General features: G+C 43.4%; 3 protein-coding genes across 3 annotated transcripts; 1 reads left to right on the top strand and 2 right to left on the bottom strand.

Moving 5' to 3' along the window:
- Positions 1 to 4,804: 4,804 nt before the first annotated feature.
- LOC102966457 (thiamine transporter 2) lies at positions 4,805 to 43,310 on the top strand. Its single transcript, XM_042997675.1, has 6 exons — positions 4,805 to 4,852; positions 18,676 to 18,836; positions 20,843 to 21,659; positions 25,824 to 26,016; positions 32,270 to 32,411; positions 42,723 to 43,310. Exons 2-6 carry the CDS (start codon positions 18,687 to 18,689, stop codon positions 42,894 to 42,896), a joined length of 1,476 nt encoding a protein of 491 aa, XP_042853609.1. The 5' UTR covers positions 4,805 to 4,852; positions 18,676 to 18,686; the 3' UTR covers positions 42,897 to 43,310.
- A 5,822-nt stretch (positions 43,311 to 49,132) lies between these two features.
- On the bottom strand, positions 49,133 to 49,468 carry LOC122240828 (small cysteine and glycine repeat-containing protein 7-like). Its single transcript, XM_042993927.1, has one exon. The coding sequence runs from the start codon at positions 49,466 to 49,468 to the stop codon at positions 49,133 to 49,135; it is 336 nt and encodes a 111-aa protein (XP_042849861.1).
- Positions 49,469 to 58,647: 9,179 nt separating this feature from the next.
- Positions 58,648 to 59,004, bottom strand: LOC122240827 (small cysteine and glycine repeat-containing protein 7-like). Its single transcript, XM_042993926.1, has one exon. The coding sequence runs from the start codon at positions 59,002 to 59,004 to the stop codon at positions 58,648 to 58,650; it is 357 nt and encodes a 118-aa protein (XP_042849860.1).
- Between the last annotated feature and the right edge of the window lie 2,044 nt (positions 59,005 to 61,048).

Here is a 61,048-nt window from a genome sequence, read left to right as displayed (position 1 = left end):
CCAGGCCTGGCGGTGGCCGGCCCAGCAGCCCTGAGCTCCTTCTGCTGCCATATACACATCCGTACAGCTCGGCCAGGATGACAGAAACTTCCTGCAGGCCCCCTGTAGCCACAGCAGAATAAAAGCAGAATCACTTAGGGCTGTTTTCTGCATCTTTGATTTTTTTTTACCCCCCTTCCCCTGTTTGTCCCACCTTCACCCCCGGTAACCACCTACCTCTTCCCTGTATCTATGATCTTGTCCTTTTTATGATTCCACATACAAGAGACCTCAAACAGCAGTTATTTTTCTCTGGCTTCTTTCACTTACACACACGCACACACGCACACGTACACACGCATATCACATCACAATTTCTTTGCCCGCTTGTCCATCTGTGGCTGTTTTCTGTGTTTCATTTGGAAATTTGGGCAATACCTACATGGTGACTGGAAATAATAGTGAAAGTAATGGAAAACGGTAATAGTAATAAAAATAGTTTGTGCACAGGTGCAGAGCAGTAGAAGGACTAAGTTGGGAGACCACATGAATACAGCTCAGAGAGAATACTCAGGATCGTGATCCCTTTGGCTGGGCTCAGGGAGTCACTGATCTTCAGGTGTTGGCTGGGTTTCCATCCTTGCAAAGCCCATGACTTCTTTGGGATTTTTTCAAATAAAATGGTTTGGGACCATTGAGTTGATAGAGAAGGGCACAGAGTTCAAAAACCAGCAATATTGTTCCAAAGAGGAAGTCCTGGGGCGCCTGGGTGGCTCAGTTGGTTGAGCATCGACTCTTGTGTTCAGCCCACGTCATGGTCCCAGGGTCGTGGGACGGAGCCCCGCATGGGGATCCACACTGAGCATGGGGCCTGCTTGAGATTCTCTCTCTCTCTCCCTCTGCCCCTCTCCCACTCATGTACTTTCACCTGCTCAAATAAAAAGTAAAACTTAAAAAAAAAAAGAGTGGGGCACCTGGGTGGCTCAGTTGGTTAAATGTCCAACTTCGGCTCAGGTCATGATCTCACATTCGTGAGTTTGAGCCCCACAATGGGCTGTGTGCTGACAGCTCAGAGCCTGGAGCCTCCTTTAGATTCTGTGTCTCCCTCTCTCTCTCTGCCCCTTCCGTGCTCACACTCTCTCTCTCTCTCAAATAAACATTTACAAAATTAAAAAAAAAAAAAAAGAGTAAGTCCAGGGCACCCAGGTGATAGCAAGCGGGGAGGTGTGGGAGCAGAGGCAGACAGGAAAATCTCATTAACTGGAGGGAGCGGATGCCCCACGGCCTCTTACCCCCCAGCCACCTAGCAACAGCACTGCGTCTTGCCCTTCCCACAGCCCTTCCCGCAGCCGCAGCAGCAGGGGCAGCAGCCCACCCGGTAGCACCTGCAGGTGATGCACCTGCCGCAGCGACCGCCTCAGCCGCCGCAACTTCCGCAGCCACAGCACCCCATGGTGTCGGTAGAGAGGACTCGGGAGAGGGGAGGAGGAGACTCCGGAGGTGAGGGAGGTCTGGTGCCGCCTTCTGCTGGGGGAGGCCCTGGAATGCCATCTCGAGGAGGATGGTGATAGAGCCACCCAGGACACGTGACAAATGGCTTCTTCTTTACTATTTATTCCAACATCCAGAAAAGAATGTAGCGTCCTTTCTCATTTACATCCTTACTGGAAACATTTAGAGTTTTTACCACATGGAGGGAGGACGGTCCCTCTACTGGGCAGAGTTCACCTGCATGAAATAAGAATTATTTCATGTTGCATGTAGTTATCTACAGTGTGCAGGTCTGGAAAATAGCCCACCTGGCGATGAAAGGCTAGGATCAGGTAACTCGGAAGAATGTGCTTCAGAGTCGAGATAATGTCTAGTTCTTTCCGGACGCATATAGATTCTTCCCTACATATCAAAACACCTCCTATTCGGGTGGAAAGTGAAAAAGCAAGGTAAAAGCAACAACATTGTGAGCTGACCATCTGATGCCCCTTTACTCTCGCAGAGGCTGGAAAACATCATCTGTGGGAAGGGGGGGAGGGGAGGGTTCGGGTGGCGTCTACACCAGGTGGGAGGCGGCGCTGGGAGTCTTTTCTAAATCTGGTTCTAGGACTTTAAGCTACTGAGCACAAAATTCTAAAGAAATTCTGAATTAGGTTTCTTTGGTCACAGCAGTCTGGAAAAGATGTTGGCCTCCACGCCCCCCCGCCCCCTTTCCCCCACCCCCAGACACCTATATTCCCAGAAAGATCTAGATCCCAAACCCGAGTCTCTGTGTGACTTTACAAAGGAAGTTGGCTCGAGCAGGGTGCACACTTCACTGTGTGGACTATGCCCCGACAGCTTGGCCAGGGAGGGAGGGGGCACAGAGGACTGGGAGCTGGGCCATCTCAGATACTGGAAGCAGGAGAAGCAGAGATCAGGACTCGTCCAGAAAGGAACAGAAACCAGCAGACCTGAGAAAAGCTAATTGGTCCAATTTGCCAACGTCCTGTGTCCCCGACAACAGAAGAAGGAAGGAGATGGCCCGAGATGGTCTTTGATGGAGGGACATTTGTTTCATTCGTGCAGCCAACCCACCCCGCTGAAGAGAGTCCAGCACGCTGCATGACCTGGGGAAAGTTACTTCACTTTTCTGCACCTCAATTTTCTCACCTGCAAAATGGGGACAAGAACAGTCATACTTCGTCAGATTGTCGGGAAGATTAAAGAGGTTAAGACGTGCGTCAAGTGGCCAGCCCACAGGCAAGGCTCGGTAAGTCTGGGCTGACGTTACTGTTAGCAATTATTTTTCGAAATGTGACATGGCCAGGCACCCCTTTTCTTGGGCTGCCTGAGGTTTGATGGCAAGACCACATTACTAGCATTTTGCTAAGACAGTCGGAATTGGAACATCTCCTGTTACTGCCTAATTACATCGCAGAGCATACGTGTGAGTTTGGGAACCCACAGCCATTGCACTAATGGGAAAATGAGAAGTTTTGAGACAAGACTGCATGAGGAGGAAACTACTGAATGGCATTGGTAGAGATTCCTTCTAACGTACTAACCCCTCTTATTAACAATTAATTCAGGGCTTAATACAAACTAGGCATTGTTCTAGCCCCTGCAACGAGCGTATTTTTACTCAGAGGTCTTAAAAAAAAAAAAAAATCCTCCTTTGTTTTCTATTTGCGGCAGAGAAAGAGAAATTAAACAGCTCTCCTTACTTCCTACAGCATCAGTCTCCTCCATCTGATCCTGGCCCGGATTAGAACAACATATGCTGGCTTTATCTAAATTTACCGGGCTTTTCCTGCTTTAACACTAAAGAGTAAACTAAAATGTTATTTTATTTGAAAGTATACGGAATTTAACTAAATGCTTAAATTTCATTTACAGGTGTCCAATTTTGGCAGACCGTATCCCCACCTTTGGTCTGTAACTTTCTAGTATAGTTATTCTGAGGACACTGTAGGAATTGGGGGGGGGTTATAAAGAGGGTGTAAAACATAGTTGCCAAAGTAATGTAGGCATTTTTGGCAGCGGGAAGCAAATCATTCTACAAATTCATTATCTCTAGCTTAGATTTTCCAGATCTTGGGAATTTAAAAAAAAGGCTGGGTGAGGGGAAAAAACAATATTAGGAAATTTAACTGTGTCCACTCCACAGACACTGTTATCTGAGGTATCACACTGGATACCTCTTGGTATACCCCTCTTGGGGTTTCTCTTCCACAGTCAGGGTGACCCAGAAAGCTAAGGAGAGAATGTTGAAGAGTTGGAGGGGGCTAAAATACCCACAGCAAGTTCTTACAGCATTGGGGGGGGGGGGCCATCCCACACACACCCTGTTCTCTTCTACTAAACCCAAAAGGAGAATTTTGGACAACACTGGTTTCCTTTCATTTCCTTTCCTACCTTTGGAAACAATTATAAGGGCAACTGACCTAATCTAAGAATGTATGTGAGTTTCGAGGTCATTATCTAAAATCCACAGTGCTAACTGGCCAGTGCCAGCCCTGGGAGCTACACCCACAAACAGGGAGAAGAATACTGGCCTGGAACCAGCTGCAAATGTCCGGAAGGAGGTGGCTCAAAAGCAGGTTGTAAGTGATACAGCAGAAAAAAAAAAAAAAAAAAAAAAAAAAAAAAAAAAAAAAAAGATGTAGCACATTAACAATGGCAACAAAGAGAGGCAGGTGGCTGAATCTTCATCCTCAGAGACCAAATTGCTGTGGAGATTCTGGCAATGGAGGCTTGCTCGAAGGAAATGGTTGGGGGTGGGAAATGCATCAAGCTTTGGAGATAAGCATTCAAGTAAAATGTCATGGAAGAAAAAGGCAAGTATGTGCCCTCAAAAATTCAACCCAATTAGATGTTCCAAGGAAGAACACTGTGACTTGGGAAAAGACCCGGGGTGTGAGATCCAAATACGAAGCTAGTAAAATAGTAGCAGGAGTGTGACTGACTGGTCTTCTTGCCACTAACAAAAATAGGTGCTGAGAAAATCGGAAAACTTCGCTTCTCCAAGAAGCTGTTAATATGATAGCAGTGATCCATTTTTAATACAAGGAAAAAAGTCAGTTCTCTGCGGATGCAAAGGCGGAGGGCTCATTAATCCGTGGTAATGAACTCTGCCCGGTCCTTCCGGTCTGCTGCGGATTGCAGCACGCCACGGCGTGCCTCATTGCTCAATCAAGATTTTCGGCAGGTGTTGCAGATCTGCCCTGCAGACCAGAACTTGGACATCGCGGCTGACGGCGGCTGGCCTCGTGTCCCAGCGGAGCAGAGGACAGAACGCTGCGCTCACCTTGTGAATTTCTTTTTTTTTTCTTTTTTTTTGCTGACTAATGCTCTCCTTCTGTGCAAAGCGTCCTCTTCTCTCGCTTTTAAGACCACAAAGGTAAGCCCAGACAAGCTTTACTTTTCTGCTGGAGGGAACAGCGTGTGCAAAGACCCCTTTCCAGTGTCTGCTTCAGACACCGGTTTCACCCAATAGGGGACCACCCTTGCTTTGTCCTAGTAGGGCAAAATAAAATACGGAGAAGTATTCCTTCCAGAGAGGAAAAAAAAAAAAATTATATCAGAACAGAGAGGGCCATAGGAAAAGAATAATGTGTATAGAATCCTTATTTCTACTCCTTGTGATGGAGAAGGTACGTGAATCAAATAATAATTAAAATGTCATTGCTTTTTATCATTTGCCCAAGGCTGGAGGGGGGCTGCCACATTTACTCAAAATTGTATGCTGTTGAGTGGGGTGGTAGAGGCAAAGCATCCTGGAAACAACTTCTGAAAGTCGGCTAGCAGCATCAGCAGCAGGCTGGAACAGAAGGGGTCGATGCCTCATAGCATCCAAAGGATAGAGCTGGCTGTCAATGCAGACACTCTTCCCCCTACATCTGAACTTTCAATCTAGGAACCTTTCCAGCTGGGAATTAAGCACCCCATCCCGGAAAGCCTGACAACTCTTAGATGCCACTAGCAATAAATAGCGCAGGGTCTCTTCGGCCCAAGGAACAGCTTGTGGGGGGCTTAAACTATTCAAAGAAAACCTCTGTAAATGTCCACTGGACTGATTTCAAGAATGCATGCTGCATTACTCAGCCATGAAATGAATGAAATCTCGCCATTTGTGACAAAACGGATGGATCCAGAGAGCACAAAGCTAAGTGAAATAAGTCAGAGAAAAATACTATATGATTTCATTTGTATGTGGAATCTAAAAAACAAAACGAATGAAACAAAACAGAAAGAGACTCACAGATACATAAGCCAAATTGGGGGAGGGGGGGTTGGGAAGGGGCAAAATACATGAAAAGGATGAAGAGGTACAAACTTCCAGTTTTAAAATAAACCATGCCGGGGCGCCTGGGTGGCTCAGTTGGTTGAGCCTCTGACTTCGGCTGAGGCCATGAACTTGCGGTTCATGAGTTCGAGCCCCGCACTGGGCTCTGGGCTGACAGCTCAGAGCCTGCAGCCTGCTTCAGATTCTGTGTGTCCCTCTCTCTCTGTGTTCCTCCCCCACTCGCGTTCTGTTTCTCTCTCTCTCTCAAAAATAAAGATTTTTTTTTAATTTTAATGAGAGAAAGGGTATGCATGCCGCATCTTATAGCAGTAGGGATAGATAATACGTGACATTTAATGACGGGCATCGTTGTAGACGGCAACCTGAAGCTGTACGTCACACGGTGGAAATTTGGGGGTGGGGGGAGGGCGACCTGGACAGAGGAGGAGGGAAACAAGGCTGTAGAACAACTTGAAAGGAATGAGAGAAGGGAACTTCAGATCAGCACGCCCCACCCAGCAGGCAGAAGAAGATTTCGAGCTTTACATCCTTAATGAACTGGATTCTAAACTGCATGACCCCGGGCAAGCCACGTTATCTCTCCTGGAATGTCTGCCTGCCCATCTGCCAGGATGAGACAATATCTGCTTTGTGAGCTTCCGAGGATTCAAAATGAGGCGTAGAAAGCATGTAGTATCAATGCCTGTCCAAGCAGGTATTAGGTTAAACGGCACGTGCTGGAGGTATTATTTTTCTGTGCTTGTTGATGGTATGTGTTAGGAAGCACTGATTTGGTTTTGATTGGGAATTGCGTCCTTGGAGTACACGCTGAGCACTCAGAATCTCAGGACATGTGGACAGACCGGTAAAGCCAGATTCTAGAAGGTCGCTAGAAGTAATAATTATGGGTGGTTATTCAAAGGTATCAGGAGGAGACAGGTTTCACTTGACTACCCACGTGCTTCCAGGGGTGCGGAGCGGCTGAAAGTCTTTTGTGGGCTGAAGAAGTTCAGATATTTGTGTGCACAAGTCATTTAAAGAGTGTGGCCCTCCACACTCGCCTCGTGCAGCACTAAATCCGGCAGCGTGCAGACCTGACCCTCAGGGGCTCCCTTTTTGGGAAAGTAATCTGGGCAGAGGTCTCGGAGTGGTTCTCGGCTTGGGGGTGGGGTGCATCGGAATCTGGAGAATCTCTGAGTAGCGGCTGAAAATTGCGCCCAGGAGAGTCCAGTACTTCCTCTTGGAAGGGCACTCCAGGAACTCCATGAAAGATGGGGAAAGCCCTGACGGAGAACTCAGCCATTCATCCAACAGATGAGAGAAAGAATGCAAAATCACCAACTGAGAAATGTTGTCCAAACAAAAACCCTTAGAATGAGGTTTTTTTCCCACACAGATGTGATCTAAACATGGGCAGGTGATGGAGCTTAAGGCATTGGTATGATTGTTGTAGAAATAAGGGAAAGAACAAAAGGAGAAGGCTGGAATATTGGGGGGCGGGGGGGACAGATATCCCAATGGAGCTAAGGAATAGTACAGTGACCGTAGCTGATGACATAGCAAGAAGAGATGTTTGTAGACACAGCCAGACGACTGGATCCCTTATTAGAGGGAGAATACAGTACAGCCATGAGAATGGGGAGCTGAGGTAGAATGGAAAAAAGGGTCCTTGGAAATGAGGCCTAATCCTGGCACTGTGGCCTATTCTCCTCCTCCTCTCTCCAAAGAGGCTGTGGTCCTCTTCCGTCCCCATCAAGTGGGAGATTGTGTTTCTTCCCTTAGATTGATCTCTGGTTTTCTCAAGCCAAAATTCAGAGGGTGGAGGAATTTCAGCTTCTCCAGGACAGTGGAAATAGCTGTAGGTAGGCCCATGGAAGTCGGGGAGAAGAAAAGACCAGAAGTTCAGCTCAAAGTTCAACTGTAGCATTGTGCAACAACCCACAGGCAGGCTGAACAGAAATATGATGAATGAAAGAAGAGAGTAGGCTTCCAGATGGCTGTCAGTATGGTTCATCGATGGCTCCACAGATAGTCATTTCCTCAGCCACTTACACAAGAAACACCTAGAACACCCCAGAAACGTTCCATATGGAAGAGCATATCCCTACTCTCTGTGAAGTAGAAGTAAATGGAAAACAGATCTCTCAACCCAACCACTGGCAAATAGTTTTCATTGTCATTATTCGTCTTGACTGATGTAATTGAGCGTCTATCATTGCCACCTACTCCACTTAGGTAAGAGCTTTATTGATAGAATTTGGACCAGCATTTATTTTACCTCGAAGAAGAGGACAGTCAATGTAACAGGTCCCCAAATAAGCCAGTCTTCATGGGGCCCACCTTGTGAAGGAACAGAGTGGGCGGTAGATAACATGGGGTAATCCGGAAGATCATCCCTCCCAAAGCTCTTTGCCCACGGAAAGCCGAAATTCCACCCAAAGCAACTCCCTCTCTTCCAGGGAACTTCATCTTCTATGGTGAACGTTATCTCTAACCTCCTTTCAAAGTGAAATTACCAGACAGCCAGGTGATTGTTACTAGCAAGTGTGTGCGAACACACTTACGGAACTAGGTATGTTGCTCACTGTAGACCGCACACGTGTAGATCGCTCCCACTAAGAATACCAGAAGCCAAGTCCTTAAGACAGGAGTTCTTTAACACAGCACATCGATTTCCAGGCTTTGTTTTCTATCTAAGACACCACACACGCATACACACACTCCCTGCCCCCATTATCTCAATGGTCCGCAGGGCAGGAGGGACCCTGTGAGTCAAGGAGAAGGGATAAAAAAAAATTCTGTGAGACTCAGCAGGGGAAGGCTCCTCAGAAGGTGGATTTTTATCTTAAGCTCGTTCAGCTCACAAACGTCTGTGCTTCTTTGTCCGTCGGCAACTCCAGATCATCCCCACCACAACCACCTGTCAGGGCATCCTCCCTCCTGCACGGAAGAAGCCTGGAATGATATTTGCCTGAACTCGCTTCCACTGTGTGGTTACAGGTCAACCTGCTTACGAGAAGCACCCCTGTGAGATTTGGAAGATGGAAAATTCAAAAAAAAAAAAAAAAAAAAAAAGTGGCCAGGATTTTCCAAGGCAGTTACCTTAATTGCAGTAAAATCCAGTGTAGAATTCCTTCTCAGAGAGGCCTTTGGATACATACAAAATCCCCACTCCCTTAATAATATTTGAATCCAAATTTCCTGAAGCCTGGAAGAATATTCTCTAACATACCAGGGTGTATAAAAATAAAATATGATTAAATTTAAACAGTTACTGGAAAGTGTCAGATGTTGGAATTTTAAACCCAGAAATGCAAGTGGAGATATTTCCATAAATTCATATAGTGTTTGGATTATCTGGGTCCTGTCAGAACTATTTCATAAAACACACCAGTTTTTGCCATTTTAACACGCAATATATAAAACTCCTATTGGTTCTATTTCTCTGGAGAACCCTGTTGGGTACAATAGTCAATCTTATGCTATATTCTTTGATAGCACTAGGTAATTTATCCTAAAAAAATGCTAATTGAGGACCTATTAAATACTAAGAATATAGTAGACACCACAATGGATGGATACAGCTCTTCTTTTTAAAGGGAAGAAATAGGGGTGCCTGGGGGCTAAGTCGGTTAAGCCTCTGACTCTTTGATTTCAGCTCAGGTCATGATCTCACAGTTCATGGGTTTGAGCCCCGCATCAGGCTCTGTGCTGACAGTGGGGAGCCTGCTTGGGATTCTCTCTCTCCTTCTCTCTCTCTCTGCCCCTGCCTCCCAAAAAGATAAATAAATAAACGTTAACAAAAACAAAGGGAAGATTTGAACAAAAACCATTAAGCATATAGAGAGTGACAGAAAAAAAAAACAACCATCTCGGACAGGGTGTTTTTTTTTTTTTTTTTAATTTTTTTTTTTAACGTTTATTTATTTTTGAGACAGAGAGAGACAGAGCATGAACGGGGGAGGGTCAGAGAGAGGGAGACACATAATCTGAAACAGGCTCCAGGCTCTGAGCTGTCAGCACAGAGCCCGACGCGGGGCTCGAACTCACGGACTGCGAGATCATGACCTGAGCCAAAGTCGGCCGCTTAACCGACTGAGCCACCCAGGCGCCCCTTGGACAGGGCGTTTTGAGAAGTCAAAAGGGCCATTGGAGCACAACCTGTATGAACGTGTGGGATGCAGCCCACCTTCAGGTGCCTGAAGGAAAAGTATTCCAACAGGTGGAACGGGAAGGAGTCAAGGCCCCCAAAACCAAGTGCATTTGACTCACCTGGGCATGGGCAGCACATGGTCGTGTAGGTTTTTCCTGTGGAAGGTACGCTGAGCCGCGGTCAGGAGACAGGCCCTGTCACTACCCAGCAGTCACGTTATCTTCCAGTCTCTACTTCTTTCTAGAGACATGAAGAATTAGGACCAGATTGGTGTTTCTTTCCAAAACACTCACAGTGGCTCTGCATTCTCTGCCCCCTCTCAAGGAACTCCAACGTACACATAAAGATTGTGAGGAACATTCCAGCAAGGGAACTCTTGTGACTTGACTTAACCCAATGCTTCTGAACTTACTTGGTCTCAAAATTCTATTTCTATTATGAATCGAATTTGAATTCATTGAAAACACTTTTAGAAACACCATACTCTAAAGAGCCCATTTATCTTTCAATTCTAAAGCAGTCTGAACAATGGGACATAAAATCACACCCCCCCCCCATTCACCCCTCATCGCCAGCAAAAAGAGAGCAGCTTTTAAATTTATTCCTGGAAGTAGAACCTTTCTTACATATAAATTCATATGTGGAAAAAAATAAATACATTCCGGGGCGCCTGGCTGACTCAGTTGGTTAAGTGTCGTACTCTGGCTCAGGTCACGATCTCGTGGTCCGTGAGTTCGAGCCCCGTGTCGGGCTCTGTGCTGACAGCTCAGAGCCTGGAGCCTGTTTCAGACTCTGTGTCTCTCTCTCTCTCTGCCCCTCCCCCACTTGTTCTCTGTCTCTCTCTGTCTCAAAAATAAATGAACATTAAAAAAAATTTAAAAAAATAAATTCCTATGTGAACGGTCAATAAACAAAACAGATAAAAATCAGAGATGTCTGGGCTGAAGCAAAGGTCTGGATTTGATGGGACATCATCCGCTCTCTGTCCCCGTGTGCCGGGATCACACCGCCCTCTAGTGTCTAATCTTCAAGGAGAGTAAAGCCAAAACCAACCCCAAAATCTCATTCAAACTTCCAGCCTCAGAACTGCCTCCAAACTGCTGTTTGCTAAGCTGTGACTCTCAACGTGAGGTCCCCCAAATGGCAGCCTCAGCATCGCCTGGAAACTTGTTAGAAATGAAAATTCCCAGTCTCAACCCTCCAGGCTGAGACCTGCTGAATCAGTGAGTGGGGAGAGACCCACTGGATGGTGTCTCCCGTTTTAGCACATTCTCCTACCAATTTTTTTTTTTGTACCATGCTGCTTTCAATTAAGGGGTAAAAATGGACTCGGGACAGCCTGTCAAAACCCAAAAATTCACAAAGGAGTTTCTTTTTTTTTTTTTTTTAATTTTTTTTTTCAACGTTTTTTATTTATTTTTGGGACAGAGAGAGACAGAGCATGAACGGGGGAGGGGCAGAGAGAGAGGGAGACACAGAATCGGAAACAGGCTCCAGGCTCCGAGCCATCAGCCCAGAGCCTGACGCGGGGCTCGAACTCACAGACCGCGAGATCGTGACCTGGCTGAAGTCGGACGCTTAACCGACTGCGCCACCCAGGCGCCCCCACAAAGGAGTTTCTATACCTAGCAGTTGTTCAGCAATTTTCACTTTACACCATTCTTTCTGACTCAATAGGAGTTACATCCATTCCAACAATACACTGGACCCAATGTATTTGTAGTACTGCCATGAATAATCAAAGAAGGTTCTAGAATGAACCTGGTCATCTTTTCTTTAACAGAAAGTGTCTGCAGTGATAATGCCCATTGTAAAAAAAAAAAAAAAAAAAAAAAAAAAGAGGGTTTGCATCGTGAAATCCCTGTAGCACTAGCCCGAGTTTATCGCGTGTGCAGGATGGTGTTTCCATCGTTAAGTCTTTTAATCTGGCCAGCCGTGCTGAATTTATGCTCTGTTCAGACCAGGAGATCAAATAAAGGTGCATGAATGGTTTAGAGCAATTTTCCTACAGCTACAATAAAACTGGCTTCCTTCCTTCCTTCCTTTTTTTCTTCTTTCCCCAAAGGCTTCCTGAGTACTTGGGGGTGGATGTAGGCTCTGTTGGCTGAAAACAGAACCCTACTAAACATGCCCTGGGAACATCAGCCTCCCGTACAAGAGACACCTTCATTGCCACCGTCACACGCTTCTTTCTAAAACTTGATAACTTGATAAAGAAGACAGATTCGGTAAAAAGGAGAACAGTTGTTATAAGCATCAGTATCTCAATGGAAAAATCAATATAAAACTTACAAGTAGAGTAGTGACTAAGCCATAGGGAAATTTATAAATTTTTATTTAAAAAATACAGTTTAATGGATCACCTGGGTGGCTCAGTTGGTTAAGCGTCCAGCTCTTGATTTCAGCTCAGGTTATGATCTCATGGTTCATGGGTTTGAGCCCGACATTGGACTATGCACTGACAGTGCATAGCCTGCTTAGGATCCTCTCTCTCCCTCTCTCTCAGCCCCTCCTCTGCTCTTTCTCTCTCTCAAAAAGTAAACAAACTAAAAGAAAAAATTTTTTAAATTATAGTTTGCTTAAGCGGGTGACCTAAAAGGGTAAGTATCATTTCTGCAATTCGTACAACATTAAATTTAAGAAACTAACATTTCAGTCTTTTATGAGAACATTTCAGTTTTTGAACAACCACCATATGGGGTATAAACAATGTTTATTACCTAGCTGAAGATATTTATAATTAGCTACAAAAACAAACTGGGAAATTTCACTCCGTATGTAAATAAAGATGCATTTTCCTTTTTATATTTAACAATAATATGAATATGAATGTATGAATACAAGGAAATCTGGGCTAGAATATGTTTCATGAAAAATTTTAAACGTGAAATACATCATACATTTTGTCCAAATTATCAAAAATTCCTATTAGGTATATCAAAGTCAATATCAGCTTCCTAAGATGACTGTAAAAAAAAAACAAAAAAAAAAACAAGTAAGTGCGGGGCGCCTGGGTGGCTCAGTCGGTTAAACGTCCGACTTCGACTCAGGTCACGATCTCGCGGTCCGTGAGTTCGAGCCTCGAGTAGGGCTCTGTGCTGACAGCTCTCGGAGCCTGGAGCCTGCTTCTGATTCTGTGTCTCCCTCTCTCTCTGCCCCTCCCCCGTTCACGCTCTGTCTCTCTCTGTCTCAAAAATAAACGTTAAAAAAAAAAGTGCCACAAAACTAGGTGGTTTAAAACAACAGAAATGTATTCTCTCTCTCATAGTTCTGGAGATGAGACATCTAGAACAAAGGTGTCAGCAGGACCCTCCACCCTCTGAAATCTATAGGGCAAGAGCCTTCCTTGCCTCAGCCAACTTACGGTGTTTGCTGGCAATCCTTGCTGTTCTTTGGTTTGTGGATGCCTCTCTCCAATCTTTTTTTTTTTTTTTAAGTTTATTTACTTATTTTAAGAGAGAGCAGGGGAGAGGCAGAGAGAGAAGGAGAGAGAAAATTCCAAGCAGGCGCCCAAGTGGGACTCAAACTCATGAACCATGATATCATGACCTGAGCTGAAATCAAGAGTCAGATGCTTAACCTGCTGAGCCACCCAGGTCCCCGTGCCTCTCTCCAATCTTTGCCTTGTTATCACATGGCCACCTTCTCCCTGTGTGTCTTTGTACCTGTGTTTGTCCTTAAGCATCTCAGTCATATTGGAATAAACACCCACCCTACTCTAGGATGACCTTATCTTAATTATATCTGCAACAACCCTGTTTCCAAATAATTTCCATTTTGAGATGCTGGGAATTAGGACTTCAACATACTTTCTTTGTGTGGGGGACACAATTCAGCCCATAACAGTCCGCCTTCTGGCCTCTCAAAATTTACATCCTTCCCACATGCAACATTACGTTCACCCATTTCCCAACATTTCCAAAGGTCTTCACCATCCCAGCATCCACTCTAAGTCCAGGCTGTCATCAATTCAGAGTCCCAAACTTCATCATCGAAATCATATAGATCAATATGGGTGAGACCCAAGGGATATGATTCATCCTTTGGTAAAACTCCCCTTCACCTGTGAACCAGAGAACAAGGTATCTGCTTACAGAACACAATATCACAGGATAGAGTAGACATTTTCTTTCCAAACAGGAGATATTGAAAGGAAAAAAGGGGGTAATGGGTCCTAAGGAAGTCTTAAAAATTATCAGGGCAAGTTCTATCAGATTTCAAGCCCTGAGAATAATCCTGTGTGGCTCGATGCTCTGTCCTCTGGGCCAGATAGGGCGGCAGCCTCCCCGTGTTGGCCTTGAGGGGATCTCATCAGCCCAAACTTCTGCATCTGTGCCTCTGCCTTCAGGGTCATTCTTTTTTCATTTCATGCGTCCCCTGCCCCTGTTAGTCCAGGCTAGTAGCGATTCTGTGGATATAAAATTCTCAAATATCCGTCAGACTCCTGTGCAATTTAGAGAGATGCAAACCATCAGGCAAGAGGGCCCTCCACGGAGCATTCCTGGGGAACCCCATCTCTATTCCCAGCTTTTGCTAACATGGTTCATTGGATCCATTAGCCACACAGCCGAGCTCTTGAGCAAATGTTTGTCCAGCTACGCTCTTGGCACTGTTTGCAAAGTATGCTATCTAGATGGGCTGAGAATCTTTCAGATCATTGAAGACTGGTTCCTTTTTGCTTTGCAGTTCCTTCCTCAATTTCTTTCTTTTCCCTCATATTTTACTATAACCAGCGAGGAGAAGCCAGGCTGCGCCTTCAACCCTGCTTGGAGCTCTCCAAGCAAAATATCAAGATTCGTTTCTTACAAGTTCTACTTTCCTTCCAACAACAGAACAAAATTCCATCATGTTCTCTGCCATTTTCTAACAAAATTCACCTTTCCTCCAGTGTCCAATAGCGTGCTGCTCCTTCCCATCTGGGACATCATCAGAAACACCTTTACCATTCCTATTTCTAGCCACATTCTGTTCCTGGTGATATAGGTCCTCTTTAAGACAATAGGCACTTTCTCCGTAGCCCTCTTCTCTTCTTTCTGAGCCCTCGACAGAATTGCCTTAAACAGTAGTATTTCCACCAACAATCTCTTCAAGGCATTCTAAATGTTTTTCTATCAAATACCCCCAAATTCTTCTAGCCCCGATCCATTATCCAGTTCCAAAGCCGCCTCCACGTTTTTACATATTTGTTACAGACCACATCACTTCCCAGCACCAACGTCGGTATCAACAATGCATTAGTCCTCATGATTTCCTGGATGCGAGGGAAACGTGCCAATGAAATGAGTCCCTAGTCCTACCTGACGGCCTCCGAACAGCAAGATGAGTGATGTGGCCGTTGAAAGTCAACTAGAAAGAAATCTGTCAAATCGCCATTAAAAATGATGAGGCCACGTGGTCACCGTGTGTTAAACAACACTGCCGGTTAGAAAGGGCAGAGCAAGGTCCAGATGGAAAATGCTGGCATGGAGAGCTGATTTAAGAAATCTAGATTTTAGAAAACACCACCACTTTTAATACTTAGTCATGGTGAGCTGGAACATAGAGATTATTTTCTTTTAATTCTTAATAAGTATATACAGTAAATGTTCACTAATTTAGAGACAATGCTAACTGAATTTAGTAAAACATCATGGAAAAGAATAGGTGTGGACAGCATGTATTTGGAGCAGAACCTAACGAAACTGACCAAGTGTTCTCCGTAATGGCCTGACCATAAAGGCCTGATTAAAAGGCAAATACGTATGACTTATGACCTTTCATATGTAAGTTAATAGTTATAAAGGGCTTTCAGACTATTTAGGTCCTTAAAGGAATCGTTTTCCTTGCAAATCTAATCTCAAACCATAAACTTACTTTTTCAGTGTCTTCTTATTCTCTTAAAATAATTTTGAAATTACTTATACATTTTGTACTGATGATCAATGATTCAACTTAGCTGGGGCTATCAATATGAGCTGTTAATGTTATCAGCAATTCATTGGTCTTGTGATTTCCTGAGTCATGGGACTAGACCAGATTCTCAGAGAAAGTCTAGGGGAAAACCCTGGTATTTATCGCGTTACGCGGAGCCCCAGTCCTCTCCTGTTGACCTCATTTACTCCCCGGAAACAATAAAGTAGATCATTGTTACCTTCTTGTAATCAGTGGGACTAGGAGAGGTAAAGGAATTCAAGTAAGTTCAGCCAGCTATGGTTAGTTAATACAACAGAAAAAAAACCTATTATCAGAAGGTGCACGGCACAGTAATAGCCAGGGTATCTATTAGATGCCCACCCAGTCCTTCCAGTACAGCAGCTCCACAAAGCGGCAGGACTCCCCACCTGAAGCAGCTGAAATAGCCCTGTGTCCCGAAACAGAAGCCCACTGCGTTCGATGCACCTGACATCCTCAAGAAGACTAGAAATTTGCATTTTGACATAATTAGGAGCAAATCGAAGCATCCGTTTGGTAACGTTTTAACTGATTTCCAATGACCTTTGAAGCAACAGGTTAAAAATCAACTACGAATTATCATCTGTTTGAACTATTAACCACACCACTAAGATAACCTGGGATTGTAAATTCAGTAGTCGTCCCTTTTTCAAGCAGTAACTCTGCCATTAATTTTAAAAAGCGAAAAATGCCTTGGAATTAACAAGGTCCGAGGAAGGAATGTTTGCATCTTTCACGTTGGGTTCTTTGCTCCCTTCAACCTCAGCAGAGACCTCATATCAGGGAATAGCGTATGCTTCGTGTTTCAGGGTTCTTTCTAGGGAGCCATTAGTTTTCCACAGGCCATAGAGCAAGCAGTTCAATCCAGAAGGTCTGTGCAGGCAAAACACCACAGAGCTCAAATGACACCGTCTTTTTGCAATAAGCGAAGATACCAGCAGGGGGCGAACTTGGAGCCCGTCCTCACACCCGCAGTCCAAATTCCGTATTCAAGATTTGTGGTAGCTGTTTCTCCACATGATCACTTGCTACGTGAAGCCTTCCATCGCGGTGGAAGAGACTCCATAGTCTACTCAAACCAACCCGTCCACCCATTTTGAGTTCAACATTCTTTGACACCCTGGCTGCCAACACTTGGGGTAGAATGGGAAGTTATCCACTCTACAGGTGAGGAAACCTGAGGCCTCGGTCCATTAAGAAACTCGTCCAGGGTCACACAACTTAAAAGGTGGATCGGAGATCTGTATTTGCTCAACTGCAAAGCCCGTGTTCTTCTCACCAGGAATTCCCCTTTCATTACTCCAAAACGATTTTCAGAGTAACCTCCATATTCTTGAAAATCCAATGGTGGCTTCTAGTTCCCACTCCAGAGGACAACTTTAAATAACCAGAACACTTGGGAAACATCTCCTTATTATTATATGATTTTTTTTGCTCAGTTAGAAAACCCTGGTTGGTCCAATGGATGTACTTTCACCAAGGAGTTGAAGACACCTTCCAGGAGACCTTTGATATATATGATTCTGTGCTAGACTCGGTGACAAAAAGGAATCCCTGCCCCCACGGAACTCCCAGGCTAACTAGCAGATATGGATGTCAATACATCAGTGCCTCTGAAAGCCATCCACCCCGCAGACTGCATAGTTTAGGCTTACTGATTGGCATCGTTCTAACATGTACTGATGTGGGTGGTCTCCACAACGTGAGGTAGGTATTATTTTCCCTATTTTACAGATGAGAAATCCGAGGTACCGAAGAGATCCGGTAACTTGCCAGAGTTTACATGCTTGTAAGCAGCGGAGAAGAATGTGGACCTTATTGACTCCAGAGCCCTGCCCTTGACTTCCATGCCATAATGCCTCGCCAGGGCTGTAACGGAGACAGAGCATAGACTAAGGCAGGAGAGGAGCTGGAGAGGGTCAGGAAGCTTCGGGGAGGAAACGGTCGAAGACTGAGCGAGGGAGATTCTCTCAGAGCAGTGGATTGCCCTTCTTCGGGCTACCCATGTCTTCCTGCAGTCAGCCAACCTTAAGGTTTATCCTCCCGGACGGAAATTCTGACATTTCAGTGTTAGCAACATAAGTGGGGGAAAAAGTAGACCAGGAACCAAGTATCAACTCAGAAAAATACTTTTAAATACCGTTGAATTTCATCCATGGTGCGATATTGTCATGTAATTCTTCTGAAAGTAGGTATTACAAACAATCCAAGTCACCTGGGTGGATGACAGTTTTAATTAGTTGAGGCTTCTGATGCTAAACCAATGTTTACTTTGAACTCAATGCTTAGAAGAAGCAAGGGGTCTATCTGCTTTATAAATCTTTACTCCCCCAAAGGCTATTTTATTCACCATTTTAAAGCATTCATTAATGAATTTCCAGGTCATCAACCACTACAGGGTGATAGGCTCAGGATGGGGACCATGAAGCAGACGTTTGCTTAGCAACTGTGTCTATCAAAATTCCACCAATCTTATCTCAGGCCCAAGATTTCCGCCTTAGGAGAAATTCCCTGACTTTTTTCTACTATGAAAGATTACAGGAGAGCATGGCTGACTGGCTTGCAATGCTGGGGACTGGTTTTTCATCAGCGACCCTGCCATTCCAGCTGAGATGAAATTTAATCCCGACTGCAGTGTTTTCAAATAATCATTAGTTTTCTCTTTAAACCAAGAAATGCAAAGGCAAGACTCAAGTTCCTGCGTTTTGACCTGTGGTATATATTTACTGTCGCAATGCTTTTCGTTTTTTCCTTTTTGGGACCAAAGGACAAATGGAACATGGGGAAGAGAACACAAGTTTTATGAAAAGAAACCATCAATCTTCTGACTTGCTTTTTTTTTTTTTTTTTAAAGTGTAACCATCCATGAATTGTTGCCAGACATCACCAAGCCATTCCTGGGTTTTTCCCACAGTCATCCTCTGCTGCTTTGGATTTTTCTCAATGATGAAACCATCAGAACCATTTGTTGTACCTTATTTAGCAGGACCAGATAAAAACATAAGCCTCAGCACGGTAAGAGTACTCACATGTTGATCTTAGTTTTACGTCTTGTGAAAACCGGCGTCTAAAGTTTTGGGTAGAAGCAAAATATCAGAACTTCTCGCAAACTCAAGTGCGAACAAATGGGTCTTAATAATTTCTGCATGTCTGTCGTGCAAAAATGTAAAACTTTTTGATACAACAAAAATGGGGTGAATTCAAAACAGTCTTCCAGCTGCACACAAATCATACTCCAGGACGTCATTGCTGATTATCATGAACCTTTAGAAATAAAGCCATCCTTAGGTATAAATACAAACCTTACAGGGTAGTGTAAGATTGGGAAGGAAAAAGTTATGCAAAAGCATCTGAAAAAGTCCTCCGAAGATTTTTTTTGCCTCTTTACATATCAATATTAAGGCCGTTGTCAGCTGTTAGTCAGGCCATAGGATCTAATCCTAGGGAGCCTATTAGTCAGTGGGTCTCAAAGTGTGGTCCTTGGACTAGTGCACCAGAAACTTGTTAGAAATGTTCATTTTCAGACCCCACCCCAGATCTCCAGAGTCTGAATGTCTGGTGTTTAACAAACCCTCCAGGTGAATCTGATCTGCACGAACATTTGAGAACCACCACTTTAAGCCACCGAACAATAACAAGGCCAGACAAAGCCCTGTATCAGTTTGATTTCTTCCGGGGGGCGGGGGGGGGGGGGGAGTCACACCTGTTTTACGGGCTGGTTATTCAGCAAATGGGGCATAACAATTGCATCCCCCTTGGCCACCCTCTCCCAGAAACTATGCTCGTGTCCCTACCCGACGCCAAAGAAACTGCCTTGTGAACCAATCCACCCTTTTCCCTCCCAATAAGAAAAGCATGTGCCAATCTTGAATGCCATTAGGTGCAGACAGGTTTGGCTGGGAGAGAGCCCCGGGCTGGATTTAGACTCCAGGGACAGTCACAAAAAGCAGATCTGGGACGTATCTTCTCCCGGGTTAGTGACTACCCCTGAGTGTCAGGAAGAACAAGAATAACGTTCTACCAAACTGTGAGAACACGTAGGTAAAAGGGGACCTGGGAACTCAAGGGGTGAGGGCACAGATTAGGTCAAAACAAAGGGCACTCCTAGGCTCAGTAAGTGGGTGGTTTATGTCAGTGATCTGAGATCCTAAGGTTTGAGAGGGTCAGGGAGACCCCAAAAGAGGGTCTACCAGCCTTCTTTACAGCATCTTCTATCTGCTGCAGATTCCGCTTACAGAAGCGGAAATAATCATGTACTGTGGATGGGCTCAGATGATTGCTGATATAACCAGTGTTCCCTGGAAAATCGTGGCCAAAGCCGATTTGAGCAAGAGAGAGACAAGACACTAAGCAGTTTGGTTTGGGTTTTGGGTCCTCCAAAGCAGCCCAAGAAAGTAAGGCCAAGAATGCAGAAGAACCGAAGGACAGATCCCTTCTTCTGATACTGAGTCTTGAACTGGTCATTTGTTCTATATTTTCCTGATCACCCAGACGACAGCCTGATGGTCTGCACATTTTACATACTGATGGGAATCAAAGGTAAATATGGTCAGGTTCTGCCAGTGCCTGGAACATTCCTTTTAACCTTATTGAAGGAGAGGAAACTATCTTAAATGGACAGGAACAGCACCTGAGCAGCCCTGAACCGCCCCGGAAAAACTGTTGAGCTTAGTATATGCATTAGGGCCTCTTTTCCCAGCCTGGCGAGCGTATGCAGATCATATTACATTTCAAAAATGTAAGAAGCAGATCACTGAGAACGGCAACCGCTCTCTCTTTATACCTGGAGGAAGGAACCCACATGTCATGAGTTTCTATGATTTGGGGACTTCTTTCCCTTGAGTTTCAGTTTCCCGTTGCTTTCCATCATATTGTCAGAAAGTCCTGTGGAGGGTCAAACTGACGGGGGCCCAGCAATGCATCCTGGGATGGATACGCGTCATGTGGATAAGATACATGTCAGGTGTGTGTTCCGCTTCCTCGTGCTTGTGTCCTCACACCCTCCCCGTTTAACCTCACAGATCACAAAAGAGGTCTTTCCCATCTGGACATACTCTTACCTGGCACTGCTGCTTCCAGTGTTCATCGTCACCGACTACGTCCGCTACAAGCCAGTCATTATCCTGCAGGGGATCAGCTTCGTCGTCACCTGGCTGCTGCTTGTGTTTGGTCAAGGATTAAGAGCCATGCAGGTGCTAGAGTTCTTCTATGGGATGGTCTCCGCCTCCGAGGTGGCCTACTATGCCTACATTTACAGCGTGGTCAGCCCGGAGCACTACCAGAAAGTGAGCGGCTACTGCAGGAGCGTCACCCTGGTGGCCTACACGGTGGCCTCGGTGCTGGCCCAGCTCCTGGTATCCCTGGCCAGGCTATCGTACTTTCACCTCAACGTCATATCCTTGGCCTCTGTCTGTGTGGCCCTTCTTTTCTCCCTGTTCCTACCAATGCCTGAGAAGAGCATGTTTTTTCATGTACAACCCGGCAAAGGAGCTCCTCCCAAGCCACCGGGAAAGGATGCTTTCTCAAAGGAACCACAAAAGGATCGCAAACCGGTCTGCAAAGGATTAGTCACCTTTTCAGGGAACCTGGGTGACGACGATTCGCTGAACGATCCAAAGCCGGGAAATGTAACGTTGAGAGTTTTTGTGCAGTGGTTCCAAGATTTGAAGGGTTGCTACTCCTCAAAGCATCTTTTTTACTGGTCCCTGTGGTGGGCTTTTTCCACAGCAGGTTTTAACCAGGTTTTGAACTACGTTCAAATCCTGTGGGATTACAAGGCACCATCCCAGAGCTCTGCAATCTATAATGGAGCGGTAGAAGCCCTTGCAACGTTTGGAGGTAGGTCCACCAGACTTTCTCTTTTCAGTGTGGCGGAAATATATTCTTTCAAATCATAGTCTCGGAGAGATTGGTTGTAGAGGTGTCAACAGTGAATACCAAATATTTCGAAAACGAAAAGAGCTTTTGTCACCAAATTTTACAAAGGCAATGAATTTAAGGGAAGATTGACAAAACTATCCATGGAAGATAGTGTAATCCACCCCTAAAAATAGGGACTGCGAATTTGTGTCCCACTGGCCATAAAGAGTTGGACAGTTTAAGGTAAAACTACCAAATCACTTTCCTCTCTAACCACTCTGTAACACTAGCCTTTAAACTATGGTTTGCAAACCATTAATAGAAGTGGGCAAACGATGGCCCATGGCCCACCAGAGATAATACTTTTTACATTTTTAAGAGGAAGCTGTAAGGGGAAAAAAAACAGTATATGACAAGGGTTGTAAAAGTAATAAATCCAAGCAAGCAACCAAATAAAAACAAAGAAGGCTATGTGGCCCACAAGCCTAAAATATTTACTATTTGGGCCTTTATAGAATATAAGTCTTGAGATTAATGTAGTGGATTTCTAACCAGCATTTTTAAATCAAAGAACAGAATAGAAAATTTAGAACGGAATGGAATGGAATGGAATGGAATGGAATAGAATAGAATAGAATAGAGAATAGGGAGCATAGCAGCTTATAAGGATAAGTTTCATTTTATGAAAATTCTGTTTACGCTCACATATAAGTGTACCAGTGGACATATGAAATATATTTCCTTTTCAGGCTATGGTCAAAGAAGTTTGAAAGCTACTGTTCTTTTTTTTTTTTTTTTTAATTTTTTTTGTTAACGTTTATTTTTGAGACAGGGAGAGACAGCATGAACGGGGGAGGGTCAGAGAGAAAGGGAGACACAGAATCTGAAACAGGCTCCAGGCTCTGAGCTGTTAGCACAGAGCCCGATGCGGGGCTCGAACTCACAGACCACGAGATCATGACCTGAGCCGAAGTTGGATGCTTAACCGACTGAGCCACCCAGGCGCCCCATGAAAGCTACTGTTCTAAGAGCTACTTTACCATTTCAAAGGTTCCCATCAAGACAACTTAAATAATATATTTAGATCTTTCCTTCATTCTACATGCGGGAATTTGCCAAAGCTTGTTGTCTTCTGATTAAGATTATTTTCCATACTCAGCTTGCCCATTACCTACCATATCCAAATATTTTCTAGAATAATAGTGAATCCAGCCTGGATTCTTACAATCTTCTACCCTACCTCTTCTCCGCAGCCAAGTTATTGTATTGTATAATTTTCTCTCTGGCCCTTCATATGTATTATACTTTCATTCAAATGTTTAGTAAGAGCCAGTAAGAAGTGCGTCCCTCCACAATAGCCCTTCACAAATAGTGATTTTTTTTTTAATGTTTTATTTATTCTTGAGAGAGAGAGAGAGTTAGAGCATGAGCGAGGGAGGGGCAGAGAGAGAGCGGGACACAGAATCCAAAGCAGGCTCCAGGCTCCGAGCTGTCAGCACAGAGCCCGACGCGGGGCTCAAACTCACAAACTGTGAGATGACCTGAGCCAAAGTCGGACGCTTAACCGACTGAGCCACTCAGGCACCCCAATAGTAATCTTTGATTATGGAGAAAATGGCAAGGTGGCAGAGGCGGGTCCTCCAAGAGACTATGTGTGTTTCTGAGTATTTATTGCTTCTCCTTGAGCTGACTGACAAGTGTCTGCTTCAACCTTATTCACCCATAGATGGATTTCTGATACTGCATTTTGTCCACCAGAAAAGAGGCAGCAAGACTGAATGACCTTGAGAAGGTCTCTGGGGGATGGAGTGTTTCCAACTTGTGCCACTAGATTCACCCTTCAACCCTGTCCTGGGCTTCCTTCTTTTGAAAAATTTCCCTCCTGGCTGAGAAGCTACAGCAGTTTTGGGGGAATTTTAGATTCTTGTCCACGGACTCTTCCTTTTCCCCAGAACCTATTTTGTGCAGTTTGAAATACTTTTCCAAAGGGAGTGAGGTGAAAAGAGTGAGGGAAGGTGGGCTGACACAAGAGTTAATGGTCTAAAGTCAGAAGGGTAGAGGTCAGAGCTGTCTTTGAAGTGAGCCCAACAACGCACATGGATTTTCCTGACATAACAAAGCTTTCACATCAAATAAGACTTTGAAGATATTATTTTTGAAGTTGGGGTGTTCCACACCCACATATTTATTGAACATTTCAGGGTCCATTGTTGAGGTAAGAGTCTTCTCATTTCCCTTTCTAAAAATTCCATTTTGGCTCCTAGAAACCTGTTCTTGTATTTGTTTACCTTAAACCCATTTCCTCTCTAAGGACTTGCTCCTGGAGAAAAGGGAGAAAAAAGAAAAAATCCTCTTCTCTTCAGATAATGTGTAGAAAAGGTCAAGTGTTCATAAAGTTTATTCTTTAAAAGCCCCCTAAACACAGCTGTTCTTTAGTCTCTTTGTGATAGCGAGGATCCTAATTAGTGTCAAATTTTTAGGTAAAACCAGGAGAAAAAGGAGTGGTTTGCTGACTTAAGACCTCATGTAAACTAAGCCATGTCTTTAAGACAGGAAGCTAAGGGTAGTAAGAAACCTGACAAATGGTTACTTTGTTCACAGCACGTTATAGGAACACATTATAAGAACGTGTATATAATGCACATTGTATCGATCTGTCCTAAGGATATGTCTAGGGACTACATGTTGGGCTTGGGTCAAAGTTTCTCATCCTCAACAACATTGACATTTCAGTTGGGGAAATTCTTTGTCGTGGGGAGGGGGGGGGGGCTGTCCTGTGCATTGTAAGATGTTCCACAGCATCACTGGTCTTAACCCCCTAGATCCTGTTAGCATACCACCACCACCACCACCACCCCTGCCAAGTCATGAAAACCAAAACTGTCTTCAAATATTGCCATCTGTCCCCTGAAGGGCAAAAGACCCATGTGAGAACCACTGGGTTATGGCTTGTTTAAATTTGAGTTAGAATCAGTGTTTTTGCAATCCTTATCGCACTCTTATTAACACTATAAATTGATAGGTCCAATTTCTCCAGTAGGCTATACTATTTTCAAGAGCAAGGATCCAACATTTACCACATTTTTCCACAGAGAAGCTCCAAAACATTTGATGGGTGAGTAGGTGAATGAGTGTGTGAACAAGTATAAAGGGGAATGATCAAACCAACAAATGGTGGGAAAGTGTATAGAGAGAATTCTTTAAAAGAAGTTTGGTACCTGTCAGGAATTTGAGGAAATTTTTAAATCAACGTTATAGAGAAGATAAAGAAAACAGAGACAGGGACACTGAGAGCGAGTCTCTCCTTGCTAGAGTAGCCGTAACGTGGCACAGAGAAAGACATGGAAGCAACAGCTGGCATTCAGCTTGAAAAGCTTGGCGTCTCACTAGGTCACCAAGTATTCCCAATTTACCATTCCATACAGTCTGCTTTGTCTTGACTGAACTTTAGTCAGACTCCTCTCCTTACTACGGATCCCTGGACATTCTGCCTTCTCCAACTCTGAGTAAACACGACACAATATGGAAGTGCCCCAGCCCCCATCAGTTTCTCCTGAATATTAGCTGACCACAGCAGGACACTTTCCTATCAGACTCCCCTGATCATTTCCCCTTGCTTGTCCAGCTTCCCCTTCAAAGATCCTGCTTATGTCTGCTTGCCCTATAGTGAAGGATTACCCTATAAAAGAAAATCCTTTTTCTGTTTGATTTCAAGATGCTTGCAGATTTTGGCAATCAGAGTGTTCTATTACAAGCCTTTCTTCTAAATAAAGCCTCTCCCTATCAAAGTCTGAATTTGTTTTTGTTTGACACCAGATTTCTGAGCCTGAGTTTTATCCTCTGCAAAGGGAAGAAGAAAGGAAAAACTGGGCTCTACGGGTCCATTCCAGTGTGTGATTTATGGACACCCAAATTCAGTTGATCTATTTCAAACTTGAAGAGGAGAAGTTATGTACACTTCACAAAGCCAGATCAAGTGATTTTCATTCAATCGATGTTCACGATAAGTCTATTTTTTTTTTTTTTTACCAAAGCCTGGAAATGCTTCAATTTCTATCCAATGTGAATTTTAACAAAGCGGCACGCTGCTTTGTTATGCACGGAATGACAAGATGTAATACACGTTGATTCCTTTCTTTCCAGGGGCTCTGGCAGCCTTCGCAGCGGGCTGTGTGAAAGTCAATTGGAACCTCGCGGGAGAGCTGGCTCTGGCGATCTTCTCAGCGGCAGATGCAGGCTCTCTACTTCTCATGCATCACACAACTAATATTTGGGTGTGCTATGCCGGTTTTTTGATATTCAAGTCAAGTTACATGCTTCTCATAACGATAGCAGCGTAAGTATTTGTCATTTCTTTCTTTATCTAAATCTGAAGCAACAAAATATGTTTATTTATTCTTCCAGTTCTTCTGAATGGCATTTGCAATGTTATATTTAATGCTAAATGTAAACGACAACGGGGGGGGGGGGGCAGGGGAGAGGCACCTGGGTGGCTTAGTCAGTTAAGCTTTGGACTCTTGGTTTCAGCTCAGGTCATGATCTCACTGTTTTTGAATTCGAGCCCTGTGTCGGGCTCCATGCTGATAGCCTGGGGCCTGCATGGGATTCTCTATCTCCCTCTTTCTCTGCTCCTCTTTCTCTCTCTCTTTCTCTGTCTCTCTCTCTCAAAATAAATACATAAACTTTAAAAAAAATAAGAGACAATTCAACTATATTCTTATTTTAACCAGCTCTCTCTTGGGACTTGGTTAAAGTTATTAATCAGGCAAAGAAAATTCAAAGTTCTCACAAGTAATAAACAGTGATCTGCCCTTACATTTTGATTTTTTTATCTTTTTTTATATTTTATTTACTTAATGGAATAATTTTATTGATTTTTTTTATTTTGTAGTCCTCTTTTTTTATTTATTTTAGTAAAAACACAGCATGAGATCTACGCCTCTTAGCAGACTTTTTTTTTTTTAATTTTTTTTTAACGTTTTTTTATTTATTTTTGAGACAGAGAGAGACAGAGCATGAACAGGGGAGGAGCAGAGAGAGAGGGAGACACAGAATCGGAAGCAGGCTCCAGGCTCCGAGCCATCAGCCCAGAGCCCGACGCGGGGCTCGAACCCACGGACCGTGAGATAGTGACCTGAGCTGAAGTCGGCCGCTTAACCGACTGAGCCACCCAGGCGCCCCGTTAGCAGACTTTTAAGTGCACTCTACAGTATTGCCGTCTATAGGCACAATGTTGTTCATCAGACCGCTAGAAATTTTTTATGTTGCATTACTGAAAGATCGGTATTTATACATTAAGTAGCAACTCTTCATTTTCCCCTCCACCCAGCCCCTGGAAACCACCATTCTTTCTATTCTTCGCTTCTTTGAATCTGATTACTTTAGACACCTCACATAAATGGAATCGTGCAACATTTGCCCTTCTGTGACGGACACATTTTATGTAGCGGAATGTTTCCAGGTTTCATCCATGTTGTCCCAGATTGCAGAATTTCCTTCTTTCGAAGGGCAAATAGTCATGTGTGTGTATATACCACATTATCTTTATTCACGTCTTGGCTATTGAGAATAGCACTGCAACAAACATGGGAGTGCTCGTAGCTCTTCTAGACCCTGATTTCGATGCTGCTGGATAAATACTCGCAAGTGGGAGCTTCTGGATTGTAGGGTAGTTCTCTTTTTAACTTGTTGAGGAACCTCCGCACTATTTTGTATTCCCACCAGCCGCGTACCAGTGTTCCAGTTTCTGCACTTCGATTTTGGTTTCTTAGCAGCATCATTTAATAATACGTGATTGTATCTAATTTTGACTAAGTTAGTTTGCACTCCCCATTTCCCCTACCCGCTTGAATAATCACGGCACATCGATTTCTTTTTGAAACAACTCATCGAATAGTCTCAGAGCAGTTGTAAAGGCGAAGCTGTTCTATAAAACCACATATGAATATAATAAATGTTAAATGACACAGTGGTTTAAACATAGGAAACATTTTATCTAGATTAATGAAAAAGGAAAGAAAATGAGCTGAAGAGGTGATGAGTGTTGCCTAAAGGATTAGGTAGGTATAGCTCCTCCTTTCCTATGTGGCAATGTGTTTCATTTTAGTTAGGAAGTTGATCAGTGATAAAGCAAGCAGCTGAAATAGTTTCCTTGACCTAACATTATCAGCTGCGTAATCTTGGATGTGCTCTTTGGCCTTAGACTTTTTTAGAGAAGTGTGGAACATCATGAAGTGAATCAATATATGCATTATGTAGTTCCAGAAGAAGAGAACACAAAGAGGGAGAAAAAAAATATGTAAAGACATAATGGCCAAAAAGTTCCCAAATTTGATGAAAAACATTACTTTACATATCCAAGAAACCATAAATATTAATTTAAAATGTTAATTTACACGTTCAAGGAGCTCACCCATGAACTCCATGTAACGTGTTTAGGTTTAAGCCTACCAGTTTGTTATTGTTTACTATTTGTCCCACCTGTTCATTTGTGTTTATTCTTTTTTTGAAGTCAATTGAGCTTTCGTATTAATTCCATTTTATTTCCTGTATTGGTTTTTCTTGGCTAAGTCTTTATGTCTTTAGTGGGATTAGGGTTCTTAACTCATCAGTTTTCCTTAAATTAATGTTGTACCACTTCTTGTCTAAATACTTTAGAGCAACATAATTCCATTTACTCCCTGTCCCTTGTACTGTTTCACAGATTGTACTTCAGTAACTGTTATAAACCCTACAATACGTTATTATTCCATTTGCTATAAACTGAAAGTTATCTTTTAAAAATGAAGACAGGAAAAAAATAATCTCTTATGTGTGCTCATAGATTTACCTTTCTCAATACTTTTCATTTCTTTCTATATCCAAGTTTCCATCTGCTCTTGATTCCCTTCAGCCTGAAAACTTCCTTTAACATTTCTTGTAGTACAAACCTCCTGGTGACAATTTCTCTCAAATTGTATGCATTTAAAAATGAAGTTTACTGTCATTTCTAAGTACAGTTCTGCTGATCAGAATTCTTAGTTGATAGTGTTTTGTTATATTTTGTTTTGTTTTTCCGTTCAGCATGTTCAAGATTTATCCTTCCATTGTCTTTCAGCTTGCATTAAGGAGTTAGTTGTCATTCTCATTGCTGTTCCCCTAAATGTGATGGTAATTTTGCTCTAGGCTGCTTCTAAGATTTTCTGTTTTTATTTGGTTTTCAGAAGTTTGACTATACTTCTGTTTTCTTAATGGGATAGCATGATTTTTGGCTTACCCTGTTACTTTCTTATTGTTATTTCAGTCTTTTCTGACCTTCAACATCCTAACGAGATCTCTGTCTTCCCCCGCTTTTGTTCTAGAAGATATTTGGAATTGTTTTGTGTTGTTTTGTTGTTTGTTTGTTTGTTTGTTTGTTTTGTCTTCGAAATCTAACTCTTGATTAGGAAAAAGAACTCAAGCCAAACCTGAATCCGTTTGGTTTAACGCTCAATGGCTATATGTAGGAAAATGGAAAACCTGAAAGTTAGCAACAATATTTTTTCAGAGTTATTTGTACTGTCCCCGGCCACAGCTTCTACACAATGAAAAGATAAAAGTATTATTCTTGAATGTTTCAGAACAGATTGGTTCACAGCCATCTGCATTTCTACTGCATACCATGAAGCAAGTCAATATTGTTCTACTAAAGAAACAACTAAGAAAATTTGAAGGAGAAAAAAGCTAGATTAACTGTCAGAATATGAGATGGTTTCAGAAAAAAACACAACCCAAATGTTTTGGTGTATTGATAAATTCTCAGAATGATTTATTATAGACATACAGAAGTAGAGGGGTAAGTCACACGAATAGTAAAATGCTGCGATTCTGGGAGCCCGTGACGATGGAACTCATACACTGACCATCAGGGTTTTCCCAGACGGTATGTTCAGAGCATTCTACATAAAACTCAGTGATCATCTAATTTGTCCATTCAGTCAGGTGACTGTTAAGTTTAGTGAAGGATTATTTTAGACATAATTAACTTTGGCTACATTATTTAGAGTATCTAATTACTGAGCAGCGCTCAACAGGTAGTATCTTAATGTCGGGATACACACCGTGGGGAAAAGAAGAGAACTTAACTTCATAGATCTGTCAAATTTGGTGCTGAATGAAATTATCACACACATGTCCACCTTCAGAATACTGATTGAATATCATTTTCTCTGTAGGTGAATCCAATCACTCTAACTCCATTTACATCTTATTACTTCTCCAGCCTCTAAGAAAATTTTCAAATAAATTCGGCAAGTGTTGGAGACATGAATCTCTAGTACAAAGGGTTAGTGTTCAGATTTGGAAGGAATTCTAAGATAATTGACCAGCCATGGTTTCAACCATCATGTGATACAAGAAGTTCATAAAAAATAATTTGATTTTTCTACAAAAAGATATTTACTACCTATATCTTTTTCATGATAAAAACTGATAAATTTAATTAAATATTAGTCAAAGCAGTTCTCTGGTAACAGTTAAATATTCCCTGTTGGAGTATAAGCTCTGTGAGGATAGAATCAAGTTAGTTCATTGTATACCTTGGTGTTTGACCCTAGTTCTTGCTTCATAATAAGCATTTGGTTAGCACTTCTTGAAAAAAAAAAAAGTGAATACAATAATGCAATATTAAAAAAAAAAACTTTGGGCTATTGATTTTTTTTTAATTAAACCATTCTATTTTTTATAGGCACAAAGTAATGTGCTTTTAAAGTTCATCGATTTATTTTTGAGAAAGATCATGAGGGAGGGAGGGGCAAAAAGACGGAGAGAGAGAATCCCAAGCAGGCTCCATGCTGTCAGCACAGAACCCAATGTGGGGCTTGATCTCATGAAATGTGAGATCAGGACCTGAGCCGAAATCAGGAGTCAGATTCTTAACCGACTGAGCCATCCCAGCACACCAATGTATTTTTTTTTAATGCTTTAGAAAACGTTGCTATTACTTTCCTTTAAGTTATAAGGTAAATTGATAAATGCCAATCCTATATTTTCATAATATGTGGAACATAAATGATCAAATAAAATTTCAAAGTGGTACTATCTTATAAAATTATAGACTATCTCAGAGGTTCATCTGTATTTAGTGCTAAATGCCTCACGGATGAACGTGATACAATTCTCTTTCCAAGAACTTACCAGCCCTGGCCAGTGGTTGCTTTAGGCCTAAATAGAAATAATCCAGTAGGAGCTTTGAAATAAGATTTTAATCAGGGGGTGCCTGGGTGGCTCAGTTGGTCAAGTGTCTGACTTTGGCTCAGGTCATGATCTCACCATTCGTGGTTTTGAGCCCCCTGTTGGGCTCTGTGCTGACAGCTCAGAGCCTGGAGCCTGCTTCAGATTCTGTGTCTCCCTCTCTCTCTGCCCCTCTCCTGCTCATGCTCTGTCTCTCAAAAATAAATAATGTTTAAAAAATTTAAAAAACAAAAGATTTTAGTCAGTATTTCAGAGGTTTAGACTGAAAAAAATCTTAGGATTCAATGCCACAGTCAGCCTGATGTCAGTATTACGTCTCCATCTGAATCCACCACATGTAAAGGTCTTATCCCAAACCAAGTAATCACTGATAAGCTGTTGAAGCATCTGTAAATATTAAATCAAGATTCCAACCTGGAATAATTTGCATACTAAAAGGGAAGCTGCCATTTGACTTAATCTAGGTTTCAAAAGCATCTGTCTCCTGTAACATTTCTTTCCAAAGGAACAATTGTTAGCTGAGCAAGAAAATCCCGAAATTATAAAGCCTGTTTGGACCACCCGTTATATTCACTTTGTGGGATCTAGGATTATTTATGGGCTTTGCTATGTTTAATTGGTAAGTTTTTGCACTGAAATAATACATTTTCATTGAATCACATAATTTTTAAATGCTTGGATTGTTTTTTGCTGTGTGGATTTGGGGAGGGGATGTGAAAATAGTTAAAACTTTCCATTTGTTTTCATATTTTTAAATAGATTCAGGTTATAAATGTCTTAGCTAAATTAGGTGGAACAATTCTAATGCATACATGTCAGTCTTGCCTGGCTAACATTAAAAACCCAATAAATTATTTAAAATGAACTAATGCCAGATTGAATCAACTGTGAAAGAAAAGAATTTGTGAGTTTTCCAGAGAAAAATTCCCCTATTAGACTCTGAAACCGCTAACGTAGACATTCAATGATCCAGTGAACAATCTCCAAATAAATAAAAACTCATCAAAGGGGCTTGTGATTTACTCATTGATACGTCTAAGTTAAAAAGTGACTGATAAACCATAGCCACATCCAGTGATGTTCAGTGCTCCCTCGTTGCAGAACATTTGGAATATTTGGTTCAATTTTAGAAAAGGTTCATTCATTTTAAATTCTTAAAATACATCACATCGCATGGAATGTGAAAATACAACACTTCACTATTTCATTTACCCTTCACTCCTTTTTCTCTGCTAGAAGAGCTTTTAGCAAGAAACTGTCAACAGAAGCCTGGGCTTCCTGAGGGGAGCCAAGTCTTGGGAACAACACGATTCCTTGCTCTGTATTTAAAAGCCCACATATGTATGCTTTCAAAGCTCTTTCCATTTGTACAATGTTAGATTTCAGATTGCTGTTAACCTCAGTGTGGAACGCTATGCCCTGGTATTTGGAATCAACACCTTCGTTGCCTTGGTGATCCAGACTGTCATGACTATAGCTGTGGTTGACAACCAGGGACTGGGGCTTCCGGTCAGCATACAGGTAAGTGCATGATTCTGTGCTCTCACTGACACAGAGGCATACTTTGGAAACTATACACACACACACACACACACACATTTATATTATTATACATAGTAATCAGACTTTCTGAGATATAATTTTCATACAATAAATTGACACATAAATAAATGTATATACAGTTCTGTTAATTTAGGCAAAAACACAGCTGTGTAGCCACCACCACATGGAAATAAAGAAGAGTGCCTTCACCGAGAAAATGCCATGTCCCTCTGCAGTCAGTCGCCTCTCTCCACAGCACCCCCAGAAACCCACTCATCACTTTTCTATCCCTATAGGTTTGTCATTTCAGAAAGTCATATAAATGGGGCACCTGGGTGGCTCAGTCAGTTGAGTGTCTGACTCTCGATTTCAGCCCAGGTCATGATCTCATGGTTTGTGAGATCGAGCCCCACACGGGGCTCTGTGCTGACAGCATGGAGCCTGCTTAGGATTCTCTCTCACCCTCTCTCTCTGCCCTTCCCCTGCTCGCTTGCTCTCATTCTCTCTCTCTCTCAAAATAAATAAGTATTTTTTTAAGTCATAAATGGAATCATAGTGTCTATAGCCTTTTGTTTCTGGCTTTTTTCATTTAGCATAGTGTCTTCAATGGAATAATTTTGTATTGAGAGATATAAACATGATGAGGTTAAGATATATTCTAGTTCTTTTTTATTTTTTTTAATTGTAGAGATATAGAGCACGTGCTCACACAAGCAGGAGAGAGGGGCAGACGGGGGGAGAGAGAGAGAGAAAGAGAGAGAGAGAGAGAGAGAGAGAGAGAATCTCAAGCAGGCTTCACACTGAGCATAGAGCCCGACATGTGACTCAATCCCACGACCCTAGGATCATGATCTGAGCCAAAATCAAGAGTCGGACACCCAACCATTTGAGCCATCCAGGCACCCCAATGCATTCTATTTCTTAAGAAAATTTTTTATTAAACAGGTGACCTTTTCATTAAGTAGGTGCTAGAGTGAAAGAATGACCTAAAATAGAGCCATGAAGTCATTCCACTTTAAGTGGTTCTCATTACCCACAGCTAAAGGTTTTTCTTGCTCTGGCTAAAGTTCAATCTTATTAAAGCTTAGTTCACAAATTTCGTAAGCCTACTCAGTCTTACGGACAAAATGGTTGATCTTACATGTCTCTACATATCCAATGCAAATGTTTAGAATATTGAAATGTCTTCTTTAAAAAGAAAAAGAGAAAAAGAAGTCATTTCAAGAAACACAATTGACACCGGGACATTTAAGAAGTTTATTTTAGGGGCGCCTGGGTGGCTCAGTCGGTTGGGAGACCGACTTCGGCTCAGGTCATGATCTTGCGGTCCGTGAGTTCGAGCCCCATGTCGGGCTCTGTGCTGACAGCTCAGAGCCTGGAGCCTGCTTCAGATTCTGTGTCTCCCTCTCTCTCTCTGACCTTCCCCCCGTTCATGCTCTGTCTCTCTCTCTGTCTCAAAAATAAATAAACTTAAGAAAAAATTTTTTTTAAAAGAAGTTTATTTTAATGTCACACTAGTTCAATAGAAAGAAAGACATCTTCATTGAATAAATACAACACTAAGATTGATTCAGACTCAATTCTTTTTGAGAACATAAAACAAGCAATTGTTAGTTTCTAACATAAAATTTAAATTCCTGGTTTATTCCCCAGCTTGAAATTTGCTGTCCAGCTTTTTAGAAATTACTGGGTGTGATGTGATCGAGAGAGCACAAGCTTGAAAACAACCAAGAGTGGATTTGAACCTTGATGTTCATTAGTGATTTCTTAAGAACTTTTTATTTGGGAAAATTTCAAATGCATTTTAAAAATGGAGAGAATAGCGTCGTGATGTCTCAGGCACCCGTCACCCAAACTTAGCAATTATCGTTTTATGGCCAATCTTGTTTTCTCTGCACCTGCCACCCAGTTCTCCACCCTTACCCTGGAGATGTAGTTTTGTTTTAATGTCTCAGGTTTCTGTTCAGTAACATGGAAAATATAAAACCTACTTTATGAGATCTTAGCTTAGATGCCCACCTGTAAAATACACCATTCCTGGCCGGTAGGGTACTCAATACATGGTTGCGTTCCTCTCTTTTCTTAATAGAAAAAAAGAATAATTATTCACCTTAGTCAACACTGTTAGGATGCGCTTATTGTTTCTAAAGCCTTCTTCATACATCACACCTCCAGATATTTCCTTCATTTTTCTACAAATCCATTGTGTCTTAATCTGAAATTAATGAATTCCTAGAACAGAAGGAGACAAAACAGAACTTGAGAAGAAAATTGCCCGTCAATCTGCCTGTCCTCCTCTCTGCCACTATTTTGTGTAATCTGATTTAAACGACTGCTTTGTGGGAAAATCAATACATTTTGACCTTTCTGAGGAGTTCTCGCAAACATCAAGAGCTGGGGGTGAAAATTAAATTTGGCAGTAAAATTCAAGCTCCACCTTTGTTTCCCCTGATAATTCAAGATGTCCAAATGGTTTTATCTTCGCAACAAAGGGGAATCTGGATTCGGGGCACTCCTATAAAATCTTTCATTATATTTCTATCTATCTTCTTTTGTAGCCTCTGCCAATATCCTCAATGCTAGCACAATTTTCATAGACGTCCTTTCATGTAAGTTACTTAATGTAAAACTCAACTCCTGAGTAAAGGACTAGTTTACCTGGATGCCAGAGCCGGGTAAGCAAAAAATATTTAGTCCAAAGGCATAACAGAAGACAAATCCTATTTCTATAAAATATTCCCCAGACAAAAGAAGTCTCATTGCAGATCCCTGGTTTTGAAAAGCAACCTTCTTAAAAATTGATTTTGGGTAGGAATCTGATTGAATATGCTTGAATTAAACTTTGGAGAGTCAAGAATATACAGGTATATTGATTAATAACTCCCAAATCTCAATCCTAAATGCCTATTTGTCATTGATTATGCACTTACGATAGCCCATGAGCTTCCTACTATAATTTCAAGTGCCATTTTAAAAGATTGGAATCTAAAAAATAGAAAATACAACCTAAGTCAGCATTTTCATATGACTTAGAGATTCAGCAGAGAGAAGTCTGTGTTGAGACATCCTAAACTAAGTCCCCCATTTTCGCATTATTTCTCAACCTGTTATCACAGAATAAGCTTTTTATAACTTTCTCAATTTAAAAGGACCATAGAGATCTTGAAAAGAGGTTCCACATACATCTTTGAATATTACTAAAAGGCTAAGGGGAAAAGGCCCATGAGAAAAGTTAAAAGCATCTTTTTACCTCATCTAGAAAAAGCTAAGGAGTAATTGAGCTAGTTGTGTAAGAAGTGGTAACTTTAAAGTGTGTCTTTACTAAAGACCTAAGATAATACTGCGGTATACTGATGATATAAAATAATTTTCTGGGGAAGTTTCGTTTTTTAAAAAAAATAAGTGAAATCCATTAAGTCTAAAGTTATGAGGGACTTTTGCAGGGAATGGGTGAGTAACACACAACTCCAAAAAGGCTGATTTTTTAAAAAGTACTCTTTTTGTCAGGTGAAAGTGGTGATAACACCTCACAAGTTTCACGCCAAGACACCCAACTATTTCCAGGTTGGTTACCCGTTACTATAGCCCTCCATCCCTCCCATCCCCAGACCCCGCTCCCCCCTCCAAGTAGCAGAGATACCCCTTGGAATGGGCAACACATTGGTAACCAGAAATTTCATGTTGATTGTGGGAGATGCCATTCATTCAACTCCCATTCATGAATCTCATTACCCTCCTTCTCCCTGGATAGTCTTGAGGCTTAAGCTATGAAGAGCAACGCTTGATGTCGTAAGGGAGGAAAAATACTGTTTCTTCCTACCCTACTTGGTTGTCAGCTGGGTCTCTGTAACAAAGATTAACAAAAGTACGCAACTGTGTTTGATTATAAGTTTTATGTAACGCGGGAGCCTTCATGAGGAAGTGAAGACACAAAGAAATAGTTAAGCTGGAGTGTTTTTATGCTAGATTTGATAAAGAGTAGAGAGTTGGGGAAAAAAAATACGATAGGACAAGAAGGTTACGAGCTAAGAATAGTAAGCTGGGGAAGCTTCACACAGCCTGTTCATTCAGATTTCTTTCCGTGTCCTTTTATCTTCGGAGATAAGGATGTTCCTTTCCTCCGAATATAGACACTAGGGTCTTATGACCTGCTCCAGGGGACGGTCAGAAAGTCCTTCCTGCACATGCTATATCTCAAATTCCTTCAGTTAAAAAATATTCACTATGCCAAAGTGCCATATTTGGGGGTAAATTGTCCTGAACCCTATCACCAGCAAGTGGGGGGAAGTACACATGAAAAAGAAAAGGGAAAGGGCATTGATGTAAAGTGATCCCTCAATGTCATAAAAACCACAGCTGCCACCCTGCTCTGTCTCCCCTGTCCTCACTGAGAAATGCAAAATGATCCTCGCCAGCTCTCTTGGCAGGAAGCCACTGCACTCAGCCACTCTGGGACCAGATGGACCCTGATTACGCACTCCATTAGATTATCTGGCTAGGATAACTGGTACTTTCGTCTGCCTTAAATTAAATAAAAATTAGAATCATGAAAATGGATTTTTAGTTTTAACCCCAAAGGGCTTAATAAGGGAAGGGGCACTCTAAACAGAAAGATTATCTCACAAAAGGGAGAACGGCGATGCTATTATTTTAAGTGCATGAAATGGGGATTCGTTCAGGTATTGGGCAGCCTCCCATACATCAAACCTGAAATTTTTCAGATGTGTTGAAATCATGGAATATTTGCCGGTCTCGATAGCTCAGATGAGCGTGTTCAGTTCAGACTCATTACCTCAAACATGTGAGATACGTGTTCCGTCGGACTTAGGTTTCGCTACTTTGTAAACTATTTTGGAATCTTAACCCAAAGAATAGCTGAAGGTGAAGCCAGATTTTCATTATCAAACAAAATACATGGATTTTCAATGAGTTTGGGTCCTGACCTTCAGACATTGTCTTGCTTTCCTACTCTTCTGTTCTAGTGGAAATGATCTGAATGCAGGTACCTTAGAGGAATTGGGGTTAAGGGATTGCATTTGAAGAAGGAGAAGAAGGGTGGATGTCCAGGTTGTTTAAGTTTAAAGTTTAAACAAATGTGAAAATATTAAATTAAGAAAGACTTTCATTAAAAGCTACGTACTTTTAAAGATATTAAAATAAGAAAGGCCTCGTTCCACTAAAGCCATCGACTCGTTATCGGAAAAACACATGACGCCATAGAACACCTAAAACTCCTGGATAGAAATTGAAGATTTTTTAATAAATGGCTGAATTGGTAAGAAATAAGAAAACGCCCCGGAGGTCAAAGCAGGAACAGGAAACCAGATAGATAAGGGCACACCGGGTCTGTCATGTGCTCCAGCATATGCTGGACTGATTCTCCCAGTGACCTGGAATGTTGGTTTTAGTGGCGACCCCAAATCTACACTGTCAGTGAGTGATGAAATAGAACATGAAATTACGGCGGGGGTGGGGGGATCTCCAGCAAAGAAGATGAACCGGGGTGATGCCAGAGGAATTTATTTTAGAGATTTGCTTCAAAAGCCAGCACTTACATAATTCCAGGGCCCAATTTCTACATGCTAAACGTTATTTTTCAAGCTGAGTATTTAGTTTAAAGTGCCCCTGGTTGGTAATGGCCCCAGGCACTTATACGTGTCCAAGTAAATGCTGTCTGGAAGACTGTCCTTCCATGCAGAAATCAAAAAACCTGCCGCAGATATAAAAGTCCAAAATCATGCATAGATATAAAGTACCATGAGCAAGCCAACTGAAGTAATAAAGAATCAGACCGACAGAGATTTGAGACAGAGGAATTAGCATCAGAATGTAAAGTAAGATGTTTACCACGTCGGTACACAGAGGAAAATGATAACATAAGAATGGAACAAGATACATCATGAATATCTGGGAAAAATAGAACTAACCAGAATTAGGAACTTAAACATGTTAAGGGCAACGTAGACACATACGTAGGAAAAATTACTGAATGGGAAGAAATCACCAAGAATGCAGCACAGAGAGTGAGAGAAGTGGAAAAATTATTCATACGCATGGGGATTAAAATGAGAAAGTTCAACAAATACCTATTTCGAGTTCTTTGATGAGATAATAGAGGTAATAGAGGGGCACATGGGTGGCTCAGTGGGTTAAGCATCCGACTTCGGCTCAGGTCCTGATCTCAAAGGTTTGTGGATTCAAGCCCCGAAGTGGGCTCTGTGCTGACAGCTCAGAGCCTGGAGCCTGGAACCTGCTTCAGATTCTGTGTCTCCCTCTCTCTCTGCCCCTCCCCCTGCTCATGCTCTCTCTCTCTCTGTCTCTCTCTCTCACTGTCTCTCTCTCTCTCAAAAATAAATAAACATTAAAAAAAATTCTAAGGTAGCAGAGAGGCAGATAAATATACACTGAGAATTTTCCACTAGTAATCAAAAGCATGTATTCTTAGAATTAAGAAGCCCCCAAAAATCTCAAAAAGAGTAAGTAAAAGAAAATTCATATCTAAACACACTGGGTTAAATGCAGAAAATCAAAGAAAAAGAAATCTTAAAAATAGAGAAACAGAACATCAGCTATAGAGAAATTATAATAGACCACGGACTTTTCAGTAGCTCACGCGGAAGTCAGAAAATCAATGACTTCAAGTGTCGGAGACAAAAACTGCCAGCCTGGAATTATAGACAAAGAGAAACCACATTTTAGAAAAGAGAGCAAGGAGGGCGCCTGGGTGGCTCAGTCGGTTGAGTGTCTGACTTCGGCTCAGGTCATGATCTCACGGTTCGTGGGTTCGAGCCCCGCAACGGGCTCTGTGCGGACAGCTCAGAGCCCGGAACCTGCTTTGGATTCTGTGTCTCCCTCTCTCTCTGCCCCTCCCCCACTCGCGCTCTGTCTCCGTCTCAAAAATAAATAAACATTAGAAAAAAATTGAAAAAACAAACAAATAAATAAATAAATAGGAGAGCAAGGAGCATCTGGGTGGCTCAGTCAGTTAAGCGTTTGGATTCTTGGTTTTGGCTCAGGTCGTGATCTCACGGTTCATGAGACCCAGCCCCACGTCGGGCTGTGTACTGACAGCACAGAACCTGCTTGGGATTCTCTCCCTCTGTCTCTCTGTCTCTCTCTCTCACCCTCCCCCCCTAACTGAGCTCTCCCTCTGTCTCTCCCTCAAACTAAACAAACATTAAAAAATAAATAAATAAAACTGAGGGCACATTAAAAAATAATAAATAAATAAATAGAAACGAGAGCACAGTGAAGACATTTGCAAACAAACGGAAATGGGATGAGTGTGTTATCACCAACAAACCTTTACAAAAGCAATTTCTCAAAGACGCACCTGAGGAAGAAGGAAAATTATCCCAAGAGGAAGGTATTTCCCAAAAGAAGGAATGTGAAGGAAAGAAAGAAAGAAAGAAAGAAGCAAAGAAACAAAGAAAGAAATAAAGAAGCAAAGAAAGAAGAAAGAAAGAGAAGAAAGAAAGAAAGAAAGAAGCAAAGAAAGAAGAAAGAAAGAAAGAAAGAAAGAAAAGCAAAGAAGAAAGAAAGAAAGAAAGAAAGAAAAGCAAAGAAGAAGAAAGAAAGAAAGAAAGAAAGGAAGAAAGAAAGAAAGAAAGAAGAAAGAAAGGTGTGAGTAAATCAAAACTTAAAAGTTACATTTTACATCTTGAGGAGTTTCTTTAAAAGATGTCCAAAGTACTCGACAACAGTGATATCTGTCAGCAGAAGGATGTTCAGAACGAAAGATTTTGTACTGTTGCAGAGGAGGGCAGGAATTACCGATGGGCCACTGCCGGGGGGGCAACACCAAGCGGGGAGCGGGGTGTAAGTCCCTCCGGCGGGGAGGTGGGTTTCATCACCTGCATTGTTCAAATTGCCGCAGCGTGACGATAACGACACGCAACAGATTTTGATCAGTTTTGCTACAGTTTTGAAGTTCTCTGCAGACAGTTCTCCCCCTTACTGCCTGTACCTGAAGCATACAACAGCCACCAGCGTCAGCTTAACACATCATTGCTTTGTTTATTTAAGAGCTGCTATTTCAAGTGTAACTAGGAAAGAATCAGACGTTGATTATGCAATTATTATACAGGAGAGAGAAATAAAGCATAGCACATGGAAAAACGGTCACACGAAAGAGTTCGAGAAAGGAGGGGAAAATTGAAGAGCGTGAGAAATAGGGAAAATAGGGCGGTAAAAAATACAAATAGGTTAATTGTCGCTAAATAATAAATTGACTCATGGGTTGAACTGCCAACACACAGGAAACAGGAGAAGCAGAAGAACTCATTAAGTGACGTCCACGGATGTCACCCATAAAACACCAGAGTCTGGGAAAGGACAGGTTTCCAACAAATAAAATGAAGACCGATCATGTCTTGAGAAATTCAGCAATCAATCACGATGTGTGGATCTTCTTTGAAATCTGATTCATACCCAGAAACTAAAACTATTCTGAGACAAGCAGGGAAATTTGAGCCCTGACTAGACAATACTAAAGAATTGTTAGGGTCCGCCGTTGAGTGTTCGACCCTTGATTTCGGCTCAGGTTATGATTCCTGAATTTAAAATTTTAAATGAAAAAAAGAAAATGAGAATAAAAAAAAAAAAAAAAGAAAACAATTATTTTTTTTCATTGTTAATTTTTTAAGTGTGATAATGATTTGTGGTTATGCTTTTGTGCATCTTTATTTTTATTTTTTTAATGTTTATTTTTGAGAGAGAGAGAGAGAGCGCGCGGGAGTGTGAGTGGGGGAGGGGCAGAGAAGCAGGCCCTAGGGTCTGAGCTGTCAGCACAGAGCCCGACGCGGGGCTCCAACTCCCGAGCTGTGAGATCATGACCTGAGCCAAAGTCAGACGCTTAACTGACTAAGCCACCAAGGTGCCCCCGTGCATCCCTATTTTTAAAGATACAAACTAAGGGGCCCCTGGGTGACTCAGTCAGTTAAGCGGCCGAGTCTTGATTTTGGCTCAGATCACGATCTCATCTCATCCCATGAGATGGAACCCTGGGGCTCGGCTCTGACATTGCTGAACCTGCTTGGGATCCTCTCTCTCTGTCCTTCCCCAGCTTGCAAGCGTGCCCTCTCTTGCTCTCTCTCAAAATAAATAAACATTTTTTAAAAAGATATAAACTGAAATATTCATTACATGATATGATACTAGATTCAAATTAATCTGTGAGACGAAAAGGTAAGTGGTTGGGGCACTATGGAAGCAAGACTGGCTATGAGCTGATAATTGATGAAACCAGATCACGGATTTATGGGCATTTGTATACTATTCTGTCCACTTTTGTGAATGTTTATAATTTTCCAAAAATAAAAGTTAAGTGATTCCAAGCTAGACAGACCAGGAAAAAAAAAAAAAAACGAATAAAGACAATAAAAATATTTTCAGGTTAGATTCTTACAACTATGGTCTATTTACAGAAAACACATCTAAAATGGAAAGACATCTAAAGTTTGGAGTGGGGAGGGAAAATTCATATGATGCAAACAAAAATTTTAAGAGTTAATATAGTTAAATTTTTTAAAAGACAAAGCATAATTAAGTCGTCTTGATCTATATATCTAAGGAGAGTCGTTAAAAATGACCAAAAGTCGGGGCACCTGGGTGACTCAGTCGGTTGAGCATCCGACTTCAGCTCAGTTTATGATCCCACGGTTTGTGAGTTTAAGCCCGTCATCAGGCTCTCTGCTGTCAGCACAGAGCCCACTTGGGATCCTCTGTCCCCCGCCTCTCTCTCTGCCCCTTTCTTGCTGGTTCTCTAAATAAATAAATAAATAATTTTAAAAAAAATGATTCAAGGTTAATGTATTATTCATTAGTAATATATCTGGGTTCTAAAATTCTACATATCTATTAATATCATTTCAATATTTTGGATAGGAACACTGTCAAGCATGTTACGGTCTAAGAAAAAAATGAACTCCCAATTTCATATACTAAATGTGAATAGAAAAAAAGGAAGAAAAACGAGAAGGAAGTCTATATAGAGTCTATATAGATGGAGAACTTCAGAACTACGGAAACAGTTGACATTGATTGAATTCTACTATGTGGGTACTTTTCTGTGCACCCTACATGTAATAACTCATCTAATCCTCACAACAAATGTGTAAATATGGGTATTATTGTAATTTTACAATTTGGAAAACTGAGGCAGAGAGGATCCATGATCTGTTTAAAATCTCACAGCTAGTAGTAAAGCATCATTACCTACCTGTAGTGTTGAACATCCATTTTTATATCATTCATGATTTCTCTCTTTTTTTTTTTTTTGTCTTCTTTTAGTTTTTAATCTATGGGAGTTATTTCTCTGTCATTGCTGGAATTTTCCTCATGAGAAGCATTTACATAATCTATTCAGCCAAATGCAGACAGGGAAGATGTAATTCTACTACTGACCAGAAACCACATGATCCAGAGGACTCCATTTCTGATATGAACACAGTGACGCAGTTTTAGCCTGGTCTCTCCTATCATGGACTCAGAAGACGGACTGTTCGGAAAATATATGGCGCTAAACTACATGGCATTTTAATTTTTTGTCCTAGATTAAGACACCGTAAAAGACAGAATTATCATCAACACTACATCAAAACCTCAGCTACGGGCTGGTGAGCAGGGTACAACCAAAAACTGGAGTTGACCAAGTTGAAACCAGCCATCTTTATGGCCTCGGTGAGCAACTGGGACCCTAAATACTATTTGAATACTTTGAAGTCCATCCCAAAACAACATGGAAATCAGACAAGTGGGACCATCCAAAAACAGAAACATGAAATATCCCAGAGTTAATGATATATATTAGCTTTCTGTGCCCAACCTCATAAAAGTGTGATTTGTTTTGATCTAGGTAATAAAGAAGTTTCTAGCACAGGTCTGATGCATATTAAATGATCAATACGTGATAACCGGGACTCCTGGGTGACTTGGTCAGTTAAGCATCAGACTGTTGATTTCGGCTCAGGTCATGATCTCAGGGTCATGATATCGAGCCTCGCATCAGACTCCCCACTGACGGCGCGAGGTCTGCTTAGGATGCTCGCTCTCCCTCTCTCTCTCTCTCTCTCTCTCTCTCTCTCTGCCCCTCCCCCACTCACCTGGGAGCACATGCTCTCTCTCTCAAAAAAAATAAAATATGCGATAACCATATTGTATTCATATTGTATACTACCAAAAACGTTAGAATGGGGAAAATAATTTAATTCCCCCAAAATGAGGCCAAAAAATTAAGGGAAAATTTTTCCTTAAACTTTACCATGACCCTGCATGAAAAGACTGAATGTTGTAATGATTTCAGTTCTTCTCAAACTAATTTATGAGTTTGTTGCAATTTGTGACGGTCTTATGTGTCCACTTGACTGGGCCAAGTTTCTCATTGATTCTAATAAGCACTAAAGGAGGTATTGCTGTGATGTATTTTGCAGATGTGATCAAAGTTCCCAATTAGTTGACTTTCAGTAAGGGAGATTATCCTAGATAATCTAGATGGGACCAATCCAATCAGTTGAAAGGCCTTAAGAGAAGAACTGAGCCTTCCCAGAAGAAGGAGACGTTCCATCTGTGGACAGGAGCTTCGGGTCATGCCTGAGAGTTCTAGCCCACGCGTCCTGATGGCCTGCCCTATGAGTTTTGAACTTAGCCTCATCAGCCCTGACAATCAAGTAAGCCAACTCCTTGAAATACATTTTTTTACTATATGTCTCCACTGGTTCTGTTTCTCAGGTTGAATCCTGATTGATACAGATTTTGGTACCAGGAGTGGTTGTTGAGGACACATCTACAAGGCCAACTTTTCTGAACTGTTTCTGGGTTTCCTGGAACTGGGTATCTAATCTAGTTAGGTTTTAAGCCACCATGAATCTGTTTCCGGTCATAAAGAGACCACTAACAGTCATGGCATGATGTAGTTTTAGACATACAAGTGTCACCATTGGGCCCTCCTAATCAAATACTACATTAGTTTCCTAATGATCTTATAACAAACTACCACAAATGGAGAGGCATTAAACAACAGGAACTTATTTTCTCAAAGTTATGAAGGCTAGAAGTCTGAAATCAAGGTGTTGGTGAGGTCCTACTTGCTCTCTGAAAACTTGGTCTCGGGGAGGGTTCTTCCTTGCCTCTTCCTAGATTTTAGCAGTTGCTGGCAATTCTTAGCCTCCCTTGACTTGTAGACACATCACTCCAGTCTGTTCTTCTGGTGTCACATGATGTTCTCCCTTTGTGTCTGTGTCTCTATGTCCAAAGTCCCCTCTTAGTATAAGGAGACCAATCATGTTGGATTTAGGGTTGACCCTAATAAAGTCACATTAATAGGTTCCAGATGAGCATCAATTTTGGACGGGACAATATTCAGCCCAGTTGAAATACCTATAGGAGGTGAGGTTCTGGATTGCTGTGTATTTGTCAGTTCAGGATGTTTTACTTAACCTGAAGAGAATAATGGAATTGGCAGGCTGCTCCTGGAGCAGTACACACACACACACACACACACACACACACATATATATATATTCTCACTGGAGAAAATAAGGGAGAAATAAGGATGACCTCAGGGCTTCAAATTCCCAGCTCAAAGTGCTGCATTAATGACCTGAAAGCTCTAATATCATCCCTGAAATAAACGCAAATCTCCTGCAGCCACAGAGCTGAGATTTCTGATAACCAGACCCAGAGTCTCATTCTGCAAGTGGCTGATTTACAACATAAATTGAATTCCTAACCCTGCAGGGTGTCTTCTGATAAAGGACACTCGTTGGGAATAAATGAAATCCTGAAAACTGGAATGGAGACATATGGTCAGATCTCAATAAAGCTGGGGACATCTGACCCCTAGATCTGCCAAGTCTTTGCCCTTAGAGGCTTCCCTTCCACCCCTGCTTAACGAGGGGTCCTATAATGGCAGCTGTTTCAGCAGGCCCCAAAAGGTAAAATACAAAATGTATGGAGAAGCATTACACTCCAAAAGAGACACATGGTTCCCCCAGCTTGTATAGAAACCTAGAAATCTAGATAATATGTGTGGAAATGGACCTTAAGGATGTAGGATCATGATAGAGGGAACATAAAGTTGGATCAAGTGGAATTTGTTGATATGGGTTGCCAGTTTGGTTGGTTAGCTGAAACATGAAGCCCACCCTAAAGAAGTTGAAATGCCAGAAGTGCCTTGGTGTGCTATAGAGGAAGGTATTCCAAAGCTTAGGCAAAGTATGATATTAGAGTGGATTTATCATGCGGATTTGTTCACCCAACATAGGAAGGTCCAGAAGACACATCTTTTACCGTAACTTTGAGAATATATTTGTGAGAGCAGCCCAGCGTTCTAGAACTCTGTGGCTGCTTTGCTCTATGGGTCAGAAATTCCAGTGGGAGCTGCTACCCGTGAACTGGGGACATTCAAATACAATGGAGATGATGGGATCCCAGGGTGGCAGGAGCCACATGGAGACATTGAGTTGCTAAAGACAAGATGGGTATGGTTACCATAATGGACAATGGAGCCAAAGCAGTGGTCAGAATAGTCTACCTCATGGATACTTGTGGTGTTGGCTGGTTGGTATCCCTAGAAAAGAAGTAGATGAGCAGTTTACCAAATTCTTACTTGATCTGCATGAGCGAAAGGGTTCTAATGAATTTTAAGCAACTTAATATTCAAGAGGAGTCATATGGAAAATGCTACCATTGCTTCATGATAATTTGGAGTCCGACGTTTTTTAGAGTAAAAAGTTGCCTAAAATCTAATCCATCCAGGAGTGTCTGGAATTTAAGCCCAAGGTGAATAAGCTTGAGGGTAGTAGAAAGAAATCCTTGGGCATAGGAGGCAGGACTTTTCCCATTGGAAAAGTCTTCAAAACCCTTTTCTCGGATTAGTTATCATGTCGAGACAAACAACTTCAGTTTCTACTCTGGGACTCTGTTTCTCTCTGTTGTATACTGAGTGAGCAGCCAACGTCTATCTTGCAATTCACAAATTCTCTCTTTGAGGGTGTCTTATTTTGTTGATTTTTTATTTCAACTCACGTATCTTTTTATTCCTGAGATTTTGATATCAATCTATTCTTGTTTTTACCTGTATTTTCACTATAAATCCTTCTTTTTTTTTAAATAGAAGTCATTCGCTTACTTATTGTCTTAAAGATCCAAAAATATATAATTTAAAAGACACTGTTAGTTCTACAAAGTCAATTTAATCTGAAATGAATTCATGTTGCAAGCTTATTTTGTTGTCCGTTCTTAACATTAGATATTTTCAAATGTGTGTTAGTTATTCAGCATTATATAACAAGTTAACCCAACCCTTGTGGCTTAAAACACTCCACATTTATTATCTCACAGTTTCTGAGTCCCAGGAATCTGGGCACATCGTAGCTGGGTCCTCTACTTCAGGGTCTCTTATAGGCTCCAGTCAAGGTGTTGACCAGGCTGTGGTCATGTCAAGGGGGCAGGATGCTGACTGGGCCATAATGCATTTCCAAGTTCATGTAATTGTTGGCAGGATTCAGCTCCTCGTGGCTACTGAGCTGAGAGCTTCAACTCTTTGCTGGCTGTTGACTGGAGACTCCCCTCAGTTCTTGGCCATGTGGGCCTTTCCAAGATGTCAGCTTGTTTCATCAGAGAGTGCAAGCCAACAAATCAAGAGTTGGCTTGAAGATGGAAGTCACAGACTGTTGTAACCTAATCAAGGATGTGATATCCTGTCACTTTTGTGGCATTCTCTTCACCTGTACCTAGAGCCAGCACATAATGAAGAGCAGATGATTTCACAAGAGTGTGAACGCCAGGAGGCAGGGATCGTTGGGCACCATGTTTGAGACTTCCTACTACAAGGAGGTTTTGAAATTTTGCCAGCTTCCTCTAGGTGAGAGTTGTTTTGCTTCCCCTTTCATTTCTTTTGCTTTCTCTCTCCTTACCCCAACTCTTGACTTGGCTTTTACCTGTCTCTAAGTTTTCCTAGAATATTTTCCTGCCCCACCTCCAAGCCCCATCCCATAGTGTAGTGGGATATCATAGATTGTTCTCAAGCCTGCAGATAATTTAAGACAATTTGTGAACTTGGGACGAGGTCCATATGTCTTTGATGGATACCAGTTCACAGGCCAGAGCCCCAGGTGGAAAAGAGTCATAGAATTTTTTCAAGACGAAAGGGGCCCCACCCTGGCACAAAATCCCAAAAGTTTGCCTTGCTGTCATCCCCTCTCTACATCGAATATCTGATCTCTGTGATCATATTCCCACTCTCCTCATGCCTACAGCGCACTTCTAGACCCTGACCCCAGCAAGGTCATGAATACAGCCTTGCAGTCAGCATTTCCATTCTATGTTTGGTCCACAGAAATAGTTCGCTTGTTTTTGAGCCTAGCTATGTGGTTCATTTATTTTATTAGACCATGTTATCTGCCATAGCTTCCCCCCTACCCTTTCTGGACAGATACATCAATGTGTGAAAATACTGGATCACCGTGATCCAAATTCTTGTCAGCCTATGGTCTCTACTGCTAATAAAACAGCTGGAAAAAGCTGTAGAAAATAATCAGAAAAAGAAAAAAGGAAATGAAAGGACAAGGCGGGGAGAGGAGAAGAAAGAAAAGAAAAGAAAGGAAAAGAAAAGAAAAGAAAAGAAAAGAAAAGAAAAGAAAATGGAAAACAGGAGAAGGGAAGAAAAAAGAAAAGAGCAGTTTACCCTCTTGTTGTAAATGAAATAGAAGCAGTGGAAAAAAAGACTTCCTCACTCAAAGAAGCACTGAAAACCCCCTTTCCACTGGGCTTCCTTTCATCAGATCTCCTTTTCATGTATCACTTTTGCTAGAGGTAGTTCAGAAGACAGAGGCACCAGGAGAATTTACAGCTCGAACGCATGTTTCAGATTTCTGTGAACGTTGCGGTGTACTGAAAAAGGTGAAAGAAGAAAACTGTATGCACAAAACAGCAGAAAGAAGGGAAGGAAAAGATTGAATGTGTCAACAAAAGAGACCCCGTGCAAAGCCCAGATGGTCTCAGGCCCACCATGAAATTCTGTATTTGAGTCCTGATGGGAATGCCCACGGAGGGTTCAATAGGCCACTAAAGGGGTATGTCCGTCCATACATCGACACAAAGGAACTGGACCTCTGGGGAGACGGCACACGGGGCTATAAGGGAGTGAGGGGTCTGTGAGGAGGGTGAAGTTTCACTGAGGGGAGATATTGGTCCCCAGAGACCTGGCAGGGGCTTCTAGGACCACCCTTGAACGTGCTGCCACCGTTGGGCTCTTAAGACTTCCTGCAAAGATAAATTCTCTCGCAATCTTCAGCACAAACCAGGATTCCACGCGCCCAAACACAACAAAGGCAAAAAGAACACTTTTGATGGACTTCTAGTTTTTATTTTATTAGGAAATTTAGACAGGATTATGCAGTGACTAAGAACACAGAAGAAAAAAGGGGAAAAAACTATGCAAGAAGACGAGAAAAAGTGGGCAAAGACAGAACTGAAAGCCAGTGGATAGTCCCAGCCAACCAGGTATTCGGAATCATGACTTCATTAGTAATTTGCACAATTGCTCTGGTGCTGGGCTGCATACGGATTTCTTCCATTAGGTAATTTCTCTTGGTTCGGGGACTTCTGATCGAAGGACTTAAGGCACCGAAGAGAGACAGGAAGGGAGTATTTTCAAGGCGGGGGAAGTGGAAGTCTTACCAGCTCTGCACACCGCAGCCTTAGCTGCAGCACTGCTTCTTGCAACAGCACGTCTGCTGACAACAGCACTTCTGCTGGCAGCAGCCCTTCCCGCAGCCACACGAGCCGCAGCCACACGAGCGGCGGCAGCAGCAGACCACGGGGACGCTGCAGCAGCCCCCGCAGCAGCCGCAGCAGCAGGGACAGCAGCTGGAGCAGCAGCCCACCCGGTAGCACCGGCAGGTGGTGCAGCTGCCGCAGCCGCCGCCGCAGCCGCCGCAGCCGCCGCAGCCGCCACCGCAGCCACTACCGCAGCCACCGCAGCCACCGCCGCAGCCGCCGCAGCCACCGCAACTTCCGCAGCCACAGCACCCCATGGTGTTGGCAGAGAGGACTCAGGAGAGGGGAGGAGGGAGACTCAGGAGGTGAGGGAGGTCTGGTGCCGCCTCCTGCTGGGGGAGGGGCTTATATACCAACCCGGGAGCAGGAGCAGGAAGACACGTGACCACTTCCTTGTTGCTATTTGGCTCTATTTACAGGGAAGAATCGCATCATCTCATGTGCTTCCCTTTTAGATATCTTTGGCTTCATCACCTGTGTAGTTTACTGTTTAAATAAACCTATATTCCAGTTTAAGTTTAAAACACTTACAAAATCTAGGGAATCCTCCTGGGAACCAGGAGCGTGGTGAGGCTACCAACGGGGCCAGGCAACATCTCCGTCTTCCCAAGCCGCCTGTGCCCGCGGGGCGTGCGGACCACACCCGTCATCAGGCAGCCCCTGGGTCAGGTGATCTGTGAGCTCTGAGGGAGCTGCTACAGTGAAGGTCAAGGTGTCGTCCCTGACCTCAAAGAGCTTGGGATAGAAATGACCCTGGGAGCTGGGGATGTGAATTGGCAACAGATTCAAAGGTCACTGCCAAGGCCAGATGCCATCATTGCATTTGTTGGCCAGGGGAAACTAAAGATACCATTGTGATTTTTTTTTTTTTTTTTTTTTTTTTAATTAGGCTCAGGGCCAGAACTTACAACCCTGAGATCAAGACCCGATCTGAGATCAAGAGTTGGATGCTCAACCAACGGAGCCCCCCCGGGCGTTCCAATAACAGTATTTCTATCCTTTTTTTTTTTTTTTTAAACAGGCTCCATACCCAATGGGGGGCTTGAACTCATGATTCGGAGATCAAGAATCAGATGTTCTACCGCCTATGCCAGCCAGGCACCTTGTCATGGTGATTTCTTATACCCAGGTCATACTGATTTATTTTATTTTATTTTATTTTATTTTATTTTATTTTATTTTATTATTTATTTACTTTTGAAACAGAGAGGCGGAGTGCAAGTCAGGGAGGGGCAGCGAAAGAGAGGGAGACACAGAATCCAAAGCAGGGTCCAGGCTCTGAGCTGTCAGCACAGACCCTGACGCGGGGCTCGAACCCAGGAATTGGGAGATCATGACCTGAGCCAAAGTCGGATGCCTAACGGACTGAGTCACCCAAGCAACCCCTGATTATTTTAAAAATGGAAATAAATCCTCTTAAGAGTCTGCATTTTAATGGTGTAATCCTCAGTGTATTTTGCTCTGGATGAGGAATTAGTTTTTGGCTTTGACATCAGTTGATGTCTGCTAAGGAGGCTGACCTAGGCATTTTTGAGAGCAGGGTGGTACCTTGGGGGACACAGGTGCAGAGGCCTGAGAAGTGAGGAGAGGCCTGATGTGGGGAGAAAGAAGTGTGAGATGTGGTGAATGTGTAGCTGGGGTCCTGTGGGGTCTGAGGACTAGCGACCAACAAGGAGGCTGGAAAAACAGAAGACAAAAGGATGAGAGCAAAAGCGGGCTCTGTACTGTGTGTGTTGATGGAGGGCACTCTGGCCTTTCAGGGAGTTCTGAGGACCTTCGTGGGGATCTTCAGAGATCAACAGATTCCCCAAACTACGTTTTGTAAATGGCTTGCTGCTCGGAGTTTATTTTCCCAGTCCAGTGAGATTGTCCTTCAGGAATCTGAGTGACAGAAAATGCTGTAAGGTCCCCGGGGCATGTTGACATTGTTATTAATGATCCCAAACTATCTATTTTTGTGGTATGTGGACTAGAGCCTTTCAACCACCGGGGGGGGGGGGGGGGGTGCTTGAGCTGGGGTGGGGGGGTGCAGTGGGGCAAGAGATAAGAGGTTTTAAGAGATTTGAGAGCTTTTAAGGAAGCAGAATCAACAGAATTGGAAAGAAGACCAGAAATGGGGCTGAGAGAAACAAAGGATTCAAAGCCGAGATTTTAATGGATTGTCCATTTGATGGAGAAGGCATGCAGTGGAGGAATATACCTTTTGTGTTGTGGGGTTGGTGATTATGCCTTGAGTCTGTGGCCTGGGACATGGCAGGTGCCTCGGAAAAGCCTTGGGAAGAGGGCAGAGCACCAGTTGGATGTCGGTGGATTTGGGGTGTGAAGGAGATTCTAAATGGGAGGAAGGGATCCGTGAAATGCACATGGAAATTGAAGCCACGGTTCTGGATGTGAGCACGTAGGGAGGGAGTATAGTGGGAGAGAAGGGAGCGTCGGGTCAAGACTTTCAGTAGAGAACTTTTGGGGTTGAGGGAGAAAAGAGGATCATTTAGTTTAAAAATAGTCCACATTTCTTTGGAAAGGTAGCTGTGAACATGTAAACCTCGCAAGAACCAAAGGGACCCATTTAACAAGGTGTGAGCCACACAACAGTGATAGATGTGACAAAATCAGAGACAAATGGTTTGTTCAACTCGGTTGTTCATATGGACTCGACCTCTTGGAAGTTTCTGTTAGAGCCGGGGGTGGGGAGGAGGGGAGGGCTCCAGCTGAATATATGGAGAGAAAATCACCCAGGAGAAAAGGAGCTGGCAGTAATCAAGTGCTTTCTTAGGTTAACATCTCAAAGGTTCAGCTGTGTTTCTGTGGAAATGGAGATCACCTCCCAAATGTGAGCATCTCTTAGTCTGCCTCTAAAATGACTGTGAGAAGGGGCACCTGCACGACTCAGTCGGTTAAGCGTCCAGCTCTTGATTTCGGCTCAGATCATGACCTCACGGTTCATGAGATGGAGCTCTGAGTCGGGCTCTGAGCTGACAGCACGGAGGCTCCTGGGGAGTCTCTCCCTCGCTCTCTCTCTCTGCCCCTCCCCTGTGCACGTGGGTGCTCATTCTCTCTTTCTGTCTCAAAATAAATAAACATTAAAAAAATAAAATAAAATGACTTTAAGAAGAAAAGCTAAAATTAGCAAATGTATTGGGTCAAATGTCATCGGCTAGAATGTAAACAAGGAACAACCCTAGATGAGCTTATCGTGGAAGCTGCGGCAATGAGGAAGTGCTCAGGGTCACGGGTCCTGGGCGGCTCCATCCCCACCTGCTTCGAGATGCTATATAAGCCCCTCCCCCCGCAGGAGGCGGCACCAGACCTCCCTCACCTCCCGAGTCTCCCTCCTCCCCTCTCCCGAGTCCTCTCTGCCGACACCATGGGGTGCTGTGGCTGCGGAAGTTGCGGCGGCTGCGGCGGCGGCTGCGGTGGCTGCGGTAGTGGCTGCGGTGGCTGCGGTGGTGGCTGCGGCGGCTGCGGCGGCGGCTGCGGCGGCGGCTGCGGCGGCGGCTGCGGCGGCGGCTGCGGCGGCGGCTGCGGCGGCGGCTGCGGCGGCGGCTGCGGCAGCTGCACCACCTGCCGGTGCTACCGGGTGGGCTGCTGTTCCAGCTGCTGTCCCTGCTGCTGCGGCTGCTGCGGGGGCTGCTGCAGCGTCCCCGTGGTCTGCTGCTGCCGCCGCTCGTGTGGCTGCGGCTCGTGTGGCTGCGGGAAGGGCTGCTGCCAGCAGAAGTGCTGTTGTCAGCAGACGTGCTGTTGCAAGAAGCAGTGCTGCAGCTAGGCGGGCCACGTGGCCTCTGTCCCTGCCCAGGAGACCCTGGAACGTTCCTCTGCTCCATTCGCCTGCCCCACCTGTCCTCATGTGCTGTTCTGAGACTGACCCTCTTTGCTCCTGCACTGAGGTTCCTGTTTTTGTTTTTTCTTCTGCTTTGGGTGTTTTCAGGTTTCCCATCTGAAAAGTTTCTAATCAAATAGCCAACAGTGAAAACAAGGACGAGAGCACAACATGCTCGCTCTGAATGAAGAGCTGACCTCATGGGGCTCCGTCAGATAGGATCGCAATTAACGTTCTTTAGACCTAGGTGATTATTTCCTTCCCATGTCTGTGCTTCTACCTCTGCTCCTTTTTTAATCTTGTATTCCTATTTGTCGACAGCGTTTTTCTAAATGTCCTAATAAATACAAACTTTTAACATGAAAAGTTTCTTTTTGCCTTTGTTTTGATTTTACCATATCCCACCTCCCGGAACATCTTAATCTCACTTAAAAGTCACTTGGAAGATGGGCAGTGAGAGCAGAGCAAGGCAAGGAACCATGAGAACAGCCTTCCTGCCCCCGCTGCCCATGCATTTCAGCTACTAACACCAACAGAGCACTTGGAAGTGATTTACCTACAACCGGAATTCTGTTTTGAGATGATGGTTTCAGTTACAGGGAAACAAGGGTCCCTAATTGATTAAAAATGCTGTTTTATTCACAAAGAGCCATTTCAAACAAATGTTCAGAAATACATCCACTACCAAAATATGGAGGGCTGCATTTGCCTTAGATTCCCATCTACTGGGGCCACTTATTCTTCGCATCAGGGGCAGAGCCCCACCCCTGCAGAGCAGGCCCCGTCACTTTCCCCTATGAATTTAGCGAGCAGTACACATTTAGACTCTCGGTATTATTAGTTTAGCTTTCGATCTCCCTAACTACAAAAAGTAATGCCATCAGGCTGTGCTAAGTGGGTCAGCTTTGGTGGATGTGGGATTTCTCTTCGTTCTTTTCTGTTTATATTAATTTAACCTTGGTTGGGGTATTGTGAAGGCTCAGGCTTACTTTTGGCTTCATTTCAGATCTTACTTAGTAACTTAAACTTTGATGGATGTTTTTAAGTTTTATTTTTGAGACTCATGAGCTTAGAAGGGCTCTGACTAGTCCTCTAATCTGTGTCCTTTTGCCAGACTGTGCTAGTCCATTCTGTTTTATTTATTTATTCTTAAATTTATTTTTAAAGTTTATTTATTTTGAGACAGAGAGAGAGAGAGAGAGAGAGAGAGAGCGTGAGAGGGGGAGGGGCAGAGAGAGAGAGAGAGAGAGAGAATCCTAGGTAGGATTCGCACTGTCAGCACAGAGCCCGACTCAGGGCTCGAACTCACAAAACTATGAGATCATGACCTTTTCAAAAGGAAACTACAGTTCAGTTGGTCCTCAATAGCCTCATTCCCTTGGAAGATACCAATCAAAATACAAATGACATTTTATGATTCAGATTATGAGTAGTATTTAGAAGGATTTAAATATTTTGGAAGAATGTGCTTTCTGTTGACAAATGTTCCCTGAGAAACCCCTAGCTATAAAGGCAGGTTTGAAGCCAGTTCAAAGATGGAGTAGATCCTGCCTTGGAGGGTCATTGGGTGGGGTGGGTTGTGTACAAAGAATTATAATCCAAGGCCAAGTGTGATACTGGCTGTAGGCATCTCCATCAGAGGTGCAGAGGTAGTTCTTGAAAACATCCAGAGTGGTTTCCATAGCGCTGGATCTCGTGACTTCTTGTTCCCTGTGGAGTCCTCTCTGTCACGTTTGCTCTGGTTTGGACCAGAGCCGGAGAGTGGCAGAGCCTATCGTCACTGCAACGTGAGGGTCGGCCCTTGTCTTTGCAATAACTGTCCTCATCTTTTGCCCCGAGGCACACATTTCCCAGACGGACGGAGTGCTGAAAAGAAAGAGGTGGGTCGCAATTTAAGGGAAATATTTCTGTAGTTCAACTGAACTCAGCAAATGTCTTCATTTTCCAATCTGATATTATTCTCACTTTGTTTTCCCAGTGATTCAGACGGCCTAAATGAAGACCGATATTTGCGATTGGATCCCAGACAGGCACGTTCAAGCAACTGACGCGAGACGTGGGATATGCGCTCACACGGAGTGCTCTTCCCGTGCTTTCCAGCCCTCGCCACCAAGCCCCGATACATGGATCCTGTCTGACTGCCTTGTGAATTTGTCATAGCTTCATAGAGTGGGAATGAGTGTGGACCCTGCTCGGGAGGAAGAAGCGAGAGCCGAGTGTATGCAGGCAAAGTAGGAAGCACACTGCACACGCATGCCACATTGTGGGTACAACAGCCCTACATTTCCTCCTTCTTTTTTTCAACTTGATTATTTAAAGTTTATTTATTTATTTTTGAGAGAGGTGGGCGTGGGGCTAGGGACAGAGGGAGATTGGGAATCCACAGCGGTGCAGAGCCCAACGTGGGACTTCATCCCATGAGCCATGAGATCACGATCTGAGCTGAAATCAAGAGTCGGATGCTTAACTGACTGAGTCACCCAGATGCCCCATGCTTCTTTCTTTTAAGTATCAGGGACAGCTTGTCACACAGATTCACCTAAGCCACAGCATCAATTTAGCCTTGTGACTCAGGACCCCCATAAACACACGTATTGTTGACAGTCATCAGGCGTGTCCCAAAAGAAGTATTGTTTTGTCAGGGCGGCCCTGACAAAATACCATACATGGGGTGGCTTAACCGCCAGGAATTTATTTTCTCACAGTTCTGGAGGCGGGAAGTCCAAGATCAAGTCCAAGTTCCGTGGCTCAAGGCCCGAGATGAAGCTGGCAGTGGGTTTGGTCTGCAGCCTTTCTCCTCAGCTGCAAGATGGCTGCCTTCTTGTTCTGTCATCGCACGGTCTTCCTTCTGGGCACGTCTGTGTCCTAATTTTCTCGTCTTCTAAGAACACCAGTCATATTTGTTTAGAACCCACCTTAAGGACCTTCTTTGGACTTCATCACCTCTTTAAAGAGCCCATTTCCAAACATAGTCACATTCTGAGATGCTGGGAGTGAGGGCTTCGACATCCGGATTTGGGGGGGATGCAATTCAGCCCATAACAAAAGAGTAACAAAACATACAGAAGTCTAATGCTTTGTCCTTCATTTACGTGGTTTTGTTAGTGACCTTTGTTTAATATAATATGGAATTTGCTTTTTTTTTTTTTTCTGCCAATAGCCATTACAGATTTACCCTTACTTTCTTTTCTATATCAGATTGTCAGCTAACTAACAAAGGAATTGCGTCTTGGTGTCCCTCCCAGGACCCAGCACGATGTTTGACAAATAAACGTTCTAGAACGGTCGCCGGTTCGCCCTGCTGCCTGGATCCTTTCTTCACCCGTTGATGTCAATACTGAGTGATGGCAACTTAGCCAATCCTGACAGCCCCCATCTCCTACTTTTACTGCCTGAAAAAAAGCTCACATCTCTAGTGAGCAGGACGGGGAGAGCAGAAGCTGAAGACGTGCTACATCTTTGATGCTCGGAGGGCCGCGTGTCCCAGGATTCGGCCGGTCAACCTCACTTTGTGGGAAAACTGCCACAAGGAGTCCTCAGTGAGGAAAGGCTGGGGGAGAGATGGATGGGACTCTCTCTTGCTGAGAATAGTTATGTGACAGGAGGTGGTTCTAAAGGCGGAGGCTGGGGGTGGCTCAGTTGGTTGAGCATCTGATTTCAGCTCAGGTCATGATCTCACAGTCCAGAGTTTGAGCCCCGCGTCAGGCTCTGTGCTGACAGCTCAGAGCCTGGAGCCTGCTTCCGATTCTGTGTCTCCCTCTCTCTCTGCTCCTCCCCCTGCTCATGCTTTGTCTCTCTGTCTCTCTCTCTCAAAAATAAAATGAAATAGAAATTAAAAAAAAATAAAGACAGAGCCAGGCAGAAGTGTGAGTCAGAGGATGGGGACCATGGGATAAACTCTAGAGGCTGAGAGTAACTACGGAGTGCCGAGTAGTCAGAGGGCACTAAATAAAAGCTCAGGGCTCTTGGATGCGGAAAAGGAACCAGACATAGAGATGGGTGGGTGTCAACTTAGAGTCTGAGGAAGCTCACGTCAGACCTCCTTCTCAAACCCTATCTTCTGAATTCCCAGGGGCAAGGAAGACTATCTCTTCAGGGGCTCCCTTTGGGGGTCTTACTTTACATGGTTACTCAATTCCTGTTTCCTTTTGTGATTTCATTGCATTTGGTCACTTCAGCCTATTTAAGCATCTGTCTTTGTCAGGCTCTACCTAGAATGGCAAGGAAATACCCCACGTGGACTTGTGGTGTTGGAGCAAGAATGTCCTTCTCCTGGGAGACAGACCCCAGGAGCTTGGCTTCCCTCAGCCCCAGCCCCACCGCCAGACTCAGCCGGGAGTCCCCTGCCTCCTTTCTCTCTCGGCCCACTGCTAAACCAACCACGATGGATCAAGAATCTGGAATCTACACAGAAAAGAACCAGCAGGGAGCACTATGGGAAATTAACAGAAGGGGGTTTGCGGGACACATTTTATTGTGTGTGTGGTGCGGACTCCTTCGGACAGAGCTGGAGGTGTGGGATGGAAGTTGCCCATTTTGATTATGTTGAATCTAAACCTCCTCTTCTGCCCTTACATCTGAAGGCTGACTTTGTAGTTTGCGGTGGATGACAGACAGCCTTCCGTGGCGTCTGCCATGGATCCGGCAGAAACTTCTGGAAGGGATGCACAGGAGGGTATGGATGCTTAGCCGGGCGATGGCTGAATGGGAAGCACTCATGGACCACAGAGCTAATGGGCAAAGAGATGCAAAAAACCCGAGGCTTCCATTTATGTTGCCTTTTGGGGAAATTCTCAGCAACGAGGCCATAACAATCAGGATGGACGTGCAGTAGAAGAAGACTCTAGGAGCAAAAAGTGACCATCATAAGTGATAAGCCTCAAAAGTTTTGACCATGCCCCTAAGTGATCGGACGATCATGGAAGGTGTGTATGGATGCCCATGCAGTCCGTCTTCTGTTGCTAAGACTCTATCAAGGGAGAGATTTGGGAAGAGTTTCCTCTATGACATTCAGCTGTTAAGACAGAGGATGTGCCCCTGAGTTCCCCGCTTCTTGAGAAACCCACAGTGGGTTGACCATTCACTAATCCACCTATATGTGTTGCAAACAATTCAGCTTTGGTTCATCGCTGTCTTCACATACGTACTATCTGCCTCATCTGTTGAGATTGAAATGCATTTTCCCCCAGGGATCGACGGTTTAGAGGCTGGGAAGAAAAAAAGAAATGGGTCTTCGAGGCGGGTTCAGCCTAATTTATTAGGACGACAGTTGCTTTGCATTTACAGAGACGGCAAATGCAGTGGCAAAACCAGGACATAAATAAACACAAAGTCAAAGGCGTTTCGAGAAGGGAGAACATTAGCTATCCCGATTCATTTTTGTCGAGGACGAGATTCGAATGCGATTGACAGAGGAGACTACACATTTATTACTTTGGTTGGTGTTTATTACACGCAGATGGGACGACAGAAACTACAGGAGCGGGGGATTCCGATGGATTGGGGGTAAGGCTCAGTCATGCTGGTGACTGAAAAGTGAGGAGCAGGCCGGGAGGGAGGGGGACGTCTTACCTACAGCAGGGTCGCTCGAAGCACGTGCCCAGATGCCAGGCCGCCCGCCTAGCTGCAGCACTGCTTCTTGCAACAGCACGTCTGCTGACAACAGCACTTCTGCTGGCAGCAGCCCTTCCCGCAGCCACACGAGCCGCAGCCACACGAGCCGCAGCCACACGAGCCGCAGCCACACGAGCGGCGGCAGCAGCAGACCACGGGGACGCTGCAGCAGCCCCCGCAGCAGCCGCAGCAGCAGGGACAGCAGCTGGAGCAGCAGCCCACCCGGTAGCACCGGCAGGTGGTGCAGCTGCCGCAGCCGCCGCCGCAGCCGCCACCGCAGCCACCGCAGCCACTACCGCAGCCACCGCAGCCACCGCCGCAGCCGCCGCAGCCGCCGCAACTTCCGCAGCCACAGCACCCCATGGTGTCGGCAGAGAGGACTCGGGAGAGGGGAGGAGGGAGACTCGGGAGGTGAGGGAGGTCTGGTGCCGCCTCCTGCTGGGGGAGGGGCTTATATACCAACCCTGGGGGAGAGTCCTGACCCAGGACTCAAGGCCATTTCCCTGTTGTTGTTGTTGTTGATGCAAATATCCATAGCAGAACCTCACATGGCCTTTTGTGCACTTCCTTAATGGGTCCTTCTGACTTGTAAACCTTGCTAAATTTATCTTTTACTTGTCTTTTTAAGGCCCTGTTTAAAATAGGACAGGAAGTAACTATGAAATCCTGGGGTTTTTTTGTTTGTTTGCTGGGGGGGGGGGGTGGTTTTGGAGGATTTGGGGCAATTTTTTTTCTGGTAGAAGTCTAAGTGGGTCAGAGTTTCCCTTGGGTATGTTTCACATTTCTTGGTCCTATCAGCCCAGGTCAAAGATTTTTTTTTTTTCATTCTTGTACCATTTATTACCATTTGCGAAGTGGTGAAGCATCCTTTTAGACAGAAGAGGACATTTTGAGATTCAAAGGGAAAGGTGATCCCAGGTCATATTATTTCGTCCTCCCAAGGCAGAGTTCCTTGGGTGTTTCTTCATCCTGTAACATCAGTTAGGAGGGGACTGTGGTTCCAAGGAGAAGGGATCCAGTGTTATCAGGGGTTATTACAGAGCGTCCTTCACATTCTGCCAGATGATAGAAGCACATCCTGAGCACAACATTCCCAAGCCATGTGCCAGACTCGAGCAGCCTTCTGCTATCATCAGCCTATTAAAAGAGAAAAACAAACCTCTAGGCTCAGTCCCTAGTGATCGTGGACCAGCCCGCCATGGACTGCTTCCTTGAATTGGTTGCTTCCATTCGGCCATCCGTATTCAGATCACTCTTTCCAGTTAAGGGTAAATAGTGAAGGCAATCAGCACAGTCTGCAGGTCAGGTTCTGTCGACTATTGAGGAATATGAAACTGCTTTTACCGGCCATCCCCCTGGGACAGTCCGAGTGGCACACAAATGAGGCAAGCCCAGGTGTCCTGTCAGCCCCCTGAATGAGCCTGAGTCAAAGGAGCTTGGAATAATGTTATGAACCGGGCCTTTAACACAGGACACACTTCAGGTTACTTTTTAGTTGCTGTTAAAGAAGCCTTAAAACTTAACTAAGGAGGTAAATGACCTGTACTCTGAAAACTATAAAACTTTGGTGAAAGAAATTAAAGACAACACAAGTAAATGGAAAGATAGTCTATGTTCATGAGCTGGAAGAACCAACATTGTTAAAATAAAATAAAATACTACCCAAAGCAATCTGCACATGCAATGCAATCCTTATCAAAATACCAACAGCATTTCTCACAGAACTAGAACAAATAATCCTAAATTTCTACGCAACCAAAAAAGACCCTGAATAGCCAAAGCAATTTTGAAAAAAAAAAAAAAGAGCAAGACTTGATGTATCACAATCCAAGTTTTCAAGGTGTACTACAAAGCTATAGTAATCAAAACAGTATGGTACTGGCCAAAAAGAAGTACATAGATCAGTAGAACAAAATGAAGAGTCCAGAAATAAACCCAAGCTTTTATGGTCAATTAGTCTATAACAAAAGAGGCAAGACTATACAATAGGAAGCAGACAGTCTCTTCAGCAAATCGTGTTGGGAAAACTGGGCAGTTACATGCAAAAGAATGAAATTGGACCACTTTCTTACACCATATACAAAAGTAAACTCAAAATGAAAGACCTAAATGTGAGACCTGAAACCATAAAAGTCCTAGGAAAAAAACAAAACAAAACAAAACAAAACAAAACAAAAAACAAAACAAAACAAAAAACATAGGCAGTAATCTCTTTGACATCAGCCACAGAAATATTTTTCCAGAAGTGCCTGGGTGGCTCAGTTGGTTAAGTGACCAACTCTTGATTTCAGCTAAAGTCATGATCTCACAGTTCATGGGATCAAGTCCTGGGTCAGGCTCTGCACTGATAATGTGGAGCCTGCTTAGGATTCTCTCTCCCTCCTTCTCTCTCTGCCCTTCCCCACAC

Source organism: Panthera tigris, chromosome C1 (genome assembly GCF_018350195.1).
Source record: "Panthera tigris isolate Pti1 chromosome C1, P.tigris_Pti1_mat1.1, whole genome shotgun sequence".
In the NCBI taxonomy this organism is placed as follows: Eukaryota; Metazoa; Chordata; class Mammalia; order Carnivora; family Felidae; genus Panthera; species Panthera tigris.
This window is presented reverse-complemented; position numbering and strand designations above follow the sequence as displayed.

Excerpts from the sequence above, each read along its gene's own strand:
- LOC122240827 (XM_042993926.1), bottom strand. The coding sequence starts at position 59,004 with ATGGGGTGCTGTGGCTGCGGAAGTTGCGGCGGCTGCGGCGGCTGCGGC.
- LOC102966457 (XM_042997675.1), top strand. The coding sequence starts at position 18,687 with ATGAATTGTTGCCAGACATCACCAAGCCATTCCTGGGTTTTTCCCACA. Across the intron at positions 18,837-20,842 it reads AAAACATAAGCCTCAGCACG|ATCACAAAAGAGGTCTTTCC; the intron begins GTAAGAGTACTC and ends TTAACCTCACAG. Across the intron at positions 21,660-25,823 it reads AGCCCTTGCAACGTTTGGAG|GGGCTCTGGCAGCCTTCGCA; the intron begins GTAGGTCCACCA and ends CTTTCTTTCCAG.
- LOC122240828 (XM_042993927.1), bottom strand. The coding sequence starts at position 49,468 with ATGGGGTGCTGTGGCTGCGGAAGTTGCGGTGGCTGCGGCGGCTGCGGC.